The sequence below is a fragment of the Cervus elaphus genome, chromosome 32 (assembly GCF_910594005.1).
Source record: "Cervus elaphus chromosome 32, mCerEla1.1, whole genome shotgun sequence".
NCBI lineage: Eukaryota > Metazoa > Chordata > Mammalia > Artiodactyla > Cervidae > Cervus > Cervus elaphus.
In genome coordinates, this window is record NC_057846.1 from 51,903,008 (window position 1) to 51,975,096 (window position 72,089).

The 72,089-nt window shown below is 40.7% G+C and overlaps 1 non-coding gene across 1 annotated transcript; it reads right to left on the minus strand.

Moving 5' to 3' along the window:
- Window positions 1–35,390: 35,390 nt before the first annotated feature.
- Window positions 35,391–35,495, minus strand: LOC122688155. The gene has a single exon (XR_006339373.1). It is a non-coding gene; the product is annotated as a U6 spliceosomal RNA (small nuclear RNA).
- Window positions 35,496–72,089: the final 36,594 nt, after the last annotated feature.

The window sequence follows — 72,089 nt, forward strand, 5'->3', positions numbered from 1 at the left end:
ACCCTGATGCTGGGAAAGAATGAAGACAGGAGGAGAAGGGGATGACAGAGAATGAGATGGTTCGATGGCATCAAAGACTCTGCACACATGATTTTGAGCAAGCTCCAGGAGGTCATGATGAACAGGGAAGCCTGGTGTGCTGCAGTCCATGGGTCACAAAGAATTGGACAGGACTGAGTGACTGAACTGAACAATGTTAAATAAAGCAATATGAACAGTAATTAGGGGTAAAGTATATTTAAAGAAACATAAAAAAGACAAACATTTTACAATGGCCTGTTGTTTAATATTTTATTATTTTCCTTCCCCAAAACTTTTTCAGAGATATGACTTATTAAAGATTTCAAAGTCATGAATTCCTAAAGGTACAAGTTACTTGGGGACAAACTGTCTCTCAGTAGAAGAGTTCACATCACAGGATGATGGCATCACCTATCTGACAAATGTAGATATGGTTAAATTGATTCATTTCAAGAAGCTAAAGGGAATACAGGGACTACTTTACAAACGGGGAGGAAAGAAACAAATGGAAGAAAGTCAGTTGAGCTGAAACATTTTCTTCTGTACAGTGAGAATCTTTCAGGATGGCAGTGTAGACAGTCCTGGTTTCTCTCTTGAGTTTCATTCATCCAGAATTGTATCCACTAAAAGAAAGATTATATCAATAATCTGAAATTAGCATGCCCAGCAAAAGGAACTTATTATGCATAATTCCCAGGCAGAGGAAACAGAGGTATATTCTTTGTAATCAGTGGGTGCAAGCTGAGCCCTGAACAGCTGGGGCTAGAAAGAAGGCATCATCCTAGATGTGAGGCCCCTCCTTTGCATAAGATGAATAGAAAAGTAAGGAATGAAACCTGGGACCAAAGAGAAAGAAGATTTAGATAAGCAAGTAAACAGTAAGTCAAAAGATATGAGAATTGATACGAGTGAAGCTGAAAAAGCATAAGATGGGAAGAAGGTAACATCTAGTTCAGTCAGGATTGGAGGCAAACTGAAGATAAAATTAAAAGGTAAACAATGTGGTTATCTGCTTCTGTAAGCTAGGTTTAGGGCTATTAAATGTAGCTTCTGTCATGCTGATTTAGAGTTATTACATCAAATAACTATTTCCATCAACTCTTGTGATAAGAGTTAAGAGTTCATGTCAATGTATGGCAAAAACCACTATAATATTGTAAAGTAATTAGCCTCCATCTAATAAAAATAAATGAAAAAAAAAAAGAGTTAAGCTAAGAGTTAAGATTTAAAATTAGAGATACCAAGGGAACATTTCATGCAAAGATGGGCTCAATAAAGGACAGAAATAGTATGGACCTAACAGAAGCAAAAGATATGAAGAAGAGGTGGCAAGAATACACAGAAGAACTGTATAAAAAAGATCTTCATGACCCATATAAGCATGATGGTGTGATCACTCACCCAGAGCCAGACATTCTAGAATGTGAAGTCAAGTGGGCCTTAGGAAGCATCGTTATGAAAAAGCTAGTGGAAGTGATGCAATTCCAGTAGAAGCATTTCAAATCCAAAAGATGATGCTGTGAAAGGGCTGCACTCAACATGCCAGCAAATTTGTAAAATGCAGCAGTGGCCACAGGGCTGGAAAAGGGCAGTTTTCATTCCAATCCCAAAGAAAGGCAATGCCAAAGAACGTTAAAACTACTGCACAATTGCACTCACCTCACACACTAGCAAAGTAATGCTCAAAATTCTCCAAGCCAGGCTTCAACAGTACCTGAACCATGAACTTCCAGATGTTCCAGTTGGATTTAGAAGTGGCAGAGCAACCAGAGATCAAATTGCCAACAGCCAAAAAAGCAAGACAGTTCCAAAAAAACATCTACTTCTGTTTATTGACTACACCAAAGCCTTTCATTGTGTGGATCACAACACACTGGAAAATTCTTCAAGAGATGGGAATACCAGACTGCCTGACCTGCCTCCTGAGAAATCTGTATGCAAGTCAAGAAGCAACAGTTAGAACTGGACATGGAACAACAGACTGGTTCCAAATCAGGAAAGGAGTATGTCAAGACTCTATATTGTCACTCTGCTTATTTAAAGTATATGCAGAGAACATCGTGCAAAGTGTTGGGCTGGAAGAAGCACAAGCTGGAATCAAGATTACCAGGAGAAATATCAATAGCCTCAGATATGCAGATGATACCACCCTTATGGCAGAAAGTGAAGAACTAAAGAGCCTATTGATGAAAGTGAAAGAGGAGAGCTGGCTTAAAACTCAACATTCAGAAAACTAAGATTATGCATCCAGTCCCATCACTTCATAGCAAATAGATGGGGAAATGATGGAAACAGTGACAGTCTTTATTTTGGGGGGCTCCAAAATCACTGCATATGGTGACTGCAGCTATGAAATTAAAAGACACTTGCTCAAAATATAAATAAATAAATAAATGACAGACACTTGCTCCTTGGAAGAAAATCTATGACCAACCTAGACAGCATATTCAAAAGCAGACATTACTTTGCCAAGAAATGTCCATCTAGTCAAAGCTGTGGTTTTTCCAGTAGTCATGTATGGATGTGGACCATACAGAAAGCTGAGTGCTGAAGAATTGATGCTTTTGAACTTTGGTGTTGAAGGAGACTCTTGAGAGTCCCTCGGACTGCTAAGAGATCAAACCAGTCCATCCCAAAAGAAAACAGTCCTTAATAGTCACTGGAAGGACTGATGCTGAGGCTGAAGCTCCAATACTTTGGCCACCTGACATGAAGAGCTGACTCACTGGAAAAGACCCTGATGCTGGGAAGGACTGAAGGCAGGAGGAGAAGGGGATGACAGAGGATGAGATGGTTGGATGGCATCACCGACTCAGTGGACATGAGTTTGAGAAAGCTCCAGGAGTTGGTGATGGACAGGGAGGACTGGCATGCTGCAGTCCATGGGTTTGCAAAGATTTGGACACTAAACTGAACTTGTGTTAACATGGGAGGCCCCATAACAGGGGTCTTACTGGAATTCTTTCACTTGTTAAGGTGGCCATTTTTAGGTGTTTTATAGACCCCACTACCCATAACAGTCCTCATAGACCCTTCTTTCCTCACAAGGGATCTAGTAATTTCTCTGAAGAACAATGGCTAGAACCTTGTCATCTTCCTGGTATTCCTACCCAGTAAGCAAAACATATGAAGGGAATGATGATTTTTTTTTTAATATTCATTACAAGTCATTAAATGTAGATTGATGCCTCACCATGTCTAGACCCTATTCTAGTACTGGGTCTATGCCACTGAGCTGGGCCCTATGGAGCCTTCCCAGGACAGACTTTTCCATCCCCGAGTCCTCTGTCTGCCTCTTGTCTGCAGAAAAACTTTTGCCAATGAATAAATTTATTCAGAAAAATGAGATAATGCAGAAGCAATGGAAAGCAGTCTAAAACAAATAGTAACTAAACAAAGTAAAAAACCTTTAATTCCTCCTCAAGGGCTGTAGATAGTATCATGAGCCATGTCCTGTAAGCTGTTTTTGCAGATACTGAAACCCCCACCAAGTGGGAGAAGTTAACTATATGATGGACTGCAAGGAGATCAAACCAGTCCATCCTAAAGGAAATCAGTCCTGAAGATTCATTGGATGGACTGATGCCAAAGCTGAAGCTTCAATACTTTGGCCACCTGATGCAAAGAATTGACTCAGTGGAAAAGACCCTGATGATGGGAATGACTGAAGGCAAGAGAAGAGTGAAGAAGAGAATGAGACAGTTGGATAGCTTCATAGACTCAATGGACCTGAATCTGAGCGTCCTCTGGGAGACAGTGAAGGCCAGGGAAGCCTGGCATGCTGCAGCCCATGTGGCTGTGAAGAGTCAGTGGCTGAGCAACTGAACAAGCTGCTCCATCTTACACAATTCTGAGAACTGGTCTCAAGGAAATGGGAACAAACCAATTCTGGAACTGAAGATTAACTGAACTTTAAACAATTGAGATGAAGCTGACCCAATCAATTTCAAGACTATCGGAGCTGACTGCTGTTTGGTGTATCGCCCCACCCCCACCTCGGCCTGAGCATCCCTGAAACTCCCCTTGTGACACTCCTGCCCTTTGATCAGAAGAGGGGAGTTGGCTTTTGGACATGAGTCTACCTTCTTCCCAAGTTGCTCCTGAATAAAGTGACCTTTCCTTTCCTAACAACACTTTCTTCTTGAGCATCAACTTTCAAGGGGTGAGCGGCTGGACCTGATTTCAGTAGCAGCTACAGTGGAAAAAAGACAGAGATGTTCCATTTTTATGGTGCTCACACAGTAGCAGGAAAGAGAAATAGTACCAAGCAAGCAAATACATCTGACAAGGGCTTTTTTCATAATGCCAAATATTTCACCTTAAAACTCATTTGAGAAAGACAATCATACTGCTCACGCTTTGCCCTTTGCATGGCAATAATATGAGTGGGTAAGTATGTGAGTGTGTGCATGTCTGTGTATTCAGTTATTGCAATAGATGTATTACTTTGCTGTGGTCATTACTTTGCAACATGGTCATACCATCTCATAGCAAAGCTGCTCTAGTTTCTCTGACCAGCAGTAAATGAGGCACTGGAAGAGACGCAGATGCATTCCTAGGTAAGATGCTCCTCTGTGCTCCACACACAGGCTCTAACAGTGGAGGCAGGCAAGTAGACGCATAATGACGGTAGGAGGAAAAATGTAAGTCCACGAGGAGAGGTAAAATCCAGCCATTATGAAGGCATCAAAGCCCAGGGTGGTCAAATGACTTGACTGAAGTCACACAGCTTCCCACTGAGAGAACTGAAAGCCCAGCGACTGCTTTCCCACACAGCCCCGGGATGTCAATCTGACAGTAGCAGCATCTGCCAACAGCCCCAGAACAGGGTGAATCCCTCCTGCAGGGCTTCCTCCTTCCTGCAGATCCAAGGTTAACAGTCGGCAGTGACAGCAGCAAATTGAAAGTTAACAGGACTAGATTCTATTGGAAAATTTGGTAAATCTTTCACTTTTGTGCTATTTCTCCATATGCAGATTGAGGCAACAAGACTGAAGCCAGTCCTCTGTCCTGCAGGGAGGAAAGAGAAAGAAAACTAATGTTTCCTGACCTCTCATTTGACACAAGGCCCTGCATTAGACCCTATATTACCTGTATCCTTTAATCCTCATGACATCTCTGTGTGGTAGAAATTACCCCCAACTTGTAGATAAGTACCTAAGTTAAAAGAGGTTAAGAACCTTGCCCAAGATCACACATGTGCAAGAGGAAGAATTCAAAGACAATCCATCTGCTCCTACCCTCTGTGCTGCTCAGAAGGCAACCACTGGAATAAGTTGAGTTCCTGACTAAAAAGGTACAGTCTGGGTGCAAGACATGAGAAGCAGCACCAGTTACGTGGAAAGTCCCGCTATCACTGTGAATAAAAGCTCTCACTGGACCTTTACTTTTAGGACTTAATCACTAAGACAGTGTATGCTTTACAAATACACGATTTAATTTTTCTTCCAGTAAATTGTAGTTTTTAAGAAGTTTGCTGCAATTATACTCGTGTAAAGAGCACAGAGAGGTTACTTGTGTAACCTTCAAGGTGAAGGAAGAGCTAAAGAGAGAAGCAATCCCCTAGGCGAAGCCGCACAGACCACGGGCCTTCTACGTGGACACCCCTCCGCGGAGCTCCTCCCACCCCCTTCACGGCAGCTCCTCCCACCCCCTCCGCGGAGCTCCTCCCACCCGCTTCACGGCAGCTCCTCCCACCCCCTCTGCAGAGCTCCTCCCACCCCCTCCGCGGAGCTCCTCCCACCCCCTTCACGGCAGCTCCTCCCACCCTCCCGCTGGCCCGTACCAGTGCCCATTTACCCAGCTCTTCTCACACCCCTGAACCACCCAGCCATCTTCATGTTCTATCTGCTGCACTCATGCTTAAGAGCCCAGAGTACCAAAGGATAACGGACCTTCGAGGCTGATTAACCTCAATAAACATGACCAGTTACAAGCGGAGGGACCACAAGTCAATCCTTCCCACCCTCTAAGACTCACTTTCCTCAGTTCTAAGTGGAGAACCTGGTATCTCGCTCCTCACCATAAGATGAGGCAGGGGACAATCGGTGGTGTCTACAGCCAGGAAAATGTTTTTCCCTTGCAAAACCAAAATGCCGCGGTGAGAACCAAGCACTCTGGTCTCATCATGTCCCCTTCTTGCTGCCCATCCTGCCCATCCCCAGTTGTCTGCAGACTGGAAGCTGGTAAGGTATGGAAGGAGGAACGCTTGTTTGCTGCTCTTAGAAAGGGCAAAAGCAACCCTGGAAAACTGCCTACCCAAGGAAACTGTAGTTTGTTTCACATGAGCAGTGGGCTTTGGGCACTGGAGTCAACCGAGTCCTTGCTCCAACCCTTAGTAGCTGCCTTGTGACACTGAACAAGTGGCTTGCTCTGTTTGAATGTCAGTCTAACTTGCAAATAAAACCACTACTGGCCAAGCCTCCCTGACAGGGAAGGTGTGACCTCTGGTAGCATCTGGGATATGAAAGCACCACTTAAACATCAGTCATAACTTTAAAGTGATTGGAGCTGCCTGGGGGAGAAAAAAAAATTCAGGAGAGTGGAAGGTGGGTCTGTTTCTGCTCTTGAAAGCAAATTCTTTGTGCCCTCAAAGGAAAAAAGTCAGTAAGATTTCAATAAAGATTTCTTAATAAAACAGTTTTTCCAAGAATTTCCTCACATCTATGTTAGTCCTGATTCTCTGAAGACAGTCTGAAACTCACTTCATAATTCATACCCTCTTCTTTTCTATGACTCTGATCAATGAATTAATGTAATTTCAAAATCCATGTAACAAGTGATAATTACCACTCCAATTCCATTCAACTACACATCAGAACATTAAAAGTCAGTGTCTTATACATCTTTCCATTCCTAATATTTAGCACAGCACAAAAATAGAAGCTCAATAAATAATTGCTGAATGAATGACTAATGAAATTCCATATCTCTCTCTGTGTGTGTGTATGTGTGTGTGTGTGTACATTCTGGGCAATTTTTCAAAATAATTAGACATTTGAGGTTGAGGTCACCTAAGACCAAAACTTCATTTCTTATAAAACTTGCATGAGCATTTATCATACATACAAAACATATTTTAGCAGAATCAAGAATTTTTATCAGGTCCATTTGGTACACTTAGAGAGAAAGAAACATTAATCATCCTGCTTACTGTAGTGTGCTGCAGCTTTTCATGCCTGAACGGTACGCCCTACAAATTGCATCCTTCCTCTATATCAAATATACAGACCTTGGGGAATTCCCTGGCAGCCCAGAGGTTAGAACTCCATGCTTTCATTACCAAGGGCCCAAATTCAGCCCCTGGTGAGGGAACTAAGACCCCACAAGCCATGCAGTACAGTCAAAAAATAAAAATAAAAAAATAAAAGCAAATATACAGACCTTGGCATAAGGGCTAATACCAGTATAGTCACTACCTTTGGTATTGTAAGAACACCAACAATTTAGTAGGTCAGCTCAGAACAAATAGAAGGACCTCATGCTGAGATCTCAATACTTTAATGACGATAAATGGAATACTGTCAACGCCAGGCCAGAACATCACATGGTACACAATTTTTATGCTGCTCAAACCTAGCATCTGTCCCATGGAATGCTGCCTCATATCCTGTGTATGAATGGAGACGTGGCCCTCATGGTACCCACTGGATATAGAAGCCCTTTGTTTATGTAGTGGAGGATGCTGGCCATATAGGTTTGGCCATCTTTGCCTTGGAAAATCTCCCTGGCAATTATTTTTCAGAATGGCTTCCATACCAGTAACACAAGCTACTACATCACCAGATTTAAAGATGTCCAGCTTCATCCAGAGTTTTGCATAGTTTGACGAGGCCCATGTTGCTGAGTGGGAATGGGAGACATTCAGTGACAACCACCAGTTCAATCACTTGCCGTGTGGCCATCTATATGGCCTTGAGACAGACTGGGACCTAAGATCCTCCACTGCAGTGCTTGCACCTGGACACACCTCTCCTCAAGAAATAAAATGCAAAGAACTATGTGGGACTAAAAATAACTGTATGCATGCACAGTTAGGGCAAATTCTGGACACAAAGTTACAAAAGACTAAAAAATCCAACTGCCACTTCTGAAGAGCCTAGAGCAAAAAACGGGGTGTTGAGAGCAAAAGCAGGGTATTGCACATACCCTCTGTACTCAATACAACTTAAGGGGTGGGCAAACCTTCTAAGCCACCCCTCCAGTCCAGCCCCTCCACACACCTCTACCCTCACACCATTCAAGGAACCAGTTCACCCCACCTCAGGGAACAAGCAACCAAGGGAATCTGCTGTTTGTTCCCCCTCCTCTGTGCTGCAGCAGGGGCCCAAATAAAGTCTTGCCTGAATTTCTTGTCTGAAGTCCAGTCAATTTCTATTGATAGTTGGAAAGCCCAAGAATCCTGGTCAGTATCAGTCTGAGCACTTCCCCTCCACCAAGGATAACCTGGTGCACTGGGAAGACCCAGAGGAATCGGGTGGAGAGGGAGGTGGGAGCGGGGATCGGGACGGGGAATACATAAATCCATGGCTGATTCATGCCAATGTATGACAAAAACCACTACAATATTGTAAAGTAATTAGCCTCCAACTAATAAAAATAAATGGGGAAAAATAAATAAATACATAAAGTACTGAAAACAAACAAACAAAGAAAACCAATCCCTTTTTCCTTAAATTTTTAACTTTCATTTTTAACATATTTATTAACGCATCATTAAAATTGTGTGTTGGTATACTCAATCCAATCTTCTAGTTTCTGTTCCCTTCTGTCCTATTCCTCTACTAAAATGTAAATGGGATAGTTCATTATGTCACCAAAGGAAGATGCTATATCCCAACTCTCTCCTATGAACTATTAATGTAACATGTGAGTGGGAAGTCCTGATACTAAAGAAGTGTGGACAGAGAAGAATCAAGAGAACAATTATGCTATAGTCCTCTGAGTGGGCAGACTTTTGGTTATGTAAATATAACAGGATCACCAATCCTTCTGTGCAACACCCAGGTCTGCAAAGAAAATGCAGCTATTTATTGGATTTTATCATTAATCTTCCTAAGGTATTAGTTGATAGTAATGATAAAAGTGTGAAGATGGGGTTTAGAAGAGAAGCTTCTTTATCCCAACAGAAATCATTGATTAGAAACAATTGCGTGGGATGGCTTCCCTGGTGGCTCAGAGGTTAAAGCGTCTGCCTGGAATGTGGGAGACCCAGGCTCGATCCCTGAGTTGGGAAGCTTCCCTGGAGAAGGAAATGGCAACCCACTCCAGTACTCTTGCCTGGAGAATCCCATGGAGGGAGGAGCCTGGTGGGCTACAGTCCATCGGGTCGCAAAGAGTCGGACGTGACTGAGCGACTTCAGTACCAGTATCAGTATGCATGGGATGGGGGTGGGAGGGAGGCTCAAGAGGAAGGGGAGATCTAGCACTGATTCGCCTTGTTACATGGCAGAAACCAACACAACATTGTAGAGCAATTATCCTTCAGTTAAAAAAAATTAAAGAAACACAATGTAAGTTTGTGATTGCATTTTTCTTCATCAGTAGAACTTTATCTAGTAGTTATTTTTCTATTAGAATATTAGGCTGTACTGCAAATCCAACCTTTTTTTCTTACTATCTAAAAGCCTACATTTATTCCATTTCAAGAAAATTGTTTCTTGCAGGTGTATATAGTATTATATGGATTATAATAAAAGTATTATATGGATTATAACTGCAATACTTCTCTTCACCATACCACTGAAAGACCACTGCTAAAACCAAACCAAAAAATTGACGATTTGTCTGTCTAGATTCGAGATAAGCAAATAAAAGATATGTGAACATCTTAACAATAGCAACTTCATTTGCTGCATTAATACTTTCATCTTTTCAAATGAGTAAAGATTTAGAAATACATGTTCTTTTTAAGTCTGCCCTAATGGCATGTAGACTGGTAATATTAGCCCTCTCCCACTGACAGAGAACTTGCACTGACCTAAGTGACACACACCCTCACCTTTAGCTTTACTGTGTTCCCTAGAATTATCCTTTCTAGATCCTGTTCCCTCACAATCCTGCTTTCTGTCACATAATCTGATTAGCTAATCATAATCATTTTAATATAATATTTTAACTTAAGAAATAGTTGAATTGTAACAGACTTACTTGAGCTTCTACTCTAGCCAAGATAAAGTATCAGGGACTGGATTTACTCTCCTGCCTGGAACAACCAAAAACAAAACAAAAAACCAAAAGTGGTCATCAGGCAACAAAAGACAAAAATCTCTGAAAGATGGGAAACACGTGTGTCGTCAATGAAGTACGTCCCCAGATTGCTGCCTACAGTAATTTTTCAGACCATAGTCCAGAGAGAGAGACTCCAAGTACAGCAGAGGTGAATTGAAAAAGGGAGCTGTGTTGAAGAGAAGAAGTTGGAGTTGTGGGTCCAAGGAGACCAAGATGGCTAGAGTTACATGGTGGATGCCAAGAGGAGCAAGCTACACAGAGAGAGAACTATGGGGATCTTCAGGGGGTTCTTCTCCAGTCTTGAGCTGAGTACTCACCAGTGTGTGTCTGTGAAGGAACCATCCACACTGGGGAAAGAATCACCTAAAGGGATCAGGACTGTAGCGGCTGGTATTCACACAGCATCAGAAACAGTGCCTGATCACTCCAGCCAGCTCTTTTATCCAGACTGGAAAACCCCACAAGTGACTGAGCATTCCATAAGGTATTCAAAAGGTTCTGCTTCACTAGTGGGGAAAATTAATTCCATGCAAAACACTGTTATGGAACCCCACTAACAAAGCCTAAAAGCAAGACCTGACAAGATGAAGCTGTTTATAAAGTAACTATACCAAGTTCTAGAACAAAATGAGAATATTTACAAGAATAGGAAAACATACAACACCAAACAAGGTAAAACTCACAAGGTCTAGTATACAATCAAAACTTACCAGACATGCAAAAATCAGGAAAATATAACACATAGCAAGGAGAAAAGTCAATCAATCCAAATGACTAAGGAACAACACAGATGGTAGAATAAGTAGGCAAAGACATTTAAGCAGTTATTGTAACAATATTCCACATGTTCAAGACACTAGAACATGTGGTCAAAGAGATATCAAAGGTATAAAAAGGATTCAAATCAACATTCTAGAAATAAAAATTGTAATATGAGAGATAAAAGATAAAATGGATGGAATTAAGGGTAGCAGAAGAATTGATACTTTTGAACTGTGGTGTTGGAGAAGACTCTTGAGAGTCCCTTGGACTGCAAGGAGATCCAACTAGTCCACCCTAAAGGAGATAAGTCCTGGGTGTTCATTAGAAGGACTGATGTTGAAACTGAAACTCCAATACTTTGGCCATCTGATAAGAAGAGCTGACTCATTGGAAAAGACCCTGATGCTGAGAAAGATTGAGGGCAGGAGGAGAAGGGGACGGCAGAGGATGAGATGGTTGGATGGCATCACCGACTCACTGGACATGAGTTGGGGTAAACTCCGGGAGTTGGTGATGGATAGGGAGGCCTGGCATGCTGTGGTTCATTGGGTCACAAAGAGTCAGACATGACTGAGCGACTGAACTGAACTGAACTGATATATTTCAGAAGAAAAAATTAGTAAATTTGAAGATATAACAAAGAAGATATCTAAAATGAGACAGCAAAAGAATGCATAAAATAGAGACAGACGAAAGAGCATCAGTGAGCTTTAGGAGTGTAATATACACACAAATGGAGTTCCTGAAGGAGTGGAAGAGAGTAAAGACAGAAAAAATACCTGGACAAAAATTTTCTAAATTTGATAAAAATGAAAAACCCAAAAGATTCAGACTAAAAAACTCGAAGCATAAGTAACACAAGGAAAGCTACACCAAGGCACATCATAACCAAACTGCTGAAAAACTGCAAGTGGAAAGGCAAGCTTATCATTCATGGTCACTTCTGTACCATTCGCTCCTACATTTCCCCTGGAATTCTCAGCTTTGAACTTTATGTTATCACTGTAAATTACCTGCTAACCCTCAATATTGTCATTTACTGCCCATGGGATACTGTTTTTTTTTAAATTAATTTACTTTTTAAATTGAAGGATAATTGCTTTATAGAATTGTGTTGTCTCCCTGTTACTTCTTAACATTTTCAGCTCTCAGTTCAATGTCCCTCTCCCCAAGACTGCTAGTGCATTATGTCTTTGCAATGTCAATATATAAATAATCTAACACTTTGACCACTCAATTTATTGAAAATCTCTTTTATTTTAAATGAATGAAAGTTTTTAATTCTATAGTGCTTCACAATTTTCAAAATTTCACACAGGTGATCTCATATAATCCCATAATAACCTTTTCTAATTCCAAATATCTGTTTTCCCCATTTTAGTCTCATTCTCTGTTTTATTCATTAATTTGCATATTTTTTAGATTTCACATATAAGTGACATCCTACACTATTTGTCTTTCTCTGTCTGCGTTTAGCATAATACCCTCCAAGTCCATCCAGGTTGTTGCAATTAGCAAAATTTCATTCTCTTTGTGGGTGAATAGTATTCCATTTTACTGTATATGTAATGGAATGCTATATATACAGTATATATATATGTGTGTGTGTGTGTGTGCGTATCATACACACACACACACATATATTATTTATCCATTCATCTGTTGATGGATACTTAGGCTGCTTCCATACCTTGCCAACTGTAAATAACACTGCTATGAATATTGGTGTGCATTTAAGTTTTCAAATTAGTAAGGGTTTTTTTTTTTTTTTAAATCAGTTATATACCCAGGAGTAGAACTCCTGGATCATATGGTAGTTCTATTTTTAATTTTCTGAGAAATCTCCCCACACTGTTTTAAACAGTAGCTGCATCAGTTTATTTAATGCTTTCTCACCAAGAGGTTAAGAGGATTCCCTTTGCTCCACATTCTGGCCAACATTTGCCATCTGTGTTCTTTTTGATTGTAGTCATTCTGATAGGTGTGAAGTTGATATTTCATTGTGGTTTTGATTTGCATTTCCCTAATGATTAACGATACTGAGTATCTTTTCATGTGCCTCTTGGGCATCTGCATTTCCTCTATGAAAAAATGTCTATTGAGTTCTTTCCATTTTTTAACCAGGTTGTTTTTTTGATGTTGAGTCATGTGAGCTATTTATATTAACCTCTGTTAGATATTAACATCTTATCACTTATATCATTTGCAAATATATTTTATTCATTGTTGGCTTTTCATTTTGCTTGACTGATTCTTTATCATAGATTATGTCCCCCATTGCTGCAGTGCTCCTACCTAGAACTTGTCATTACAACAACTCACCCTATCCATATCTCTATTTTATGCATCCCATTTTTTGCCTTGCTTCATATTTCACTGAGAATATTGAAGCAATTTAGATAGAACTACCAGAGGCTTTTTCCCCAACCACATCTAACTACCCACTAGTTTCGGAACTGTCTTCTCTTCATTTCTAAACTTTATTATAAATGAACCGTAAATGAACCAGACAGATAGCCCCTTCCTTTTGTATCCAAGTCTATCTCCCTTTTCACTTCAAGGATTCACTTCAGTAGTTTTCCATTCTCCTTCAGTATTCTTGCCTGGAGAATCCCATGGATGGAGGAGCCTGGTAGGCTATAGTCCATGGGGTCGCAAAGAGTCAGACACGACTGAGCAACTTCACTTCACTTCACTTCACTTCCTGTATCATTGATGAGTCCCTCTTGCTGGATCATGCCCCTCAACTTGTCAACAAGTTGTTATTTCAGCTCCCTGAAAAATAATAATAACACACACACAACCATTCTCTTACATAAAATCATTTTCCATAATTGGAAATAACTTATTTTGATAATTGTTAAGTAAAGGGAAAGAATTAGGCTTTAAGGAGAAAGTACAATTGATCACCCATTGATGAATAAAAATTATTCTCTACCGAACAGCAAAACAAAACAAAAAGCCAGCTAAAAATGTAGGGGAAAATGTTAAAATTTGAAAATCATCATTTAAATTATTCCAATTAAATAACTGATTAAGGCACTAAATGAAATACTGAAACAGAATATCCACACAGAGCCAAAATAGCACTACACAGATTGTTTGCTAATTGCCAAAGGGAAACTGTACCTTTTAAACAGAAATATCCTTTGGAAACAATCTTAACCAAATAAAACAGAAATTTAGAATTACTAAGACAATTTGATATTCATTCCTCCTAATGAAATGCAATATGGAATACACAACATCACCCATGAAGTATTATTGACAAAAGTATTTAACTTAAATCTAATCATACCTTTAAATTCCTTTTTACTGGTTAAAACAAAGCCTAAATATTCTCAAAATTTTTTAAATAGTACTTTACTGGACCCTACTTTCCAGCTTGTTCACTGCTCTGCTTTGTAGCAAAACTTCTTGAAAACATCATGTAATTGCTGGCTTCAATTCCTTTCCTCTAATTCACTCTTGAACTACTTCTGGTCAGACTTTCACCCCCAACACCACGCTTATTTAAGTCGCCGATGTCCTCCAAATTGCTAAAACAAATGATCTGTTCTAAGTCCACAGCACTTTAACACAACAGGAGCACCGATGTCTGACCACTCCTCCTCCTCATCATCCTTTCTTCACTTGGACTCAAGCATCATTCTCCTCTTCCCTGCAAGTTAACTGTTAGTCTCTCCTGAAAACTCCTCATCTCTCCTGGACCTGTTAACAGGAGGATTTCAAGGCTCAATCTTTGGACCTCTTCTCCTTGTATATACTTATTTCTCTGGTGATATTGTCTGTCTCCTGGCTTTTACTACCATCTCTGTATTATATCTCTCACATGGACCTCTCTCCAAAGAATCATATCAACAACTTCATTATAAACTGTAATCATTTTGCCTACATAATAGTATCTCCTTGGATGTCCAATATCACAAGCATCATATTGTCCAAAACTGAATTCTTGATGTTCTTTCCCCAAACTTGCTTCCATATGCTTTTCAGCCTTTCAGTTCAGCTCAGTCGCTCAGTCATGTCCGACTCTTTGCAACCCCATGGACTACAGCACACCAGGCCCTCCTGTCCATCACCAAATCACGGAGCTTGTTCAAACTTGTGTCCATCGAGTCAGTGATGCCATCCAACCATCTCATCCTTTGTCATCCCCTTGTTCTCCCGCCTTCAATCTTTCTCAGCGTCAGGGTCTTTTCTAAGAGTCAGCTCTTCACATCAGGTGGCCAAAGCATTAGAGCTTCAGCGTCACCATCAGTTGTTCCAATGAATGTTCAGGACTGATTTCCTTTAAGATTGACTGGTTGGATCTCCTGGCTGTCCAAGAGACTCTCAAGAGTTTCCTCCAGCACCACAGTTAAAGAGCATCAATTCTTTTGCACTCAGCCTTCTTTATGGCCCAACTCTCACAAACATACGTGACTACTGGAAAAACCATAGCTTTGACTAGACAGATCTTTGTTGGCAAAGTAATCTCTCTGCTTTTTAATATACTAGTCTAGGTCTGTCATAGCTTTTCGTCCAAGGAGCAAGCATATTTTAATTCCCATGGCTACATTCATCATCTGCAGTGATTTTGGAGTCCAAGAAAATAGTCTGTCACTGTTTCCACTGTTTCCCCATCTATTCACCATGAAACGATGGAACTGGATGCCATGATTTTTTTTTTTGGAATGTTGAGTTTTAAACCAGCTTTTTCACTCTCCTCTTTCACTTTCATCAAGAGGCTCTTTAATTCCTCTTCACTTTCTGCCATAAGGGTGGTGTCATCTGCATATCTGAGGTTATTGATATTTCTCCCAGCAATCTTGATTCCAGCTTGCACTTCATCCAGCCCAGCATTTTACCATGATGTACTCTGTATGTAAGTTAAGTAAATAAGGTGACAGTATACAGCCTTGATGACTCCTATCCCAATTTGGAACCAGTCCATTGTTCCATGTTCGGTTCTAACTGTTGCTTCTTGACCTGCATACAGGATTCTCTGGAGGCAGGTCAGGTATCTGGTATTCCCATCTCTTTAAGAATTTTCCACAGTTGCTTGTGATCCACACAAGGGCTTTGGTATAGTCAGTGAAGCAGATGTTTTTCTGGAATTCTCTTGCTTTTTCTATGATCCAAAAGATGTTGGCCATTTGATCTCTGGTTCCTCTGCCTTTTCTTAATCCATCTTGAGCATCTGGAAGTTCTGTTTCACATACCATTGAAGCCTAGCTTGAATAATATTGAGCATTATTTTGCTAGTGTATGAGATGAGTGCAATTGTGTGGTAGCTTGAATGTTTTTTGGCATTGCCTTTCTTTGGGAATGGAATGAAAACTGACCTTTTCCAGTTCTGTGGCCACTGCTGAGTTTGCCAAATTGCTGGCATTTATTTAGTGCAGCACTTTCACAGCATCATCTTTTAGGATTTGATATAGCTCAGCTGGAATTCCATCACCTCCACTAGCTTTGTTCGTAGTGGTGCTTCCTAAAGATCACTTGACTTCACATTCCAGGATGTCTGGCTCTAGGTGAGTGATTGCACCATTGTGATTATCTGGGTCATAAAGATCTTTTTGTATAGTTCTTCTGTGTATTCTTGCCACCTCTTCTTAATATCTTCTGCTTCTGTTAGGTTCATACCATTTCTGTCCTTTATTGTGCCCATCTTTGCATGAAATGTTCCCTTTGTATCTATAACTTTCTTAAAGAGAACTTTAGTCTTTCCCATTCTATTGTTTTCCTTTATTTCTTTGCATTGATCACTGAGGAAGGCTTTCTTATCTCTCCTTGCTGTTCTTTGGAATTTTGCGTTCAGATGGATATCTTTTTCCTTTTCTTCTTTGTCTTTTGCTTCTCTTCTTTTCTCAGCTATTTGTAATGCCTCCTCAGACACCCATTTTGTCTTCTTGCATTTCTTCTTCTTGGGGATGGTTTTGATCACCGTCTCTTGTGCAATGTCACGAAACTCCATCCATAGTTCTTCCAGAACTCTATCAGATCAAGTCCCTTGAATCTATTTGTCACTTCCACTATATAATTGTAAGGGATTTGATTTAGGTCACACCTGAACAGTCTAGTGGTTTTCCCTACTTTCTTAATTGAAGTCTGTATTTTGCAATAAGGAGCTCATGATCTGAGCCACAGTCAGCTCTGGGTCTTGTCTTTTCTGACTGTACAGCACTTTTCCACCTTCAGCTGCAAAGAATATAATCAGTCTGATTTCAGTGCTGACCATCCAGTGATATCCACGGGTAGTGTTGTCCCTTTTTATTGTTGTAAGAGGGTGTTTGTTATGACCAGTGTATTCTCTTGGCAAAACTTTTGTTAGCCTTTGCCCCACTTCATTTTGCACACCAAAGCCAAACGTTTTTCTAGAACCTACTGTGTACAGAATGAGGAACTAAGTAATATTGGGAGAGGCAAAGGAATTCATTGATAAGATTTCTGCACTTGGCTTTATCATAGAACACTGGACTTACCTCTGGCTTCTGCTGATGAAGTGCCAGATATCTTCTGCTGCTTTTAAAGGTAATTAGTAAGGAAAAGTCTCTTAGAGAATAAAAAATACTATGAATTGGATGCTGCAGCGATTTTAAAAAAGATCACAAATTCTTTGATACTGCTGTCATCAAGAGGTGAGATCTATATCACCTCCCCGTGAATAAGAGCAGGCCTGTGACTGCTTTGATCAACAGAACAGAAACGACATTCTGTGATTTCTGAGGCTGGTTCCAAAAGGCCATGTGGCTCTACCTGGGTCTCTCAGAACTCCCTCCTGATGCTTCCTCTCGGGATGCTCCCATGTGGTCAGCCGTGAGAAGCATAGCACACACGTGGAGACCATGTGCACGTGACCTGTGCACAGCTCCAGTCGAGCTCAGACTCCGTATCATCCTAGCCCACACATCAGACATATGAGTGCAGAAGTCAGCAAGTACGTCCAGCCCCGGTTCTTCTGAGCCACTGTTCAACCATCTGAGCCTTCCCGTACAAGATGCCAGACTTAGTTCAAGAGAGACAAACCACCCCCACGGTATCCTGAATTCCTGACCCACAGCTGTTATTTCACACGACTACATTTTAGGGTATGTTGTTCTTCAGCAATAAGTAACTGGAAATGCTGCTTCATAAATGCCATAAATGATAACAAAATATCTAACATTTAGATAACCATAGAAGATGAATGTTTTTTTCATGTTATGCAGAGCTCATCTGAATAGACAGGAAGAATTCTGGAGATAGAAAGTTGGACTCACTACTCAGAAAAGTCTTCAATGAAATGCTAGGAAAACTCGTTTTATCTGTACATACCTCAAGATGAACACATAGTGTTTTAACTTCATTTGCTAACTTACCAGTCAAATCAGAAAGACCAAAGAAAGTATCAGTTTTTGATTGTCCTGTCTTCATCAGTTTCTGGATATGAGCGAGATGAACTGAAGAGCAAAAAGGCAGGTATATGGCTTTGCTCTGTTAACTAATCAACCTTAGTTGCCAAGCGGGGGAGGGAAGGATCAGAGCTTGGGATTAGCAGGTACAAACTATTATATACAAGCTGGATAGACAACAAGGTCCTACTGTGCAGCACAGGGAACTATATTCAATATCCTGTGATAAACCATAATGGAAAGGAATATGAAAAAGAATATATATATATACATACAAAGATACATACGTGTGTGTGTATATATGTATAACTGAATCACTTCACTGTATAGCAGAAATTAGACACAACATTGTACATCAACTATCCTTAAATAAAAACTTTAAAAATACATTAACCCTAGTATTACAAAATTATTACTATTTAGTAGAGATAATATCATGGGCCTTTCTCACTGTTGGAGAGAAGATGCAAACTCTTAAGTTTAAAAATTTCAGACCTTAACACATGTTGAAGGACAAAGACCACAAAAAGGTAAAACTAAATAATATTCACAATAGCCACCATCTTAGTCTTTTTTAATGTACAAAATATCTTTTAATTGTTAAAACTTCTCCATAACCTCAGCTTCACCAATATTTTCTTTCTAAAAGATTTTTTCATTAATAATTAGCTCTCAAAAAAGCAAAAGGTATCTCTTTTGCACCAAAGGTTGTAAGTTTTCATAGCTTTAACTTTTAATACCCTGTAAAGAACTCTGTACCTTATTGCTGAATTTTAAAAATCTACCATTCTGTAAGCTAAGGAACTAAATGCTAAGTGAAATGTGAAACCAAAGTCTTCCTTGAAAACGTGTGCCTCTGAGAAAAAAAAATTAAATGTGCCAAATATATCACCACAAAGAAAGGAAGGACATTCTTCCTCCTGTCTACTCCAGGAATAACCTCCCCAGGGAGAATTTTGAAAGGATTTGAGTATTTTAAATGTCCTGATCTAAATTAGTTAATTAAAAGTATGAGTGCATAAAGTCCACTAAGGTTAAAAGGAGAAGAATAGTCAGCAATCATTTATCACAGTGCCCTGTTCAAGGATTTCAAGATACCTGATTAACAGTGGCAATTCTCATTTAGATTCGCTATCTGATGGAGCAGAGTTGTTATTGATCCAACAGTTGACCTCACTGCAGGCTTAGGGTGTGACAATAATAATCTCTCCATACAGTGTGCCTGCAGTCACTGACAGCTGAATAATGATTAGATGAAATAGATGATTAAAGAGCTAATTCCTAAAAACTCTCATTCCATTTCTACTGATGTTTCAGACTGTCCACACACTTCATATCTTACCTCCTTATCCTTCTTTCTTCATTTCTTCCTTTCTTCTTTTAAAATGATTTATGAATTTATTTTTCAGTTTTAGTAGAGTTAAAATTGTTAGGGAGGAAGAAATTTTCTTCTACCTCTCAGATTCAGTGACTGGAGGCATTTAACTGACCAAAGACACATTAACATTAAAAAAAATAAAAGATGTATTAATATTCTGCATCCACAGGTGTTCAAAGAAAAACAAATGAAATTCAAGAAGTTAGACTCAAATGTTTATATACCATTTTAATAAAGAAAAAGCAGTTATTCTTTGAGGAAAAATAAACTACAGAAAGGTTACTAGGGAATACACAGGGAAAGCTAATGGAAGAGAAGGGTTATTTTAATAATTTTGTTAATGCAATTCATCTCAATGCAAACCCTCACAAAGAAAAAGTCATTCTTAAAACTGAGCAGGACCCTGGGTTATCAAATCCAAGCACAGTCTGCTTGCCACAATGGCAGGCCAGTGAATCTGAGAGACGAGGTGTTGAGGCAAAGAATATGACTTTATTTGGGAAGCCAGCTGACCGAGAAGATAGCAGACTAATATCTCAAAGTAACCATCTTGTCAAGGTCTGGATGCTAGGTTCTGTTACAGAGCCAGAGAGAGAGGCAATAGAAACTACGGTCAAAAGGCAGAACAGAGAGGGAGAGGCAGTGGGGACGTAAAATGAAGAGAGGGAGAGGTGAGTGAGCACAGTCAGAGGGCCTTCCATCTCCAAATGTCTCCTCGGGGGCCAGCCAGGAGAGGGCTGCATCCTTGCTTCTTTCTTAGAGTCTCTCACAGGAGGGCAGGGTCAGAGTCTCTCCCTGTGAGTTAAACAAAAGCACTTTAGTTTTAGGTCAAGCAGAGAGGCAGGGTCCTTTGAGGTAGAATATTACATATGATTATAATAACAAAAGCAACCAAAAAATGAGGATTATGGTCAAAGAAACAGACCCAACATGAAGTCAAAAATAGACTCTTCCCTGTTACACCTATGGGGCGCTCCTGGATACAAATCCTTTCTATGTCTGCCAATTCTTCCTTGTAAGAATTAGGGTTCATTCAGCCTCCATGACCTTCCCTGTGTTCCAAAGGGCAGATTTAAACGTTGCAATTCAGGCAAGAGAGGGGATATAGAAACAAAGAAGGAGCTGTCAAGAAACAATACTGCAGAGGTAAATCAGGGCCCTGGTTTCTCCTCAAGGAATATACACAACACTATCTCTGAGATACATGAATTAAGACTCCCACCCAGGAAGAGAATGGTAATTCAGGCTGAGGACAATATCCTGAAGTAACACTCTGATCTTACCACCAGTCAATGAGAAGTTCTGCATACAGTAGAAGATAATAACAAAGACTCTAACCCCCTCCCCAAATGATTCTCCTTTTAAAAACTGTCATAATCTTGAGCTCAGTCACTTCAGTCAAGTCCGATTCTATGTGACCCATGGACTGCAGCCCACCAGGCTCCTCTGTCCATGGGATTTTCCAGGCAAGAATGCTGGAGTGGGTTGTCATGACCTCCAATAGGGAATCTTCCCAACCCAGGGATGGAACCCATGCTCCTGCATAGCTGGAAGATTCTTCACAACTGAGCCACCAGGAAACCCTGAGCAGAATCATCAGTTCAGTTCAGTTCAGTCGCTCAGTCATGTCCGACTGTGTGACCCCATGAATCGCAGCACGCCAGGTCTCCCTGTCCATCACCAACTCTCAGAGTTTGCTCAAACTCATGTCCTTCGAGTAGGTGATGCCATCCCACCATCTCATCCTCTGTCGCCCCCTTCTCCTCCTGCCTTCAATCTTTTCCAGCATCAGAGACTTTTCCAATGAGTCAATTCTTCACATCAGGTGGCTAAATGATTGGCATTTCAGCTTCAACATCAGTCCTTGCAATGAATATTCAGGACTGATCTCCTTTAGAATGGACTGGTTGGATCTCCTCGCAATCCAAGGGACTCTCAAGAGTCTTCTCCAATACCACAGTACAAAAGCATCAATTCTTCACACTCAATTTTCTTTATAGTCCAACTCTCACATCCATACACGACCACTGGAAAAACCATAGCTTTGACTAGATGAACCTTTGTCGGCAAAGTAATGTCTCTGCTTTTGAATACGCTGCCTTGACATACTCCTCTCCCATTTTGAAACCAGTCTGTTGTTCCATGTCCAGTTCTAACTGCTGCTTCTTGACCTGCACACAGATTTCTCAGGAGGCAGGTCAGGAGGTCTGGTATGCCCATCTCTTTAGGAATTTTCCATAGTTTGTTATGATCCACACAGTCAAAGGCTTTGACGGAGTCAATAATGCAGAAGGAGATGTTTTTCTGAAACTCTCTTGCTTTTTGAAGGATCCAACAGATGTTGGCCATTTGATCTCTGGTTCCTCTGCGTTTTCTAAATCTATCTTGAATATGTGGAAGTTCACAGTTCATTTATTGTTGAAGCCTGGCTTGGAAAATTTTGTGCATTACTTTGCTAGCGTGCTAGATGAGTGCAACTCTGTGATAGTTTGAACATTCTTTGGCATTGCCTTTCTTTGGGATTGGAATGAAAACTGACCTTTTCCAGTCCTGTGGTCACTGCTGAGTTTTCCAAATTTGCTGGCATATTGAGTGCAGCAACTTAACAGCATCATCTTTTAGGATTTGAAAGAGCTCACTGGGAATTCCATCACCTCCACTAGCTTTGTTTGTAGTGGTGCTTCCTAAGGCCCACTTGACTTCACATTCCAGGATGTCTGGCTCTAGGTGAGTGATCGCACCACCATGATTATTTAGGTCATTAAGATCTTTTTTGTATAGTTCTTCTATGTAATCTTGCCATCTCTTCTGAATATCTTCTGCTTCTGTTAGGTCCATACCATTATTGTCCTTTATTGTACCCATCTTTGCATGAAATGTTCCCTTGGTGTCTCTAGTTTTCTTGAAGAGATCTCTAGTCTTTTCCATTCTATTGTTGTCCTCTACTTCTTTGCACTCATCACTGATGAAGGCTTTCATATCTCTCCTTGCTATTCTTTGGAACTCTGCATTCAAATGGGTATATCTCTCCTTTTCTCCTTTGTCTTTAGCTTCTCTTCTTTTCTCAGAATCTTAGGAATTGGTTTTTGCACATAAGTTCAGCTTCTCCCCAAGTTGCCAGCCTCCAGAATAAAGCAACCTTCCCTTTCCAATCAACACTTGTCTCTCAAGTATTGGCTTCTGAGCAACAAGCAGTTGAACCTGAGTTTGGGAACATGTTTGGAAACATCTGTTTTAGGCAGATTAGGGGAAGGTAAAAAACTTCCTGTATCTGTTCTCAACTGCCTTCAGTTCATTTGCCTTCAACTCAAAAAAGTTATTTTGCCAAAGTGGCACATTTGGGAGTAACAGATTCTAGACTCCTTCGAAATTCTTAATTTCATTTTGAAACAGGAAGGAAGGGAGCAGTGCACAACCTTTGAAAAAAATAACATAGCTTGAGGACACAACATTAAAACCAAATGGGTCCAAGATGGCAGACAAGTCGACTTCCACTAGACCTGGAGCCTCGGTCTACACTCACAGCGACACATTGGCAAGCTAAGTGGCACAGCCACAGGCACCAAGACAGCTACAAGGCTGATTATCAATGACCGAATTGTGGATGACAGCCCAGTTCCCAGAAATCTCTGCCCCTCCCCTAAAATGGTTGGAATAATCCTCCCACACATTAGTTTATGAAGTTACCCAGCCTTTAAAGCTAACCACATTACATTTTGAGGTCCCTGTCGCCTTCTGAGATAGCCCATATTCGGTCTGTGAAGTATGTTTCTCTATAAATAAATCCACTTCTTACCTATCACTTTGTCTCTCACTGAATTATTTGCTGGGATCAAGAACCTGAGCTTCATTAAGTCTTGAAACCAGGCAGGTGATCTTACCTAGAAGACCAAGAATTTTGGCCAAGTTCGAGTCCCAGCCACATGGGTTCTAGTCCCAATCTGAGTTGGCATGATTTCAATGTCATCATATCGTAACGACAGTGACTAAGAAGTCTTCTACGTTCACTATACAAAATAGTAATTTAACAAAAGAATAGAGGACTTGACCAAATATTACATTTAAAAGACTGTAATTTTCATGAAGAATAGAATGTAGACATGAAATCAATGCTTTCAGAACGTTTTCTACTAAAAATTCATAAAATGTCTGAGAGTAATAGGCTTGGGCTGTGTCAACACAATACTAAAACATCTGGAGGAGGAGAGGAAAATGCAAGCAATTATCCTGATATCTTGTCTTCACAAAATTCAGCCATTCAGTCATTTCCTTTCCCTAGACCAGAGATCTAGATGTTGATGAAATTCCTTTTATTTCTCTGTATATATATGAACATCTTCACCTGCTCTTATTTTAACAATGGACCACATCTCGCAGAATGGGATTCTAATCTGATTGTCCCCCTACCCACTCTTCCTCTTCTTTCAATCTTTATGTATATATACTTTTATGTGTACATATGTTTGAAGCAAAAATAAAAAATAGTATATTGTTTTCATCTTCTGATTTTAGAGTAAGACAAGTCTAGAACAATGCCTGGGTGGTCTGAAATTTCTTTGCATCATCTAGCACACCAGGTGCAGTCAATACACATTAAGCCATCAAACAAATCAGAATTCCAAACATTGAAGAATATGTTATAGTCAGCTGCTTTTGCAGCAGGGTGAATTTTAGAAAAAGATTCAATTGGCTTTTCTCAATCATTAATATGCATACAAATCTCCTGGGGATGTTGTTAAATGCAGATTCTGATTCATTATGTCTGGGAGGGGGTCCAAAACATTGCATTTCTATCACACTCCCAGGTTACACTGATGTGCCCTAGTCCATAACTGAGTGCATGCAGGCTTACTACCTGCAAGGGGGAAAGGCCAAATCTTCCCCTTCACCAGTCCTAAAAGCTACTTATTGAAAACAATATTCTAAAATTGAAACCAAGAAGGACCTTGTGGGCCCTCCCAGGTACAATGTTTTTCTGAGTTCCCCTGTTTCTTATTTTTGGGAAAAGACTTAAGCCTCCTGGACTTTCTTGAATACCAAAGAGCAGATTGAGACAGCTGCTAATCAGGGAAGTAAGGAAATGCAGAAACAAAGGACAATCAAGAAACTATAATGTAGCAATGAAGACAGGATCCTGGTTCCTCCTCAAGGGATAAACATTACAATATCTTCCAGTTCTTCTGCAGGAACTAAGCGACCCAGCAGAAGGACCCTGGTGACTTCAGGCTGAGCCCACGATCCTGGAGCACCACCCTGGCACCTCACCACCAACCAATCAGAGGAAAGCCACACACCCTGCAGCCCTCACCCCAAATAGTGCCTATAAAAACTTCCCCCTGAAAACTGTTAAAGAGGTCAAGGTTTTTGAGTACAAGCCACCCATTCTCCTTGCTTGGCCCTGGAATAAATCTCTTTCTGCTCCAATTTGATGTTTCAGTTTGTTTGGCCTCACTGTCCATCAGGAACAGGAACTTGTATTCAGTAACACAATTATATAAGCCTTTACCACTCTACCCACATCATCAAGCGGTGTTTGAAACAGGGAGGAAGGCTATTTATTTAAACAATCTTCAACTCAGTTCCTTTGGAAAAACACCTTGCTGGGTTTTGTGTGCCATGCTGATCTGATGTGGACTCTATCTAGCATGGCTCTTCTTCTAATAGGGAGAAAATATGCATATATAAATAACTAGGATGAATTCAAAGCCCACTTTCCATGAGAAATATGCTAAAAATGGGTTTCAGAAATTCAGAAGTATAAGCAAAACTGTGTTTGGACACTTACTCCTAACCAAGCTTTCTTGAAATGAAATCCAGGGACAGAGTACTCAATTTTCTGAAAACCCTCCCATATCTGATAATTTAATGATCATGAGAATTCTCATTTTGTATATCCTCTTTCAATTTATGCTAAATATATCTGTATTTGATGAAAATGCCAAGACAATATATAAAGAGTACTAACAATTTCCTGTAAAATCCCATGGATGGAGGAGCCTGCTGGGCTGCAGTCCATGGGGTCACTACGAGTCGGACACGACTGAGCGACTTCACTTTCACTTTTCACTTTTATGCATTGGAGGAGGAAATGGCAACCCACTCTGGTATCCTTGCCTGGAGAATCCCAGGGATGGGGGAGCCTGGTGGGCTGCCGTCTATGGCGTCAGGCATGATTGAAGCGACTTAGCAGCAGCAGCAGCAATTCCCCAAATGAATACCTGCAAAACTCAGCTTTCCAACTGTGTCTGTAACCATTCGCCTGCTGGCAAAGCTCTGTGGGGTGAGAGGAGCTCTGATTTGTAGCATTTACTAATTTTCATAGTGTAAATACTCTCACCATGGCTGATTTCAGGCTACTAATGTGAGATCACTGAAACCATCAAACCAACAGCCCTCACATGTATCCATAGACATATATGTTTAGTGGTGACAAAGCATGCAGATTTTGGAGAAAAACTGCCTGGATTTAAATGTAGTTCAGCTATGAAAACTTTGGTAAGTTATCCACCCTGTCTTGTAAGAAGAGAATTCTGATTGTTACAAAAGAAAATCTGACTTTTATAAACTATAAATGAATGTGAATAAATTATTAAATGAATGTGTATTACTAAGTGCTATTATTGTTTACCATACAATTCTATTGTAGCTTGTTAATGAGAGTGTCTACTCACAAGGTCTTTCCATAAAGTAATATTTCTTGTATCATTTCATAAATAACCTAAAAGTCACTTCCTCTTGGATACTGTTAAGACTATGAATCTTAAAAAATAAGATGCTCTGCATGGTCATGAAAATAATGGTTCTTTGGACCATTATATAGATATTCTGAAAGATTTGGCAAACATATTCATTTGTATTAAGTCTTACAGATTATACCACTCAAGATTTAGACTTATTCTGTTTTATCTTGGTTTCCAATTACATCATACTATAATAAAATATTAAAACTAGAATATGACCTTAAACTGCACTAGTCCAGGAGTAGGACATTTTCCTCCACCCTTCCAGCTGGTCTAAGAATTAAATTCACATGAGACAGATTAACAAGAGAAACTTAAACCAAATTTCGTACCATATATACATGGAGGGACTCAGGAAAAACCAGGAACTTGCTAAAATGGCCAAAGCCCTCACCTTAAAAACCATCCTCAGCTGAAGACAAAAGAGAATGTTGTTGTAGGGGTTTCAAACTTCACAGGGAAAGAAGGCAATTCACACAAAGATGGAAAAGCAAATATTTGCTGGACCAGCAGAGACAATGGGACACAGAGCAGAATTTTAACAGCCTTTACTGGGTTCCTCCCTGTCCATACACGTGGTTCACACCATAGTTATTTACGCTGACATCTCCCATCCTGGAGCGGGTCCTCTCTACATTCTTTTATGCAGTTAGGGAGAAGATCAAAGGTTCTTCCTGGGTCCTTTGGGCCTTGATTGTTTTCAGCTAAAATAATCCACATGCCAAAGAGATACATTTTGGGATTGAAAACTTAACTCTCCTACACAGTCCTTTGCATGTGGTCTTAATTCCCACTGCAATTCACCTTACATATAAATCAGACTATAAACCACTTTGGGGCAGAATTAGGTTCTATCCATCACTATTTCTCCATTGCCTTTTCCAGGACTTGGCTCTTAGCAATTGATAAGTATTTGTTGAATTAAGATGATTTCATATTCTTTCCCCAAATAAGTACCATTAATCTATTCCCATATGAAGCAAAAGAAGGATTCCAAAGCCAAAATCCTGAAAGCTATACTCTTTTTGAAAATCATAAGGTATATTAGAGTCCCTTGGACAGCAAGGAGATCAACACCAGTCCATCCTAAAAGAAATCAGCTCTAAATATTCATTGGCAGGACTGATGCTGAAGCTCCAATACTTTGGCCAACTGATGCAAAGAACTGACTCACTGGAAAAGACCCTGATGCTGGGAAAGCTTGAGGACATGAGGAGAAGGGGGCAACAGAGGATGAGGTGGTTGGATGGTATCACCAACTCAATGGACATGAGTTTGAACAAACTCTGGGAGATAGAGAAGGAAAGGGATGCCTGGCATGCTGCAGTTCATGGGGTCACAAACAGTTAGACAGGACTTAGTGAATGAACAACAGCAGTAACGTATATCAGCATGTTAAAGGCTCAGCAAAGTGTTGTAGTTAAGAAACTTGCCTAAAACTATTTAACTGAAACTTTTACATCCAAGGAACTCCTATTAATATCACAATTATAAATGTAATTTTCCAGTTCGAAACATTTTTTGAGAGTGAAATGGAGCACTGTTACTAATTACACCAGGAAATAGGCATAAATTGGAACTATTTAGGGTAAATGTGGACATACAGTCATCCTACCTGCGAATGTCATTAGGAAGCAGAGAAAAATGTGGAAATTCCCACAACTACTGTTACATGGATCAAAGTGCAGGAGGCAAGCATGAACTGTAACCCCTCATTTTACTCACAAAAAAGCATGAGGTCACAGAGAGGTTAAACCACTACCCACTGGCAAGTCCCTCGGCATCCAGTAAACAGGCAGAACTGTGAATAAAATCCAGCTCACTGGAAAGCATTTTCCAAATCAGTTCTGATTCAATTCTGAAAGGAAAACATTAATTATTTTACTATCTTCACGAAGAAGAAAAGAAACTCTAGATTTAGATGCTTCTCATAAAATATCGTTTTGTCATTTGTGTACATGCAAATGTAAATCAAATGTCAGCCAGGAATCTTCTTCTCTTTGGAGAGCTAGGAATAATTGTCTGAGCTCTCAGTCATTCCATTCGCTAATGGAAGACCAAAGTTCTGCTCCAAAATTTCCGCAAATTCCCATGGGCCTATGTCTCATGGTCTCTTCTGCCTTCTAGGCTCATCGTTTCTCCAGAACATGTAACATTAGCTTAGTCGTAAAACTGGGTTCAGTTCTCCCAAAACAGATTTACTTTCACTTGTTCTCAAGTTATCTTGAAAAATTTTATAAGAGGAAAAAGGAGGAATTAACAGCAAAGCATATGATAGTCACAATTAAGCCACAGCATTTTGAAAAATGAGCTTCCCAGATGGCTCAGTGGTAAAGAATCCACCTGCTAAGCAGGAGATGTGGCTCCAGCCCTTGATCTGTTCTCTCTGTCTGCATCTCTATTCCTGCCCTGCAAATAGGTTCACCAGTACTATTTTTCTAGATTCTATATATGGATGTTCATATATGACATTTGTTTATCTGTTTCCGACTTTACTCTGTATAACAGGCTCTAGGTTCATTCACATCACTTTAACTGACTCAAATTTGTTCCTTTTTATGGCTGAGAAATATCCCATTGCAACTGCAGTGGGAAGGAGGTTCAGGAGGGAAGGACAGATGCACACTTACAGCTGATTTGTGTTGTTGTATGACAGAAACCAGCACAGCACTGCACAGCAATATCCTCCAATTAAAAGCCAATAAAAATTTTAAAAAGGAGTTTCCTCAGATGTGAGAGTGAGGAGGAGGGCATTTCAAGGCCCATTTGAGGACCTACTCTCTAACTCTTGGTAAGTGGAAGATCAGGCTAAATAACTCAGCAAGAAGAAACTTGGGTGACAGTCAACAGAGTTTAGGCTTTAGCCTGGACAGTACAGGCTCTAAAACTCCAAAGTGTAGGAGCCAGAAAGCTAAAATCAATAAAACAGATGTAGAGAGGCTTCGTGTCAGACTGCAGAGCGCTTGCCTTGTCTATAGAAAGGGCCTCTATTCACTCCAGCCTTCTGGTGCCCGGCTGGGATACAGACCACCCTGTGACCAGATACTCGATTTCACAAGAGAAACCAAAAATCTACATTTTTGTGTAAAATAACTTCAGTTTTAAGGACTGACAACCTCCACTCAGACAAAGGAGAATCACTAACTGTTTTTAAGCGGAGGTGTCATAGCATCAGATTTTCATTTTAGAAAGACTAAGTGTGTGTCTCTAGGGAGGATTAACTGCAAAAACCTACCCCTAACCACCTATTATTAGAGAAGGCAATGGCAACCCATTCCAGTACTCTTGCCTAGAAAATCCCATGGATGGAGGAGCCTGGTAGGCTGCAGTCCATGGGGTCGCTAAGAGCTGGACACAACTGAGCGACTTCACTGTCACTTTTTACTTTCATGCATTGGAGAAGGAAATGGCAACCCACTCCAGAGTTCTTGCCTAGAGAATCCCAGGGATGGGGGAGCCTGGTGGGCTGCCATCTATGGGGTTGCACAGAGTCAGACATGACTGAAGTGACTTAGCAGCAGCAGCAACCACCTATTATAGTAGCCAGTACTAGCCTACTGTGAGTAGACAAGTGAGCCTCAAGAAGTCTAATCCAGTGATGAAACTGAACAAAAGGGTTTATAAAAAAGAAATATTAGGTAGTAGTAGGACTCAACTTGTAAATGAATGGAAGAAGGGGATAGTAAATGACAGAGAGCGGTTCAGAACGTTTTCTGTCTAAAATTGCATGGCACTGAATGGAAAATCTAAGTCTACACTTAGACATATCAACTGTAAAATTTCTTAAATATATTCAAGAGGTAGTGGGTAACACTACTCAAAATAATTGTAAAGATCATGTGGCAACTTGAAAAAGTGACCACGCATAGATGTCAAGTGGGGAAATGACTATAAATATACACACACACACACATGTATATGTACATGTCTGCACCAAGATGACAAAAATATCCAGGGATATGCAAATTACACAAACTTCCCAGGTGGCTCAGTGGTAAAGAATCTGCCTGAAAATGCAGGAGACATGGGTTCGACCCTTGGGTCTGGGAGCTCCCCTGGAGAAGAAAATGGCAAACCACTCCAGTGTTCTTGCCTGGGAAATCCTATGGACAGAGGAGCCTAAAGGACTACAGTCCATGGGGTCACAAAAGAGTCCAACATGACCTAGCGACTAAACAACAACAAGGCAAATTACACATGTAAAGGGTGAATATAATTTTTAAAAATGAAAATGGTATAATTTGTTGAAATGACAGGATTTTATAAGCTTTTTTCTTTTCATTTATTTTATTGTGATCTTGTGAAAATTGGTTTACAGTAAAAATAATAAACAAAAAAATGACCAACAGTTTCTGTGGGAGTAAGGAGAAGACAAGCTTGCCATAAACTAAAGAATTAGGGGATATGTGCTGGAGGACATGAGGCTTGAACAAGCCCTGGAAGGGCTGGAAAGTAATTATTGCCTCAATATGAATGGTTCCCCTGCTTCTCCATGAAAAATTGCACTCCTTCCAGGAACAAAAAAATACAATTGTCCTATACATCGTGGCAAAAGATGAACAAAGCCAATTGTCATCTTGAAACTTATCTGATTTGCATTTAAAAATTCACTCTAAATTTCCAAAAGATGAACCTTGTTTTTTGTTCAAAAGATTACTTGATATGATGGAATTTTCAGGAATCTAGAAATCAAAAAACTTGAATGTGCCAAAGACCCATCCATTAACAAGCTGTTTTGCCATAAAGTCATTCTTTCTTTTGGGGCTTCCATTTTTCTTTTGTAAAATGGAGCTGCTGAATTATTTGACCCCTTAAGTTTCTAGCCAATAATAAAATACTGTATATTTTTCTGCTAAGAGTATTCAGATTCTTCACATAAAAGCCTAAGGCTTATGAAACCACTGACACACCCTATTCTGTTTTGACTTTGTTGGTGATTAAAGTATATTTTTAAGATCATCCATGCCTTTATAACAAATGAGTTCATTGTGCAGAAGCATCTGACCAAAAAAGCAGTGGAATGATCTATTAAAGGCTCAGCCAAGGAGCCAGCTCAGGAACACCACGGTGAGGAGGCGAGACTCCGACCCCCAGGGGCAGCACGTGTGCCATACCAACGCCTGACACATGATGTCAGGCCTCCAGTAACTCAAAAAGTCCAAGAACAAAGCAGCAGAAATAGAAGTGTCCCCTCTCATCATCATACACAATAATCCCCTGGTGGGGCTTGTGCTTCCATTTCCACAATCCTAGGCTCTGTGGGTCTGCAAGTTCCAGTTCCCAAAGGAGGAGCACTTAGCCCAGGAGATGCAATGCCATTTCCACTGAAGTAGAAGCTGTATCTACCACTGGTATAGTTCGAACTCTTCATGCCAGTGGTGATCAAAGAAGTCCGTTACTGCTGAGATAATCGACCTTGATGACCCTGAGAAGTTAGGGTTGTTTCTACACAATGTCTATGAATATGGGATCTTCATGAGGCATTTCTTAGTATTCACATACCCAGTAATAACTGTCACTGGCCAATTGTAACGCAAAAGCATCAGGACAACAAAGGGCTTAGAATCCTTAGAATGAAGGTCTGGGTCAGCCCAGGAGGGAAGCAGACCGGTGGAAGTGCTTGCAGAGAGTGGGGAGATCTACAGCAGAAGTGGAGGAGAGAGATGATAAACATCCATCAGAGCCTCAGGGCAGCAGCAGCAGAAGTGGGACCTGTAGGTGCTTTCACCATACTTCTTACCTCTTCCAGGAAGATGCAACCTGAAGATGACTCTGTGAGTAGGTGGACTTTTGCACCTCCACTTTCCAGGAGATGTGATGTCCTCTTATTCTAAGGATACCATGCTGTCCCCATGGTTTAGTTTGTGAACCAGATATAATTAGAGGACATAAATGAATCCCAGCAGTGCAAGGGGCAGACTATAATACATCTTTGTGGAACTTTTCAGACTGGATTGGCTTCACTGTTCCTGCAGACAGTTGCCATAACCACCAATCTGCTCAGTGCAGACCCATGAGCCTTGGCTACCTGAGGGCAACTAGCCACACACAAGTCTCTATCTTCTCCTGCCCCTTTCCAACTCAGCTTCAGATGAAATGCCACATCAAAGAGCATTTGCTTTGGCGTCTGAGAAGCCAATGAAGGTGTTGAATGGTGCACACCAATTGTGTTGAAGGGCAAAACGGTGGGGCCAACTTTGGCCAGTAAGAGGCAGGAGACGGGAGAGAGGCAGACAGATAAATTATCTTTCCTTCCTCACTCCCACAGAATGTTCTGCATCATGATTTCACCATACAGCTCACCAGAGTAGGTGGACCTGCTCAGTGACCTACCATCTCTTTTAGCTCTTGGTGAAGCAACTGTCAGCGTGTGACCTCACATTGCCTCACCCCCTTGTTCTCATTCCTGATGCCTTGAGCTTATACTTCTCAAATAAAACATTGGAACTTAGTCTTCGGTTCAAATTCTCTTTCCTAGGAACCTAATAGCTACACTATCCAGACTCGTCTCAAGGTAGATATGACCATGCAACTGACTTCTAGTCACTGGAATATAAGAAGACACCAGGTATACCACTTCTGCTCTTGGGATATCCCTGGCGGTCCAGTGGTTAAGACTTCTTCCAACGAAGGGAGCATGGGTTCAATTCCTGGTTAGGGAGCTAAGATTCCACACAACTGGCAGTCAAATAAAACGAAACATAAAACAGAAGCAATACTGTAACAAATTCAACAGATTTTTAAAATGGTCCACATCAAAAGACTGGAAAAACAAAATTGTTCTTTTTCCCTATCAATTGAAAAGGGAAAATGAGAGGAAAAACCGGAGTGACTTAGAGGCCTGTATAAGACAGAGCCTCTCTGAGCCTGAGTCTCTAAGTGACAGTGAAGAAGCACAGTCTGCTGATCCATTAACCATCCCTGGACCGTTAGGTGAACTGGAAGTAAGCTCCTGTTTGAACCAGCAAATATTCGCGATCTATTGCTCATGCAGTCAGCGTACCCTAGGTAATCTACTTATGTTGTCATTAAACCAGTAACTACAATAAGTAAAGATTAAGGTCCTAAAAAAAAAAGGCATAGCAACAAGGCAGTAAGTCACATTTTCTTTTTTTCCCTCTGCCTATTAGACACCACATTTTATTTGTAAAACTGTGTAAATGAAATAAAACAAAAAAATTATGACACATTTCCCCAAAATTGACTGTTAATAGGTTAAAAGCCTCTCCCCCAGTCACTCATCAACACCTCTCTTCACACCTCCAGGGAAAAAAAGCCAGGTGACCTGAACTGGCAGATGCTGACCTGCTTAGATAACTTTGTGCCGATTTTACTAACAAAGACTCCAATCCTAGGATAGGAAAACAAAAGAAACTAAGCTAGATGCAATCGCTGAAACAAAGAGATAAACTAATGAAATATGAACTAAGAGATGGAACTAAGAATTGGACTAATTCTTCATTTCTACCATCCATGCTACCCACAAATGAGAACAATTTTTCTCTGAAAAGCAAAAAGGTTCCCATGGAAAGAGCACCTCGTTTTTTGATATTATGGTAGATGATGTCCTTTGATCTTAAAATGGGAGGGCACTGTGCCACATCAGCGTCTCTCCCCTTGCAATAGCCACTGCAGCTCTTCCACAAACAACCCAAATACCTCTGTTCAGCTCACTCTGCCTCCTGGTACCCACACGATCTCTCCCTAAAGGTAAGCCTGTGACACGGTGGGAACAGTACAGCTCCTGCCTTTCTCTCCCAGCGCTCTATTCAGATAAGAACAGAACAGATGCGGGTCAGTCGGGTGCTGAAGATGGATGGGAGCAGCTCAGTGGAAACACTAAGGAGAAACCAGCCCAAACCAAAGACTGGGAGGAGGCGGGTCAGGAGGACGAGATGAAGTCAACACTTGTGGCCTCTTGCTGGATCATAGATCTTGCTAGATCTCAGTCACACTAATGGGACATCTTATTAATTGTTTTAATCTATGTATACTTGATTTACAATGATGTATTTCTGGTGTACAACAAAGTGATTCAGTTTGTTCTTTTTCACATCTTCCATTGTGGTTTATCAGAGGATACTGAATATGGTTCCCTGTGCTACACAGTAGGACCTTGTTGTTTACCCATCCTACATAGAGTTAGCTTGCATCTCCGAGGATGGGACATCTCAAATGAAGGGAGAACTCGACATTACCTCTCTGTTCCCTCAGGACAGACTCACTGAGAGCGTACTCTTCACCAGGTGTGTCGCTGGGAACGTTGCAAGTGGCACGATAACTTGATATCTGCTCTGATGGCCCCTGCGGTCTAGTTGAGAAACTCCACAACACACTTTCAACAAGTCAGAGGTGCCAAGGGATTCATTCCCATCTGCTTTCTGCAGAAAAATGAATTGCAAAAGAAGTGAATCTCATTATCGTAAACATCACTTTAAAAACCTCTAAAAAAGTCCTCTTGTGGCTTAAGATATAAATCTCGAGACCTTGAACTAAAAATCAAGACACAAGTTTTGATAAACAGTCATTCCTACCATCTACTTAGGTTCTTTTCTCTCTTAAGATTTTAAAATGCATTATCTGATTTACTCCCATGAGTTAGGTATAGGAAAATAGGATCCCTATTTTCAGCTAAAAAAAAAAAAAAGAAAAAGCCTCAGAGAGGTTAAATCAAGTCATATACCTCTTTTTCATTTTTGTTTATGTTAGGCATCCATATTTACACACATATTTTTGGCATTTACTAAATATTTGGGGGCACATTTATTAACTATCTGCATGTTTATCAGATAGCCAGTAAATTTATCATTTATTTTTAATTTGAATATAATTGCCTTACAGTGCTGTGTTAGTCTCTGCTGTACAGCAGTGTGAATCAGCTATAAAAACATGGGACGTTTTTTGCAAGTCATCCTAGCGTAAGGGCCATCCTAATCTTCTCTGTATCATTCCAGTTTTACTGTACGTGCTGCCAAAGTGAGTGAGCACCAGCAAATCCATTGTTCACCCTCCATCCATCAGTGTGTGTGTGTGTGTGTGTGTGTGTGTGTGTGTGTGTGTGCACGTGTGTGTGCACGTGCACATGTGTGTGTGTGTGTGTGTGTGTGCTGCTTAAGGCTGGAAAGGAAACAATGAACAAAAGAGATCCTCACCCCAAAACCCAAGGAAAAAAACCCACTTTCTTTCATGAGGCTTGCCTCCTAGAATGGAAATAAGTTTAGAAAGTCTTAAATGAATAAAATAAATACTCAGTAGATGGTGAGAAGTTCAAAAAGGAACAACAAAGGAGGGGAAGGGGAAAGGAAGTGTCAGATGGGGGTGCAGTTTTAGACAGGGAAGGACTGACAAGAAAATAATAGGTGAACAGATAGCTGAGGAGGTGGGGAGTGTGCCATGTGGGTTACCAGGGGCAAAGCTCTCCATGGGAGCTCATGCGGGCCTGTCCAAGGGGTAGCAATGAGGCCAGTAGGTTAGAGTCAAATAAGCAAGGGGGTGAGTAGTAATAAAAAAGGTTACAAAAGGAAAAACATAGAAAGATCATGGAAAACCTGGCTTTACTCTGTCACTGTAACAATGAGGGCTTTCATTCAAATTAGGATGGGAAACCACAAAAAATTGCTGAGGACTGGAAAGACATAATCTCACCTATATTTTAATAGGATCACTCTGGCTATTTTGCTGAGGAGAGATCACAGAGAACTAAGGGAAGAACCATGAGAGCAAGGTGGTCTTGGAACAACCAGAGTGGGGAGCCCAGGCTTAACCCAGAACAGTAATAGTGAAGGTGCTGAGGATTGCCAGCTTCTGCATGTATCAAGAAGGTGGAGCTGACAGATTTTCTGATGGGCAGGTGTGGGGAAAAAAAGGAAAGTCTGAGATGCCCTGAACACCTGTAGTCAGGAAGAATGGATTGTCATTTACTGAAAGGAGGAGAGGCACTGGGACAGAATCCTCAAACTCAGCTCCTTGAGGACTACAGACTACAGGCCATGCCTGTTGCTGCTGCTGCTGCTAAGTCGCTTCAGTCGTGTCTGACTCTGTGCGACCCCCACAGATGGCAGCCCACCAGGCTTCCCTGTCCCTGGGATTCTCCAGGCAAGAACACTGGAGTGGGCTGCCATTTTTTCTCCAAAGCATGAAAGTGAAAAGTGAAAGTGAAAAGTGAAAGTGAAGTCACTCAGTCTTGTCCAACTCTTTGCGACCCCATGGACTACAGCCTATCAGGCTTCTCTGTCCATGGGATTTTCCAGGCAAGAGTACTGGAGTGGATTGCCATTGCCTTCTATGACAGGCCATGCCTAGTTCCATGTAATTGTAGTCTAAATGTATGGCTTACAGTTCCATTTTTCTGAAATAACAGTGAGGGGAAAGCAAGGAAAAAGCAAACAGAAAAGGAGGGATAATTCTTTCTAACTAGGAAGAAACTGTAATGAGGTTTCATCCACTTTGGATGTATGTCTCTGGAATACTGCCTCATTTCTGCAAGTCTGATTGTCTGATTTTGGAATTCTCCAACAAGAATTTGGGTGCAAGGAGTTTGTTGTCGAGACCATTCTCAGGGAGGAGAAGAAGCGGGTGGTGGAAGGAGCGAACACCAATGCAGAGAGGCATGGTTGAGCTGGTTACCACCATGGATTACTGTGGTTCAGTGCCACTGGAGGCTGCTGAGAAACCACATAGAATGTATCTCAGAATTGTCCCTGTGATGATTCTGGGACATTCATACTGATCCTCATATTCCCTTAGCTGTGGGCTGCTTCCACAGACAATGACCCTCCAACACTTGTGGACCATCTTTGCTATGCTGAACAGCTTTTCTGGGCATCAAAGAAGGCAAAAAAAAAAAAAAAAATCAGAGAAACCTCCTAGTAGACACCTGAGATGAGGCTGTGTCACCATGTGAAACTGTCCAACCCACTCACTTGACCTTACATCAGGCAGAAAGGTGCTGACATGAAGGTCATCACAAAAGACTGAAATGTTAGGTCACACATGCATCCCAGTGCCTGGCCTCTTCTTTCACCTGCTGACACTTCACTCGTCCTGTTCTCCTTCCACCACCACTACACTCCCAAACACCCCTCCTTTCTCTCAAACCATCTTTGTGACCAACAGTCAACGTCCAGGTGAAATGTCACTCCCTCCAAAAACCTAGGAAAATTTCCAGTTAGAAGAACCCCTCATTCTTCTTAATGCCTACAGCATGAACACCTCTAAATTTGGACCCTTAACTCCAATCAATGCCTTATGTATAGTTCAGTTCAGTTCAGTCACTCAGTCGTGTCTGACTCTTTGCGACCCCTTGGACTGCAGCACATCAGGGCTCCCTGTCCATCACCAACTCCCAGAGTTTACCCAAACTCATGTCCATTGAGTTGGTAATGCCATCCAACCATCTCATCCTCTGTCATCCCCTTCTCCTCTCACCTTCAATCTTTACCAGCATCAAGGTCTTTTCAAACGAGTCAGCTCTTTGCATCAATTGGCCAAAGTACTGGAACTTCAGCTTCAACATCAGTCCTTCCAATGAAAATTTAGGACTGTTCTCCTTTAGGATGGACTAGTTGGATCTCCTTGCTGTCCAAAGGACTCTCAAGAGTCTTCTTCAATACCACAGTTCAAAAGCATCAATTCTTTGGCGCTCAGCTTTCTTTATAGTCTAACCCTCACATCCAAAAATGACTACTGGAAAAACCATAGTCTTAACTAGACAGACCTTTGTTGGCAAAGTGATGTCTCTGCTTTTTAATATGTTGTCTAGGCTGGTCATAACTTTCCTTCCAAGGGGCAAGCATCTTTGAATTTCATGGCTGCCGTCACCATCTGCAGTGATTTTGGAGCCCCAAAAAATAAAGTCAGCCACTGTTTCCACATCTATTTGCTATGAAGTGATGGGACCAAATGCCATGATCTTTCTTTTCTGAATGTTGAGCTTTAAGCCAACATTTTCACTCTCCTCTTTTACTTCCATCAAGAGGCTCTTCAGTTCTTTACTTTCTGCCATAAGGGTGGTGTCATCTGCATATCTGAGGTTATTGATATTTCTCCTGGCAATCTTGATTCTAGCTTGTGCTTCATCCAGCCCAACATTTCTCATGATGTACTCTGCATATAAGCTAAATAAGCAGGGTGACAATATACAGCCTTGAGGTACTCCTTTTCCTATTTGGAACCAGTTTGTTGTTCCATGTCCAGTTCTAACTGTTTCTTCCTGATCTGCATACAGATTTCTCAAGAGGCAGATCAGGTGGTCTGGTATTCCCATCTCTTTCAGAATTTTCCAGTTTATTGTGATCCACACAGTCAAAGGCTTTGGCATAGTCAATAAAGCAGAAATAGGTGCTTTTCTGGAACTCTCTTACTTTTTCAATGACCCAGTGGATGTTGGCCGTTGGATCTCTGGTTCTTCTGCCTTTTCTAAAACCAGCTTGAACATTTGAAAGTTCATGCTTCACGAATTGCTGAAGCCTGTCTTGGAGAATTTTGAGCATTACTTGACTAGTGTGTGAGATGAGTGCAATTGTGCGGTAGTTTGAGCATTCTTTGGCATTGCCTTTCTTTGGGATTGGAATGAAAACTGAACTTTTCCAGTCCTATGGCCACTGCTGAGTTGAACAGTTAGGTCTTTACATATATGAATAATTTACCTTCCCAAGTATATCATTAATACTTGAGGGTCACAGTTTCTTATATCCACTCTGTTGATGAATCCTACTCCATACACATGACTTTGACCTTCTCTGGCAGCAAAGAAGGACAAAGACCAGAAACTAGGTAGATGGTTGCCATGAATGCTGCCATCTCAAACCATCTTGGAAGTCACTAAGGAGCTTCTTCTTTTTTTCCAGAGGATAGTTATTATTTTTCAGCAACAAAGTATTTTTTTAATTTTTATTGGAGTATAGCTTATTTATAATGTTAATTTCAGGTGTACATCAAAGTGAATCAGTTACATATATACATATACCCACTTTTTTAGGTTTTTTTCCAATATAGGTCTTTATAGAGTACTAAGTAGAGTTCCCAGTGCTATACAGCAGATCCTTTTTAGTTATCTGTTTTATATACATAGCGTGTATACATGAATGAGTTTATTTCCCCAGCAAACGGAAAGGCATAACAGGCAACTCCATATGCATCTATAAACACTTGGCATACCTGCCTTGCTTGTGTGTCTCTAAGAACTCTCAAGCTAGGATTTTTTAAAGTGAATCCTTTTGACATAATAGGTAGGGGTGAGACTTGAAATAATGCTACATGCATTTCAGACTGGACACATCTCTCGTCTCTTTAAAATATCAGGTGTGAGCTGAACAAAGGCAAGGGACAGTAAATTTCATTCTTTGTAGATGGTATTTTGCAAATAGAAGACTCTGCTGGCACAAGGAAAGTGGGTAAAGTGCCTGGTCTTTCTCCCAGAAAGACAATAGCTTCAGGCATAATTGGGAATAACAATATGTACCCCCTGATAGAGGAGTGAGATGAGGTGGAAGGGAGGGAGCCAGTCCCTTAAGCATTTTAAAAGCAACCCTGGATGTGATAATGGCTTGGTGGTTATATTATTTTTAATATCCTTATCAGACAGAGATACATGCTGATGTCCTGATGTACAGATGTGTGAGGCACTATGAGTCTAGAATTTGCTCTAAAATATATCCATCAAAAAGGACCCAAAACATACATTTTGTTAAAAGTAGGTCATAGGGACAAGGGTACAATCTCCCTATTTTTGTGTATTTTCTTTATGAAATATTTTTCATAAGAGCTACACACTGGGTCAGAAAGTTGTATACAGCTGAGATACCAAGCTGTGAGCCTCTGACTGTAGCAGCTGCTACAGCACCAATAAATAGAAAATTCATGAACTTTTATTGCTCATCATAACCGAGGCTTTGCTGTGTGGAGTGGGAAGGTTCCTCAGATCAAGGGAGGAGAGTCCTGGCACAGTGAAAAATATGATCGTAGCCTTTGTTCTCTGCACAAAATGCCCCCAGACGCCACCTCTGCCTCCCTCTCCCTCTTGATACAGCTAACAGTCTCTCAGAGCCATAGACCCCCTGCCATCACCATACCTACAACAGTCCCCTTACCAACTACAACATGAATTCTCTCACTGACCAATTCATGTTCATCCATTTATGGCTATTTCAGTACATTTCATTCCTATTCCAAAATAGGCACACATCTAATATGATACATTTTCCATTCATATCACTTAACCTAATAATGTTTTCCCAAAATATCCTGTTTATCTCCCCTGTCCAGTAATAACTACCCTCCCAGCAGCTATTGTTAGTCTGTATTTACCTTCCTTACAAAATGAACTGACATCTGCACTGGCCCCAAACCTTCTCTCCAACCAGTGCCTGTCTCACTTTCTACCCTGACAGGTGACCTAGCCTTGTACTGAGCTGACTCCTAATAAACTGTCTTCAGTTTTACTTATTGAGTAACTGATTAAATACTGGGGTTTAAACATGAGAACTTCATTCATTCAGTAGACAACGGTTAAGCACTTATTCTGTGCCTTATCCTAGATCTATAAAAATAAATACATTAGGTATCAACCTTGAAGAAGGTCAAAACCCAGTACAGGAGATAAGTATACATGCTTACATAAATGTGTATACCCGAAAAACTGGCAACATCCATAGATACACTCAATTTGATCTTTTGGCGTTTGGAGGTGGAGCAATGAGGAGGGGGCCTCCAAAGACGAGAAAACACTTGATTTTGCCTTTACACAGTGGAGCAGCACCTTGTCAGATGAAGTGTTACTCACTCGGGTGTCCGACTGTGACGCCATGAACTGCAGCCCGCCAGGCTCCTCTGTCCATGGAATTCTCCAGGGGACAGTACTGGAGTGAATTAGCCTACCCCTTCTCCAGGGGATCTTCCCGATCCAGGGATCGAACCCGCGCCTCCTGCCTGCATTACAGGCGGATTCTTTACCAACCGAGCCACCAAGGAAACCCAAATCTGTTTGACATTCCACTGAAATCACTTTAGGGCTACTGGGCACGGCCAGGCCAGCATTCAGGGGGGCCAGGAGCGAGGGATTGCCGCTTTGGACGACAAGAAGGGTGCAGGCCCAGCGACGACCGTCTCGGGGCCAGAAACGCACGCGGCCCCCGCTCGGCTCCTCCGGGCGTCGGAAGGAAGGCGGTGCGGCCTCACCTGGGCGCGCGCGCTTCTGCTCCTCCTCGTCGTCCGTGTAGCTGCTGACGCGGACCACGCTGACCTGACCGTGGGGCGACGGTCGTCTGCTGCTGCCGCTCCGTGGTGCTGGCGGCTGCGTCGCCCCTGAAGGACAAGCGGCAGGAGGGGCGGCGTGCACCAGGGCGCCGCGCGGAGGTGCGTTCTCCTGGACGCGCTCGGACCGCTGCGGGGAGCCGACGGCCTGAGAGGAGGGCACCTCACAGGTGGAGATGCCTCCCGCGAGGACAGGCGCTGCTTATTCTTCCGGGAGGAGCTGGTGCTGCGGGCTGCTGCCGCGTCACGTGGGCCAGACCCACATCTAAGGGATGAGCGCCGGACGGCCCCCTGACCAGCCACTACCGCAGGCCGCTGCCTGACGGCATTGTGACGGCCGCCGTGAGCGCGCGTGTTCCTCCGGTCGGGGTGGCCTCGGGATCACAGTCGCTGCTGCCTCGAAGTGTGTGCGGCCGCGCCAGGCAGCGGCTGCCACGCCGTCGGGAGAAGCAGGATCTGCTGGTCCCACGTAGCCAGGCCTGCTGGACAAGCCGACCTGGTTGGTTCTGAGGAGGCTGAGCTCCTGGGGCTTGAGTGTGCAAGGGAACTGCGTTTTCCATTCACGCAGAGTAGCCAGCGTGCTTAGAGGGAGAGGCCTGCAGGCCTTGGAAGCTGGGTGGACACACAATGAGCGCTTGCTGGCAGGGGCCGGGTAGGTCAAACAATATAAAGACTGGAGATAGAAATTGTAAAAACTGTGTGAAGCTAGAATTAATAAAGGGAAATCACGAAAGAGAAGGTTGGAGAAATAGAATATGGAGGTTCTTCACGCTACAAACTTTGAGGTTTATTCCACAGAAATTGGAAAGTCACAGAAAGTTTTGAAGCAGGGCTGCCAAGTAATACTTGCGGTTTGGAAAATGTTTCCCTGTAGCAGTTAAGTAAGGAGTGACTTTGAAGGCTTGGGGTGAGGCAGGAGACACGGCGATTCAAGCAACACCAGTAGTGACAGTTCAGTTCTATCGCTCAGTCGGTCCGATTCTTTGCCACCCCATGGACTGCAGCACACCAGGCCTCCCTGCCCATCGCCAACTCCCAGAGTTTACTCGAACTCATGTCCATCGAGTCAGTGATGGCATCCTACCATCTTATCCTCTGTCATCCCCTTCTCCTCCTGCCTTCAATCTTTTCCAGCATCAGGGTCTTTTCCAAGGAGTCAGTTCTTCCCATTAGGTGGCCAAAGTATCGGAGCTTCAGCTTCAGCATCAGACCTTCCAATGGATATTCAGGACTGATTTCCTTTAGGATGAACTGGTTGGATCTCTTTGCAGTCCAAGGGACTCTCAAAAGAGTCTTCTCCAACACAACAGTAGTTACAGGATGACTGCAATTTGCAGAGGAGAGACAATGGGAATGTGAATACAGGCAGCGGCAGCTGAGATGGATCAGACTGGCCTATAAATCTATTCATCCGCCTGAATTAAACTTTTGTTCACCCCTCTCAAAAAAAAAAGGAGTATATTTCCTCTAAGAAGTTATCCTGGGAGTTTCTCAGGGAAGATCTGGCAGCAGACGACAAATAACTAGGAAAGCTGCAAAAATATGTGCCCTGCTGTGACCTACTACTCAGTTCCTAGGGATGGTCTCCCATTCTCTTCCTCCCCACAACGCCCTCAGCAAGATCAGTTTCCTTACGATCGTTGATCTCTTTGTCACCACTTCTTGGCTTCTTTCTTCCTCTTTGGAGCTCTGACCTTTACTACTCTCCAGCTCTTGGTTTTATATCTAGAACGATGGGCTAGTGGCCCAGACACATCTGCCTGAGTGAACAAGAATGTGACATTGATACACAGCCTGGGTGATGCACAGAAGTCAAGCCTGATTTTGACAAGGATGAAAGCTTTCTGCCTGCTGCTCCTGTTTTCTGGGATTTTTAGGGTTTGGAGAAATCACTGTCGTCTGTTTTAAAACTCGTGAATGCCCACGTGAGATTGAATGCCATTTAGATAAATGAGCCATTTAGCCTGATGGTTCACATAGCAGAATTACTTGGTTGGTTGCTCTAGAATGTGTCTATTTTATTTTTAAAGTTCAGTTGAAGTTATTTTTGGCCAAGGACTTTGCAAACTTTGATAGAAATCAAGTTCCAGGTGGTAAGGTCCTGGACAATCATCAGTAGATATGGTAAAGGCATCAAGAGCATTATAGCTTTAAGTAGCTGAGTGTTTATTGAACACTAACATAGGGATACTCTATTCTAAGATAATCATTGATGTATAAGACAGTTTATTCTTTGGGAGGAAACAAGTCAAGTAATTCTTCGAGGCAGAGAACTGCACGACCATGACTTGTGTGTTTCTCAGCAGGATGTAAGAAGGATTCTTGCCACCACTGTGTCAGTTTCAGCTACTTCATCCTTCCCTCTCTGGAACCATGGCCACTTCCACTCCTCTCCCTGTCTCTGATGCTCAACTTCCAAAAACCAGGACCCTGTGTGCAGCTATCCCAAGCATCTCACTTCAGCACTTTCCTCCTGGTCAGCACCTTTTCCAAAATAGCTCTTGCTTGTAATTGTCCTTTTCTCCTCCTTCTCCAGTTCCTTTCAAAACAAGATCACTAACTAGTCCGTCTTCTCAGTCACGTATTAGAGGAAAAGCTGCCAAGCACCTGATTAAAACAGTCCAGTTTAAAGTACACGTGGTAGGAGGCTTAACTTTCCTAGCAGCTTTCAGAAGAATCTATTATTCCATGTATGTCTGATTTGGTAGGATGTGTGAGGGAGTTACTTTTGAGGTCAAGGGAGTTACACTTTTTCCTCATCTATTCATACTGACCAGATCCTCCTCACCCAATTTTTCGTCCTCACAGAGACTCACTTCTAAACTAAAGACAATGTATGCTATAGCTTCACTCCACCAGGTTATAAAGAACCTCAGTAGGAAACCTGGCTTGGTTAGAAATTTCTCACCATCTGTACCTGAGTTCTTCCCCTTGAGTCATGTACACACACTTGAAATTTTTCTAGATAGGCTTGTATGGCTTCTAGGAAAGATGAAAGCTATACTGATTTCCTGTTGCATTGTTATCTTGGTCAAATGGCAAAATATCTAGCTTGGAAGTTAGCATCAGATAAAAATAGTGTGAAGTGATGACCACAGTGCACACCCTCTAATGACAGCAAATTAACATGGAGATGACAAGCAAAGGAAGAGGGGCATCTTTACAACATTACTCGTTGCATACAGGCAAACCAGACCTTAACAAAATTCCAACAGTATCCATAAAAAAGGAAACAAGTAGGAAATACACACACATACACAGAGTTTCTGCTTAATGCTCTTACGGTCAGTTCTGCCTCCAATTTCAGATCAGATTGCTGTTGGTTCAGTTGCATACCAGATGAAATCACAGTTTGCATCCAGGGACTTTGTTGTAACAAATAAATATCTCTTTTAATACAAAACATTTAGCCTTGAGGACATACGGTGGAAATCCCTTGAATAAAATACCTAGACAGAGTCCAATACTTTGGCCACCTGATGTGAAGAACTGACTCATTGGAAAAGACCCTGAGTCTGGGAAAGATTGAAGGCAGGAGGAGAAGGGGACGACAGAGAATGAGATGGTGAGATGGCATCACCGACTCAATGGACATGAATTTGAGCAAGCTTTGGGAGCTGGTGATGGACAGGGAAGCCTGACGTGCTGCAGTTCTTGGGGTTGCAAAGAGTTGGACACAACTGAGCAATTGAACAACAACAAATGTTGTTTAATAATATCAAAAATGCGTTCTCATATATATGATAAATATGTTTACAAACAGATACTCATTTTTTAATTTTTTAGTAAATAAGAAATTTATATTTTGTTATATTAAGATGGACACACTCCAGAAAGTACAAATTAGTTCTGTGGTATCCAGAAACACCAATGGTAAGTCCTCATAAGAGCACGCATCCTTGCAAGGTATAGAAAGTCATGCACAGTCATCTAAGCAGTGGTCATAAGGGGTTTTTCTAAGTTAACACATTAATAGTTATATCAGATACATATGTTTTAAACAATTTAAGTGTAACTTGCAAAAGAATATGTCCCTGTTACTCTTAAATACTAGAATGTGTGTTTCTGAAATCCAAAGGCTCTCTTCTAGAGCCTACAATTAGCAAAGTTAGAGAATTAACACTATTCTAATACCATCTTATCTCAAATCTGACTCACATTTCGCCGCCTGGCCCGGTGTGCACTTACAGCCAAGGCCTTCCCGGCGCAGGCACTGCCGCAGCGGTGGTAGGCGTTCAGTTCCGTGCAGTCTAACCTGGTTTCTCTGTCTTTCCTGACCTTGTCATTTTTTAAGTGCATAGTCTAGTTATTTAGTAGAATGTCGCTCAAGTTGGTTTTGTCTGATGCTTTCTCATTATTAGATTTAGCACAAGCATTTTTGGCAGAAATGCCAGAGATGAGATTGTGTTTTTGAGATGAGTTTTACGAGAAACTAGCTTGCAGAACTTAAGGCCAGATGAATTTATCTTTGCATCAGACTTGGGGGTTTGGAAGGTGAAGGGCAAAGGACTGTCCTCTAGCAGCTAGTATTCATCAAGTACTTACTAGGTGCCAGGCACTGTTCTGAATGCATTCGGTAGGTTAACTCGATCCTCCTCACAAGCTCCTTATAGTTACTCTGTTCCCGTTTCTCAGATGAGACAGACGGAGGCACAAAGAGATGACAAAGCTAGAAAGCGGGGCAGCCAGGGTTCTAATCCAGGCAGATAGACTCGACCGCATACACTGGAAGAACAAGAGACAATGAAGGCAAAAATGGTGGGAAAAGACAGCCTTGTGGCCAGTTCAGAACCAGCTGACTTGAAGAATTGCTGGAGTGGACTCCTCCCAGCAACTGGAGTAGAGATTGCGGTTTATGGCCGTGGCGCTCCCGCCCCCTTCTGGCTGCAGGCGCTTATTGCATGCTTTCGAGTGTTGAGCAGGATGGAGGAGGCACCTCCGTGCAGAGCCATGATCACCGACATTTCTGCAAAGTTCCTGAAATTATGCCTGATCAATGAGCATGCATCCGGAAGTAGCTGGCATTCTTTCCATTTTCCCCCTTGACTCTCAGCTATCTGCCACGTTCTAAAGGTTGCCCAGCAGAACTTCTCTTATGCAACTGCCCAGGAGTTTTTTTTTTGTTTTTTTTTTTAATCATGACAAATTTGGAATCCACTGAGGCAGTAAAGAAGCTTACTGATTAATTTAATCAGAATACAATCTCCAGACAAGACAATCATTGCCACTGAGGGACGATGTTTGTCCTTGGAAAATATTTGAAAAGAGCTGAGCAGCTGAAGCAAGTCATCTCACAGTGGGCTCTGAAGAGCTGCAGAGACTCCAGTCACTGGGCAAACAATAAGATCCAGAGGGAAAACTCCTGTGAATGAATCAGAAGTAGCCCTTGCATTCTATCAGACTCCCCTTCTCTTCAGAGGTAAAAAGGCTGCCCTCAGCTTCAAAACCTCTGCAGCTTCCACAAAATTCCATTGTTTCTTCTAGTAAGGGAAAGTAGAAGGAAGATAAAGCCAGAAAACAATGGAAAGGATAGCACACTGATTCGCTCAATATACCATATATAACGGCTTGGCAATAAAACAAACAAACAAAAATTTTACGTCTGTGTTTACATCGCCAAAATATATTCTATAGGGAAATGTGATGGCGAATTCAAGCAAGACAGTGGCCAATATTAAGCCGCTTTTAATCTCTAAGATGAGTAAGCTCTTTGCTGGAATTTTAAGGATGCTGATACAAGGATGTCCTGCCTGAGTGTTAACTTGAAAACTTCTAGACACCTATCTGTCAGGTTCGGATAGACACAGCTATATTTGCATACTGCGGCTACCAAACAGAGAGCTGAAACCTTTGCTCCAGGTCAAATCAACTCAGTAGATGAATGTCTCAAGGGAGGTGCTCGGGCTAAGCAAGCTTGTCACCTCAACGACTTCTTGTTTATTTCCAGAAAGCATCAAGAGCTCCGTGAAGAATTAATCACAACTCCACATCTTCAGTCAGTCTGGAAACTGTTGCCCTGCTTTGGACGTCTATTGCTTTAACAGTGCTGGGAAGCCACCATGAAGCATCAGTGCAAAACAGAAATAGACTCAGAGACGTAGAAAAACAAACTTAGGGTTACTATGGGGGAAGGGGAAGGGAGAAATTAGAGTTTGGAGTTAACAGATACACACTACTGTATGTCAAATAGATGAGCAACAGGGACCTACTGCATATCACAGGGAACTCTGCTGAGCATTCTCCTATAACCTAAATGGGAAAGGAATCTGAAAAAGAATAGACAGAATCACTTTGTGGTACACCTGAAACTAACACATACTGTAAATCAACTATACTATAATTTAAAAAAAGAAAAGGGAAGAACCATCAGAGGAATGTATCAATAGCATTAATCATTCACTGCTCTCATGTGGGGTCACTTGGATGGCTCTGCTGGTACTGAGCGCAGGTGTCTGTGTCTCTCATCACCCAGCAGGCCAGGCCAGGGCTGCTCCCAGGGCAGTGTTCTCAGTAAGGGAACAAACGGGCAACAAAATGCCTCCTCAGACCCAGCTTCAGAAATGGCACTGTCACTCCTCTTGCACGTTACTAGCCAAAACAATTCATGAAGCAAGTGTAGATTCAAGGGGACAAGACTGTCTTTTCTTTGAGAGGAGATGCTGTCTCAAGGAGAAGGGCATGGGTACAAGGATGGGTTAAAGAATCAGGCCTGTGGCTGGGTTCTGCTACTTTCTTCACTTACTCTTCTTGACAGGGGACCTGCAAACAGTGCTCTCTAGATTGCCCTGGTGAGATTCAGTAACGAGGAAATGCTTAAATCTTAAGGATAGTTTTTTTCCTTGTGACGTCTTGAGCACCTTAGATCACTGAAAAGAGCATCTCAGAACCTTTGGATCTGACATTAAGTGCCACTTATTGCTATCAATTCCTTATTACTACCTGGTCCAAACTTCAGTAGAGAACAGTCTAGAGTTTAAGAAAAAGCAGGAAAATGTCCCTAATTTCATCTCCTACTGTGTCAAAATATTTGGTGTATATATATATATATATATATATATATATATATTCATATTTATTTTGCTTTACATTTTAGAAATGTGAGAAAATAAGATTTTAAAAATGAGGGTGTCACAAGTTAATTTCTTGATCGATTGTAATTGGAATCTTTTTGGGTAAAAATTAAAACACATGTACTCTCTGGAAACTATTTTACTTGAAAGAAAAACCAAGGGATTTTTTTTTGCTTTGCTTTGGGTTTCTGATCATGCTGAATTCTCATTCTTGAATATGTTCATATAATGAATAGTTGGTTCTCAAATGACTAGGCTTTACCCAAGTCATTATTTCCTTCCTTCTCAGTCTCTTATTCCTCCTTCTCTTTCCATGAATGTTCTGTTACGTCACTAAAAATAATCTGTAGTTGGAAAATACAAGAACCCCTCTTCCCTCAGTTTGCAAATTTATAAACAGGATTTAATAGGAGATTCTAATATTTAATCTCTTTCTTGCTATATAGTCCAAGTATTAATAAATTTGCAAAAATGGGCATAAAGTGTACTGTTTCTTTTTTACTTTTTTCCTTCTAGTTTGTCAAGATTAGAGTAACAACATGATAAACCATAATATATTTATCCTGGTATTTCCGTCTTGCTGAGTTGATGATATACTGGGCAGCCCACTTTTCCCCCAAAGGATGAGCACATATTCAAAATATTAAACCCTTAACAGAGACACATGTAGAAGCAATTCGAGATCCCCACCTGTTACTTCTCAAGTCCTCTGAATCTCTTAGTTTAGCCCTCTGACCAATGATCTGCTCAATTCACTGTCATACAAGTGAAATTTTTTTTACTTTTTTTTATCTTTTTTTTTTACTGCACCTAACAGTTTGCCAGTCTGTTTGTGTGCTGAAATGTAAAAAACAATTTCAAGGAATAAAACCATCTCTCATAACCTATGTCTACTAACGCCAACCGTATTGATTGCTTGACCTTTACTGAGTCTACTGACTACATGGTGTATAATAATTTGTGGATTAAAGATGCTGACTTGTTTCTTTTCTAAGTCAAACTTAAACTCTCACTACCTAGAATCAAACCCTGCATGTAGTCTCAACCTGCCCCCGCTTTGCACAACTCTCTCTGACATTTGAACACCACCTATTGATTGAATTTTTAGCAGCTGTCATTCAAGGACACCCAGTTTTAGCTGGGCCAGCACTGAAACGGCAGACTCCTAAGGTCTGCAAATGACCTAGTTAGACACAAATGTTTATAAGCTTTCTGCAGACATGCGTGGGCTCAACAAGGTTATCAACTTAACTGATAATTCTCATCCAATTATGACTATCTCAATTAACAAAGAGTTTTAGTAACGAAGGCATTCAGAGTTATGGATTTTTCTTTTCAAGAGAGGAAATAGCACAAAAACCATTGTGTTTTCTCATTTCTAAGAATTTGGGATGTGAAATCCATAGTTTAAAATTTACTTCTGTATGACACTTTAAAGCTAGCATAACAGTTGGGGTTTGTTTAGCTTTCAATTAAAGAATAATTCTCCATCTTTCATAAAGGATTTGTAAGCACTTTAAAGATGGCAAATATTTAAAGTTAAATACATTGCTTACCTCTGACAGAATATTTTCAAGCTATTCATAACCTCAAAAATCAAAGATAATAATTCCATTTTCAATCAGGAAGCAAGTAATTCCTAGCAGCTTACAGTCCACAACCAGAAATGACTAAAACACCTCCATGTAATAGAAATAATAAATGGAGCACCACTGTTGATTTAGTATAAAATTCAGATTGGAACACAGGCATCTTAACATCTTGCATGGTTTAACTCAATTCATACGGCTGGTCCCAAGACAGTCTGAGCAGGTTTCCCACTGCTAAGAAAAAAGTTAAGTTAAATTGCATATTGGATATTCTCACCTTCTACTTAAAATAGTTAAGATGATCAAATTATCAAACACTTTTAGTATGTTACTGATTTTGTGTTCTAGAAATCAGTCTTGGTGTAAAATGAAATTCAGATGTGAAGAACAGAATCAATACTTCCTGCCATCAGGACAGTATTCCTCCCATAAAGCCAGTGGTGACCTGGAACCAATTCATGCTGGCCTTCATGAAGTGACTGTGGGTATTTCTTTTTGTATTTGTGTTTAGTGATATTGTGCTGGTAGCTTGAAGCTGAAAGTGGCGGGAGTGTTTATACCACAGAGATTGGTCAACACTGCTTGTCAGTTTGCAGGTTGGTATTGGAGAGATGAAGCTGTCCTGTATCTGTATTTTCAAGCACACATTGTAGCTACTGAGCAGTAGAAATATGCCTGGTGTGACTGAGGAACTAAATCTTTTACTTTATATAATTTTAATTTAAATAACCATTGTGGGGAGTAGCTACCTTTTGGGACAGCTTGTAACCACTGATGGCATCTGCCAAGGTTCATGGAGATGAGGTAGCGAAGACTTGAGGAAAAAGAGAAGCCTGACAGAGGGGGTCAGTTCAGGTCTGAGAAGAATGAAATGGAACAGCAAAGCCCTTCTAGGCTCTATCATCACTTTCTGAATCTGCTGTCTACGCATTCAGTCGTTCACAAACCCGGAGCAATCACTTGTGGGGCAGGTGGATGAAGGCCACCTCCTCACTAAGACAGCTCATAAAGGAAAGTGGCCATGCTGACCAAAGTTAGTCTGACTGAGTTTCAGCATGCGGCAGAAACACCGGAGGATTTGACAAACCCCAGGCTCCTGGGTCGTCCTCTGCTTCAGGAGGTCTGGGCTGAGAGCCAGGAATCTGCCTTCCTAACACATCGGTGGTGATGTTTACACTTAAGGTCCAGGGACCAAACTTTGAAAACCATTGGTTTCAAGCTGATGTATGTCCATCTCCAGATCCTGCTTCTTCAATTACAATCTTCATGCTTTTCACTCAGACTGAAATCCTAGTGTGTTTCCTGAGATGCTACAGCAAATCTCATTACTCTTTGTTGGTTAATTCTGTTCTTAAAGTCTAAAGTTAAAGCTACAAGAAACCTAACAAACTCCTAGTTTGCCGCTCCTGGGTCCCTGGGGTGTTGTTCCCACTGTGCCAGATGCCACTCTGAGATGTGAAATTTAAAGACTTCCTGCTCATAGCCCCAGCTGTTTATGAAAACTGCAGACACCAACTAATCCCTTTCCCTCTCACTTTCTCTCCCTCCCTCTCTCCACCCCTCACAATACCTTCCGGTAGAACACCCTTAACACAAGCACAAAAGGCAAAAATAACCTTCAGTATACATCTACACTTTGCGAACTCCTTGACAATACAGATTTATCAGGAGCTAACTGGTTTTCTTTCCCAGAAGGAAAATGATATAATCGGCCCTTCCCCAAATGGTAACACATCTATTTGAGTAGTTTGGAGACCCAAACCATAGGTCCAGGTAGGAATGTGGATCACGAGAGTGAATGGCTTCTCAGAGGCTTATTGAAGACTATCTTAGTTCGAGTTTTATAAACTGAGAGTGAAAAGATTGGTGCTTTCTCTGGCTCCATTCCCTCCTCAATCAGAGGGTGTTCAGGAGGCCATTGTTCAATTTAATCATTTTAAAGACTTTTAAAGAGCAGTTTTAGGGTCACTGCAAGTTGAGGGGGATGGTACAGAGATTTCCATAGACCCTGTTCCTCCACAAACACACCACCTCCCCCTCTATCAACAATACCCCATCAGGTAGGACGTTTGTGCCACCAGATGAACATGGTTTACATCAGGGTTCTACTCTTGGGGCCGTCCATTCTGGGATCTGGACAAATGTACAAGGACAGGTAGCCACGTTACAGCGGTGTGGAGAGTAATTTCACTGCCCTCGAGAGCCGCCGCCCTGTCTGCTCAGCCCTCCCTCCCCTCGGCCCCTGCAACCGTTGACGTCTCCATCAGCTCCAAAGCTTTGCCTCTCAGGAAGCCATATTTGAAACTAATCCTAGGAGAACTAGGATAAAGAAAGATTAACAAAGACAAGCTTAGTCATCAAGACAGAAATGGCAGCTAAAAACACATGTTGGTGACGTGTTGGTGAAATTATACATCAGGAGAAATACAGAAGGCTAAACTTCTGAGGCACCAACTATTGCCGTGACTGCTCAGCATTTTACTTCTGATCTGGACGTTCCTCATTCTCTAGGACAGGCTTCTGTTATTCTAATCAGCACATTGTCAGGAAATTAAGAAACATTTTTAAACTGAGAGCAGAGGTACCAAACTCTGTTCTTTCATGTGGCTATTTTTATCTGTAGGCTAAACCACTTGTAGACTAGGAAAAAATTCCTCAGCTTTCCACGATAAACAAGAGATTACATTTAAACTCAGAACAGAGTACTGAATAGACAAAAATAAGAATTCCCTGTTATTTCTCTTTGCATACAGATTATATACAGTACGGATACTTGCATACTTTTAAATACCATCTCAGTTCAGTTCAGTCGCTCAGTCATGTCCGACTCTTTGCGACCCCATGAACCGCAGCACGCCAGGCCTCTCTGTCAATCACCAACTCCCAGAGTTTACCCAAACTCATGTCCATTGAGTCAGTGATGCCATCTAACCATCTCATCCTCTGTCGTCCTCTTCTCCTCCTGCTTTCAATCTTTCCCAACATCAGGGTCTTTTCAAATGAGTTAGCTCATTTTAACACCATCTACATTAGCTTTAGATAGTATACCTAGTGGAAAACACATTGGTATGTGTTCAAAAAGCAAATTAACCTTAAGGTTAGACTAAACAAACTATTCTGAGATGGCAAACCAGACTGTTCCCCTCACAATGTGTGCATGCTCAGTTGTTCAGTCATGTCCAACCCTTTGCAACCCCATGGACTATATAGTCCACTAGGCTCCTCTGTCCATGGGATTATTACCCAGGCACCAATACTGGAGTGGGTTGCCATTTCCTCCTCCAGGGGGTTTTCCCAACCCAGGAATTGAACCCACATCTCCTGCACTGCAGGCAGATTCTTTACCACTGAGCCACCTTGGGGAGCCTCTTTCCCTCACACACACTACAAACATTACAAATGCACACATGAGTCAGTTTTTACAAACCCTACTCTCTCTTCTGCATAGATTATCAAAAAGTTGACTTACTTGTCTAAGAATATTCTCCAGCCTCAAAAAAGGATCAAAACTGAGCTTAATGACATGCCTACAAAATAGCAATGATATATATATATAATTTCATACCATATTTATATACTCAACATCAAGAAACCACATTATCTGTCTCCTTTCCCATTTTCATACATGCACCAGGTCCTACCGTCACTTCTTCCAATTTACATCTTTTTCACCTTTAAATGATACATACTTTAAAACACCAAAAGGAAGAGTTGAGTTGACATTCATAGTAACTGATTTTAGCTCTTCACTGGGGCTAAAGAGCTCTCATTCCAAAAGTACTGCACACTCTGACTCCTAAGATAAGATAGCCTTTAAAAGGAGAATTCTGAATGAATAGTGTCTATAACACAGTAGTTTGCTGCCAGAAGTTGAAAAGATAATATGTCTACATCTAGTATTTTCTTGATAATAGAGCAGGTATCTATTACTCATTTGCTAAAATTTCCAGCAATTAACTATAAGGAGGAAGTTATTCTAGCACCTCCCCCACTTTATCCAGTCAACTTTTTCCATTTCAGAGCTTCTATTAGTAATGAGCTATACTTGTTAATATGAGCGTGAACACCAGTAAGCACTTTCCACCCTTAACCTTAGCACTTTATATTAGCTTATTTAATTAGCAAAATGATTCACAGCAACAATCATTTTACAACTGCAAAAACTGAATTAAAAAAGTTTAAGAATTGTCCTGGTTCACACAGCTGGTGATGGCAGTGCTGAATTCCAAACTCTAATCCTTCGAAGCTCATGCACGTAATTCCATGCACTGAAGCTTACCTTGAAAACCATAATCCCAGTGAAAGAGCTCAAAAATAACAAGATGGTAGACTGTTTTATTGTCTAATGAGATCCAAATGTCAACTTAAAGTTTCCCATAAGAACTATTCATTACAACCATCAGCTCTTGCAGGCTTACAAATAGGTTAAAGTGGAAATTAACCAAAGTCCATTTTAATCACTTAAATGGCTTCCTGCCCCTCCCCCCATCAATAGGTGATTTGTTTCACCAAAACAAATTCTGCCAAGAGAATTAGATAAATAAGCCACCCGTAATTGAATGGTTCTTATCTAGTCTTCTTGGAAGTTAGCAGAATTGGATTCATGGTTTCTATCCCTTTAGCTATAAAAAGTTAATATTTCAACTAATATGTTATAGCAAACAAAAGGAACTAACAGTGGCATTTTTCTTTTCTCCTGTCTTTACCATGTTCAGCTATTTGCAACTAAACCAGTAATACCAAAAGTATGTAGGCTGCTCAAAAACATGAACCTTGACACTGCAAGTTATTTATTCTTTTAAAAAAATCAATGTGACATTATTCCTTTAATACTCATATATTATTCATTATTTTACCCATGGCACCCAGAGATTTCATCAACCCAAAAGCTGTTCAACAGTTACCAATGAAGCAACTTCCTTCTTAGAGAAATTCAGCTGATGGGTTTCATTTGAACTTAGAGGAAAGACAATGCTAAAGAATGGGGTGAGGGATAAAACTTTCAGTGAATTTGCTTTAGAAAAACTCTGGAGTTTTGGCCAAGATGACAAAGTAGGAAAATCCTGAGTTCATGACCTCCTACAGACATACAAACATTGCAACTTCTTACAGAGAAACTGTCTACTAGAATGACCTGAAGACTAGCAGAAAAAGATTTTCCACAACTAAAGATAGAAAGAAAGAACCACAGATGGGTAGGAGGAGTGGAGACAGTAAAACCAAAACCCACATTCAGAGTAAGCAACCCACAAATGAGAGGGTATTCAAAACTTCAGACGTTCTCCCCAAGGAGCAATGGGTCAAAACCACACACTTGGCTCCTCAGCCTAGAATCCTGCACTGGAAAGATGATCCCCGAGAAGATGTGACTTTGAAGCCTAGCAGGCCTTGTGTACAGGAGGGCAAGAAGGCTGTAGAAGACAGACTCCCCTCTTCGAGGGCATATGCACAGTCTCTTACATCCCACGTCCCAGCACAGAGATAGTCATTTGAAAGGAGAGTGAGTCAGACTCACATGCTGGACTTGGAGACTCTCCCAGAGATGCAGGAAGCAACTGGAGCCCACCCTGGGGTTATTAACACACTGACACAGTTTGCAGCCGTACTGGGGAGTTCATTCTGACACTGGTGCTGGCACGCGCCATACTGGATCCCTCCTTCCGGCCTACTAGCAGTGGGGGCTCACCCCTCACCAGCAGGCCAGCACCAGTCCTGGGACACCCTGGGCCACACAGTCAGCACTGTGAGGACCCAGGCCCACTCACCAGTGGGCGGGCACCAGCCCAGCACCCCAGGCCCCCAGTCACCTGCACCAGGACTTGGCCTTTCCCTCCATTAGGGCAGTACCAAGTCCAAGGCCCCCAGGCCCACTGTCAGCTACTCCGGAACCCAGCACAGCTCCGCAGCAGGCTGGGAGCATGGGATCCATGGCCAGCTGCTCCAGGGTCTGGCCTACCCACAGGCAGCCCAGCAGCCATCACACGAGGCAGGACCTGGTGGCCTGGCAGGCTGGAGGCTGCCCTGAGTGCTCGTGCAGGCACAGTTCATCAGCCCCACCATAGCAGCAGGGCCTACGCAACCCACACGGAGCCCCTCAGAGCACACAGCTGCATGTGACTACAAGGGGGGTTGCTGGATGCCTCCTACAAAAGGCCACTTCTCCAAGACTGGAAACCATAATTTCCCTACCTAATGCATAGAAATAAGCACAGAGAATTAGGCAAAATGAGAAGACATAAAAATGTGTTCCAAACAAAGGAACAAAAGACAAAGACCTCAGAAAAAGAACTAAGAAAGTAGAGATAAGCAATCTCCCCAATAAAGAGTTCAAGGTAATGATCATAAAGATGCTCCACAAACTCAGAAGAATGGATGAACACAGTGAGCATTTCAACAAAGAGAGAGTATTAAAAAAAAAAAAAACAAAACACTAAACAGAGCTGAAGAACACAGTAACTGAAATTAAACACACTAGAAAGAATCAATAGGAGATTAGATGGTACAGAGGAACAGAGTGGTGAACTGGGAGAGTAGTGGAAATCACCCAAACTGAAGGGGAAAAAGCAAAAATAATGTTTTTAAATGAGAACAGTTAATACAACATTGTAAATCAACTATAATTCAAATAAATAAATAAGGCAGTTTAAGAGGCTTCTGGAACATCAAACATTTAACATTTGCACTACAGGGGTCGCATAAAGAGAAGATTAAAAAAGAGGCAGAGAACTTTTTTGAGGACATAATAGCTGAAAACGTCCTTAACTTGGAAATGGGAACCGACATCCAGGTCCAAAACGCACAAGAGTCTCAAACAAGATGAATCCAAAAAAGTTCATGCCACAACACATTGTAATTAAACGACAAAAAATAAAGAAAATAATCTTAAAGCAGTAAAAGAAAAGCAACTAGTCACAAATGAGAGAACTCGCATAAGAAAGTCAGCTGATTTTTCAGTTGAAACATTACAGGCCATACTGGAGTGTCACAATATTTTCAAAATGATGAAAGGAAAAAAACCTACACCCAGAATGCTCTACCAGCAAGACAGATGTGAGAGATAAAGACTTTTATAAACAAGCAAAAACTGAAAGAGCTTAGGCACCACTAACCTGGTTTTATAAGAAACGTTAATGGAAAAAAAAAAAAAAAAAAAAAGAAACGTTAATGGGACTTCTGTAATAATAATAAAAAAAAGGCCACAACTAGAAATAGGAAAATTACAAAAAGGAAAATCTCATTGGTGAAGGCAAACATACAGTAAAGATAGTAGATCAACCACCTGTAAAACTAGTAGAATAACTAAAAGACAAAAGTAATAAAATCACATGTGCATGCTGAGTCGCTTCAGTCATGTCTGACTCTGCGATACTATGGACTGTAGCTCACCAGGCTCCTCTGTCCATGAGATTTTCCAGGCAAGAATACAGGAGTGGGTTGCCATGCCCTCCTCCAGGGAATCCTCCAGACCCATGGATCAAATCCACATTTCTTACAACTCCTGCATTGGCAGGTGGGTTCTTTACCACTAGCACCACCAGTAAAATCATATATAAATATGATACTTAGTTAAGGGGTAACACAAAATAAAAAGATGTAAAATATTGAAAACACTAAACATGAGGGGAGATATAGAAATGCAGGGATTTTAGAATGTGTTTGATCTTAAGAGATCAACCTAAAATAATAATGTATATACATTTATAGGTTATGGAGATCAAGAAGCAACAGTTAGAACCAGACATGGTCCCAAATTGGGAAAGGAAGACATCAAGGCTGTATATTGACACCCTGCTTATTTAACTTATAGCAGAGTACATCATGCGAAATGCCAGGCTGGATGAAGCACAAGCTGGAATCAAGATTGCTGGGAGAAATATCAATAACTTCACATATGCAGATGATACCACCCTTATGGCAGAAAGCAAAGAGGAACTAAAGAGCCTCTTGAAAGTGAAAGAGGAGAGTGAAAAACTGGCTTAAAATTCAGCTTTCAGAAAATTAGGATCATGGCATCCAGTCCCATCACTTCATGGCAAATTGATGGAGAAACAGTGACCGACTTTATTTTCTGGGCTCCAAAATCACTGCAGATGGTGACTGCAGCCACAGAAATTAAAATACAAGTGCTCCCTGGAAGAAAAGCTATGACCAACCTAGACAGCATATTAAAAAGCAGAAACATTATTTTACCAAAAAATAAATTGCAGATCAAATCCCTGATGAACATAGATGCAAAATTTCTCAGCAAAAAGTTAGCACATGGAATTCAACAAAACATTCAAAGAATCATACACCATGATCAACTGGGATCTTGAAGGTGGCTTTTTTCATCAACTAGGAGCACTGCTAAATAAGACAGGAGCTACAGTTCTTTCTCAAATGTATTCAGGCTTTATAGTTTCCTGTAACAATAGAACAAAACCCCTACACTTTACTCTAAAGGGATCATCCCTGTGGCCAACCACTGTAACCAAAGGGATATCATCTGGCTTCCATCCAGATCAGGAATTCCAACTCTGACCAATCTCTGTAGCAGGGGACATCAGATAACCCTGGTGGCTTTGGCTATTCACAGCCCAATGCAGGAGACATGGACCATGGTGGTCAATAAAACGAAATGAGACAGAATGGATGTCAGAGAGACAACTAGAATAATTGTTTTGTATGGTGTTCCTTTAATTAATTGCTTATAATAATATGTTTCCTCCCAACAGAAGCAATGTCCAGCAAGGAAAGCCTAGACTAGCTGATTCACAACCCATAAAAGAAGTGCAACAGAGTTTCCAAATTCTTTCCCTAGCAAAATTAACAGTAATATAGAAACTCAAGTGCTTCTTCATGAAGTTTTATCAGCTACAGTGAAGGAACCTGGATAACATCCCAGCTAATCTATCAGCAGCTGCTAGGGAAAACATTAAAAAAATTACTTTTTCGACTGTCTAGGTATTGTCTGCACTTAATCTGCAAATATCCAGCTGTTAATATGAGGGGACTTACCTCAAACAAAGCAGCTCCTCCAGCATCCTGGGTACCCTGCCCCATGTGACCATGCTCTTGGAGTGTTGATTAAGAATTTAACCAACATAAAGGACTCTATTTTGTGCAAAATGTAAGTTTCCCAACTCCTAATAAATGAACTTATCTGTTCTTTTCAATATGAGTTCCCCATGGGAATCAATGGCTTTAATCATTAGTACATGGGCCTCCATTGGCAACGTACTTTCATTTCTCCATTTTATCTTTTTGTTTCCAAGTATAACACAGGACTCCTGAGAGTCCCTTGGACAGCAAGGAGATCAAACCACTCAATCTTAAAAAACAAAAAACAAAAAAAACGGAATATTCACTGGAAGGACTGATGTTGAAGCTGAAGCTGCAGTAGTTTGGTCACCTGATGCAAACAGCTGACTCATTGGAAAAGTGCCTGATGCTGAGAAATACTGAGGGCAGAAGAAGACGGCATCAGAGGATGAGATGGGTGGGTGGCATACCTGATGCACTGGATATGAAGTTGGGCAAACATCAGGAGATGCTGAGGGACAGGGAGGCCTGGCATGCTGCAGTCCATGGGGTCAAAAAGAGTCGGACATGACTGGGCGACTGAACAGCAACAAAACATGGTGAGAAAGAGCGTGTGTTTTGTGGTCTAAGTCTTGCCTGTGAGACACATCTCCATCAGCTGCGTAATCTAAGTTATACCGTCTATCGGTTAAAGAATAATTGTTTACAAAGATATAATCGTGCACCAGCCCTGAACACTTGTCTCATGCATCCAACCTGGGCTGGCGATTTGTTTTACCCTTGACAGTATACTTGTTTCAATGCTATTCTCTCAGGACATCCCACCCTTGCCTTCTCCCACAGAGTCCAAAAGTCTGTTATATACATCTGTGTCTCTTTTTCTGTTTTGCATATAGGGTTATTGTTACCATCTTTTTAAATTCCATATATATGCGTTAGTATACTGTATTGGTCTTTATCTTTCTGGCTTACTTCACTCTGTATAATGGCCTCCAGTTTCATCCATCTCATGAGGGATGGGATGGGGAAGGAGGCGGGAGGGGGGATCGGGATAGGGAACAAATGTAAATCCATGGCTGATTCATGTCAATGTATGGCAAAAACCACTGCAATATTGTAAAGTAATTAGCCTCCAACTAATAAAAATAAACTAAAAAAAGATATAATCGTGACTCTCATACAAATAAATACAAAGTGAATGTGTATCAAAGAGCTTATTTAGCGCCACATCAATTGAGGAAACTAATAAGACATTACAACCATCTCAAAGGATAATTCGAAGAACTACATCTAGATAAGCAATAAGAATTGCTGAACTGAATTAACAGAGGCAAATATGTCTATCCTCAAAACAATAAGGAGTTTTATTTTGCACACAGCTTATTTGCATTTCTAAAGAGAATAATCATAATTATTATCCATTTTTTGAAGCTTACACAGTTGTAAATTCACTCAAAGACAGTGAAAGACATAGATAACTCTAAAGAGTATACCTAACAGGACATTCAGTAATATTGCGGGGGAAAGGTGGGGGTTTGACCATTCAAAGTCTTTGACATTGTCTTTTCTGACTATATCTACCAAGTTAAAAATCCATCAGGAGAATGAGAAATAAGTTATAGACTGGGAGAAAAGAAATACTTGCAAGAGACTTACCTGATGAAGTTGTTTAGTCGCTAAGTTGTGTCCAACTCTTTTGTGACTCCATGGACTGTAGCTAGCCAGACTCCTCTGTCTGTGGGATTTCCCAGGCAAGAATACTGGAGCGGGTTGCTATTTTCTTCTCCAGGGGATCAAACCCATGTCTCCTGCATTGGCAGGCAGATTCTTCACCACTGAGCTACCAGGGAAGCTCATCTGACAAAGTACTGGTATGCAAAATATACAAAGAACTCTTAATACTCAACAACAGCAACAAAGTAGATAACCTCAACAGATACCCCAAAAACACATCAACAGTTACCTCACTAAAGAATATATACAGATGGCAAATTAGCATATGAAGAGATGTTCTACATCATATGTCATCAGGGAAGTGCAGATTAAAACAATAACAATGTTCTTTATCTTTCTGGCTTACTTCACTCTGTATAATGGGCTCCAGCTTCATCCATCTCATTAGGACTGGTTCAAATGAATTCTTTTTAACGGCTGAGTAATATTCCATGGTGTATATGTACCACAGCTTCCTTATCCATTCATCTGCTGATGGGCATCTAGGTTGCTTCCATGTCCTGGCTATTATAAACAGTGCTGCGATGAACATTGGGGTGCACGTGTCTCTTTCAGATCTGGTTTCCTCAGTGTGTATGCCCAGGAGTGGGATTGCTGGGTCATATGGCAGTTCTATTTCCAGTTTTTTAAGAAATCTCCACACTGTTTTCCATAGCGGCTGTACTAGTTTGCATTCCCACCAACAGTGTAAGAGGGTTCCCTTTTCTCCACACCCTCTCCAGCATTTATTGCTTGTAGACTTTTGGATAGCAGCCATCCTGACTGGCGTGTAATGGTACCTCATTGTGGTTTTGATTTGCATTTCTCTGATAATGAGTGATGTTGAGCATCTTTTCATGTGTTTGTTAGCCATCTGTATGTCTTCTTTGGAGAAATGTCTGGTTAGTTCTTTGGCCCATTTTTTGATTGGGTCATTTATTTTTCTGGAATTGAGCTGCAGGAGTTGCTTGTATATTTTTGAGATTAATCCTTTGTCTGTTTCCTCATTTGCTATTATTTTCTCCCAATCTGAGGGCTGTCTTTTCACCTTACTTATAGTTTCCTTTGTAGTGCAAAAGCTTTTAAGTTTCATTAGGTCCCATTTGTTTAGTTTTGCTTTTATTTCCAATATTCTGGGAGGTGGGTCATAGAGGATCTTGCTGTGATTTATGTCGGAGAGTGTTTTGCCTATGTTCTCCTCTAGGAGTTTTATAGTTTCTGGTCTTACATTTAGATCTTTAATCCATTTTGAGTTTATTTTTGTGTATGGTGTTAGAAAGTGTTCTAGTTTCATTCTTTTACAAGTGGTTGACCAGTTTTCCCAGCACCACTTGTTAAAGAGGTTGTCTTTTTTCCATTGTATATTCTTGCCTCCTTTGTCAAAGATAAGGTGTCCATAGGTTCGTGGATTTATCTCTGGGCTTTCTATTCTGTTCCATTGGTCTATATTTCTGTCTTTGTGCCAGTACCACACTGTCTTGATGACTGTGGCTTTGTAGTAGAGTCTGAAGTCAGGCAGGTTGATTCCTCCAGTTCCATTCTTCTTTCTCAAGATTACTTTGGCTATTCGAGGTTTTTTGTATTTCCATACAAATTGTGAAATTATTTGTTCTAGTTCTGTGAAAAATACCGTTGGTAGCTTGATAGGGATTGCATTGAATCTATAGACTGCTTTGGGTAGAATAGCCATTTTGACAATATTGATTCTTCCAATCCATGAACACGGTATGTTTCTCCATCTGTTTGTGTCCTCTTTGATTTCTTTCATCAGTGTTTTATAGTTTTCTATGTATAGGTCTTTTGTTTCTTTGGGTAGATATACTCCTAAGTATTTTATTCTTTTTGTTGCAATGGTGAATGGTATTGTTTCCTTAAGTTCTCTTTCTGTTTTCTCATTGTTAGTGTATAGGAATGCAAGGGATTTCTGTGTGTTAATTTTATATCCTACTACTTTACTATATTCATTGATTAGTTCTAGTAATTTTCTGGTAGAGTCTTTAGGGTTTTCTATATAGAGGATCATGTCATCTGCAAACAGTGAGAGTTTCACTTCTTCTTTTCCTATCTGGATTCCTTTTACTTCTTTTTCTGCTCTGATTGCTGTGGCCAGAACTTCCAACACTATGTTGAATAGTAGTGGTGAGAGTGGACACCCTTGTCTTGTTCCTGATTTCAGGGGAAATGCATTCAACTTTTCACCATTGAGGGTGATGCTTGCTGTGGGTTTGTCATATATAGCTTTTATTATGTTGAGGTATGTTCCTTCTATTCCTGCTTTCTGGAGAGTTTTAATCATAAATGGATGTTGAATTTTGTCAAAGGCTTTCTCTGCATCTATTGAGATAATCATATGGTTTTTATCTTTCAATTTGTTAATGTGGTGTATTACATTGATTGATTTGCGGATATTAAAGAATCCTTGCATTCCTGGGATAAAGCCCACTTGGTCATGGTGTATGATTTTTTTAATATGTTGTTGGATTCTGTTTGCTAGAATTTTGTTGAGGATTTTTGCATCTATGTTCATCAGTGATATTGGCCTGTAGTTTTCTTTTTTTGTGGCATCTTTGTCTGGTTTTGGAATTAGGGTGATGGTGGCCTCATAGAATGAGTTTGGAAGTTTACCTTCATCTGCAATTTTCTGGAAGAGTTTGAGTAAGATAGGTGTTAGCTCTTCTCTAAATTTTTGGTAGAATTCAGCTGTGAAGCCATCTGGTCCTGGGCTTTTGTTTGCTGGAAGATTTCTGATTACAGTTTCGATTTCCTTGCTTGTGATGGGTCTGTTAAGATCTTCTATTTCTTCCTGGTTCAGTTTTGTAAAGTTATACTTCTCTAAGAATTTGTCCATTTCATCCAAGTTGTCCATTTTATTGGCATAGAGCTGCTGGTAGTAGTCTCTTATGATCCTTTGTATTTCAGTGTTGTCTGTTGTGATCTCTCCATTTTCATTTCTAATTTTGTTAATTTGGTTTTTCTCTCTTTGTTTCTTAATGAGTCTTGCTAATGGTTTGTCAATTTTGTTTATTTTTTCAAAAAACCAGCTTTTAGCTTTGTTGATTTTTGCTATGGTCTCTTTAGTTTCTTTTGCATTTATTTCTGCCCTGATTTTTAAGATTTCTTTCCTTCTACTAACTCTGGGGTTCTTCATTTCTTCCTTCTCTAATTGCTTTAGGTGTAGCATTAGGTTATTTATTTGGTTTTTTTCTTGTTTCTTGATGTAAGCCTGTAATGCTATGAACCTTCCCCTTAGCACTGCTTTTACAGTGTCCCATAGGTTTTGGGTTGTTGTGTTTTCATTTTTATTCATTTCTATACATATTTTGATTTCTTTTTTGATTTCTTCTATGATTTGTTGGTTATTCAGAAGCGTGTTATTTAGCCTCCATATGTTTGAAGTTTTAACAATTTTTTTCCTGTAATTGAGATCTAATCTTACTGCACTGTGGTCAGAAAAGATGACTGGAATGATTTCAATTTTTTTTAATTTTCCAAGGCCAGATTTATGGCCCAGGATGTGATCTATTCTGGAGAATGTTCCGTGTGCACTTGAGAAAAAGGTGAAGTTTAGAAAGGTGATAACGATAACCCTATATGCAAAACAGAAAAAGAGACACAGAAATACAGAACAGACTTTTGAACTCTGTGGGAGAATGTGAGGGTGGGATATTTCAAAAGAACAGCATGTATACTATCTATGGTGAAACAGATCACCAGCCCAGGTGGGATGCATGAGACAAGTGCTCCGGCCTGGTGCACTGGGAAGACCCAGAGGAATCGGGTGGAGAGGGAGGTGGGAGGGGGGATCGGGATTGGGAATACATGTAAATCCATGGCTGATTCATATCAATGTATGACAAAACCCACTGGGAAAAAAAAATTATAAAAAAATAAATAAATAAATAAAAATAAAAAGGAAATTAAGTTGCAAAAAAAAACCAAAAACTGCTTGAGTCTTAGCTTTGTTTCTATTTTGAAAAAACCTTCATTAACCATTTTTATTTATATCCTTTCAAAACTCATTTCTGTGGGGGTTTCTTTTGTATTATTATTTTGTTTTTACGAAAATGTGTTTGTCTTCCAGATCAAAAGATACAGGAGTTCTTTTCTTTTACTTCCAGAGTAACAGTAAAAAGCTTCCTAAATATAACTGCTTGTGTGATAATAGGCTTCTAGTACAAATCATTCATCCCAGAGGCAAGTCACAGTTTTCAGTTACAAACTAATCTCAACTATATCACTTGGCTTCCTCTGGAATTCAAGACTTTTAATTCAATTTAAAATAAATGGAATACAAAAACAAAAGTAAACAATTGGGACCTGATTAAACTTAAAAGCCTTTGCACAGCAAAGGAAACTATAAGCAAGGTGAAAAGACAACCTTTGGAATGGGAGAATAGCAAATGAAACAACTGACAAAGGATTAATTTCCAAACTATATAAGCAGCTCATACAACTCAATACTAGCAAAACAAACAACCCAATCAAAAAGTGGGAAAAAGAGCTAAACAGACATTTCTCCAAAGAAGACATACAGATGGCTAACAAACACATGAAAAGATGTTCAACATCGCTCATTATTAAGAGAAACGCAAATCAAAACCACAATGAGATATCACCTCACACCGGTCAGAATGCCCATCATCAAAAAGTCTACAAACAATAAATACTGGAAAGGGTGTGGAGAAAAGGGAATGCTCTTGCACTGTTGGTGGGAATGTAAATTGATACAGTCAATATGGAAGGCGGTATGGAGATTCCTTTAAAAAACTAGGAATAAAATCACCATATGACCCAGCAATCCCACTCCTACGCATATACCCTGAAGAAACCATGGTTGAAAAATACTCATGTATCCCATTGTTCACTGCAGCACTATTTACAATACCTAGCACATGGAAGCAACCTAGATGCCCATCAACAGATGAATGGATAAGGAAGCTGTGATACATATACACAATGGAATATTACTCAGCCATAAAAAGGAATGCATTTGAGTCAGTTCTGATGAGGTGGATGAACCTAGAACCTACTACAGAGAATGAAGTGAGTCAGAAAAGGAAAAATAAATATCATATTCTAATGCACATATACGGAATCTAGGAAAATGGTTCTGAAGAATTTATTTACAGGGCAGCAATGGATAAACAGATATAGAGAATAGACTTATGGACATGGGGAGAGGGGAGGAGAGGGTGAGATGTATGGAAAGAGTAACATGGAAACTTACAATACCATAAGTAAAATAGATAGCCAACAGGAATTTGCTGTAAGGCTCAGGAAACTCAAACAGGGGCTCTGTATCAACCTAGTGGGGTGGGATGGGGAGATGGGAGGGAGGTTCAAAAGAGAGGGGAAATATGTATACCTATGGCTGATTCATGTTGAGGTTTGACAGAAAACAACAAAATTCTATAAAGCAATTATCCTTCAATAAAAAAATAAATTAAAAAAAAATAAAAAATAAAAAATAAAACAATAACAAGATACCACTACACAGTTTTTTAAAATACCCAAAATGCAAAGCACTGATGCCAACAAATGCTGCCAAAGATATGGGACAGAAGGAATTCTAATTCATTGCTAGTGGAAATGAAAATGATATAGCCACTTTGGAAAATAGTTTGGTGGTTCTTTTTTGTTGTTGTTGTTATAAAAGTAAACATACTCATATCATAAAATCCTGAAATCAGTCTCTTTGGTATCTACCAAAGGAGTTGAAAACTTATGCACACAAAAAATACTACACACAGATGTTTACAGAAGCTTTATTCATAATTGCCAAAACTTAGAAGCAACTAAGGTGTCCTTGAGTAGATGGATTGATGAATAAACTGTGATACATCAGGTGATAGAACATTATTTAGCACTAAAAAGAAATAAATTATCAAGCCATGAAAAAGTACAGAGGAATTTTGTATGTACACTACTAAGTGAAAGAAACTAATCTTAAAAGGCCGACCATTTGCTGCACTATGTCAACTATATGCTGTTCTGCAAAAGAACACTATAGAGACTGTAAAATGATCAGTGGTTGACAGGAGTTAGGAAAAACAGAGTGATGAATAAGTGGAATACAGGATTATTAGGGCAGTGAAACTCCTCTGTATGAAGCTATAATGAGCGAAACATGTCATTACGCATTTGTCCAAACCCACAGAAGGAAGATCACCATGAGTGAGTCATAACATGATCTATGGAATGGACTTTGGGTGACAATGATGTGTCGATGTAGGCTCATCACTGAAACAAATGTACAGTCTCCTGGGCTATGTCAATAATGGGTAAGGTGTTCCCACATGCGTGGAAGAGGGGACATACGCTGCTTCTCTGTACCTTCTGCCCAAGACTGTGGTGAATCTAAAACTGCTCTTGACAATAGAGTCTGTTAAAAATAAAAAGTCCAGACATAAGTTAGGAATGACTTCACCCAAAAGACATGGCAATAAGGGGAGAAGAGACTTTTGAATAAGGACAGGGTCACTGACTTTGAAGAGTGCTCTGACCACAATATCTGCAGCATCACCGAGGTTGGCAAAAAAGACTTCTCCTTCAGAAGGAGTAAATAATGGTGGGAAAGGCTGATTGTGAGAAATTCAGAGTAGCAGTAGCCTGACTGGGCAAGTGAGAGGGTGCTCCATGTTCCAATGCCCAAGGAAGGGCCAAGGTTCAGGAGCCTGGAGGAAGGAAAGAATCTTGAGTAAAGTTTGGTCACATCAAGTCAATGGTGTTTTCTTTAGTCTGATCAATGAGGACAAGTATTTCAACTTGTTTACTTATAAGATAACGAATAAGGATCAGAAGGGTCTGTCTGAGCTTTTCCTAGGTCAGACAAGGGGTTCACTTTTGAGTCTCATCTAAGCCATATGGAGAAGGGTGGCTCTTGGCAGTAAGCCATTACCCAGAACACAAGAGTAAAGAGATTCCTTAGCCCCCCTGTTTTCTAGGAGCATGGGGCTCAGGTAAAGTTCAACACTGTTAAACTGTTTCCTTTATTCAAGATAAATGAATATCACTCATCACTGAACAACACAGAACAGACAGGAAGTGAACCAGGGTGTCAGCAGCAGCTTCCTGAGCGCTCTTGCTGTCATTGTTCCTGCAAAAGCGGGTCAGCCAGCTATTGAGGGGTGGTGCCAAAGATCCAGTGTTTAATATCCTATAGGGTAGCATTTTAAGAGAGGTGCCTAGAAAGAAAAATAAATATTAGTATAAGATGTTGTAGTAAGGAATTGAACCCTGAGGGAATCTAGCCCACTGGATTCTAAGAGGTTGAAGGATAGATATACTTCTGTTTTCTAGCACTACTCACTCAGTTTCTTGAAGCTAAGATTTCAATGCTCTTGATAATGAGCAGTCTTGCTTATATGCTGGTTTGTGACCTGAGTGTAAAGGCCCAGACTGTGACTTGTCCATGGAGAAACCCATCCCATGCATGGCTTACTGCAGTGAGAAGCCCTTCAAGATATACAGCAAGTAATCAGACTTCTGGAGAAGGCAATGGCACCCCACTCCGGTACTCTTGCCTGGGAAATCCCATGGATAGAGGAACCTGGTTGGCTGCAGTCCATGGGGTCGCTAAGAGCCGGACATGACTGAACGACTTCACTTTCACTTTTCACTTTCATGCATTGGAGAAGGAAGTGGCAACCCACTCCAGTGTTCTTGCATGGAGAATCCCAGGGATGGGGGAGCCTGGTGGGCTGCCGTCTGTGGGGTCGCACAGAGTCGGACCCGACTGCAGCGACAGCAGCTGCAGCAGCATCAGGCTTCAGCTCACAGAGGTTCTTCAGATTCTCAGAAAGGCCACCTACATGGCTGATGGGAATCTGAGTGCTCAGGTTTTAGGTCTCAATGATGCCAAGTCAGAAGGAAGAGAGGAAGAAACTGGAAATGTTACTGAACTCAAGTTCAGCTGCTCACTACTCTTAAGTCAACATCAAGAGGTAAGTGTCAATAGAAAGGAAAGATGCTTTATTCAGAAAAGTGGGCAATCTGGGCAGAAGGTGGACTCATGTCCAGAGACCAACCTTGAAGATTCTGCTCAGCCATGACAATTTTTAAAGGGATAAAGGAGAAACAATCTCAGTTAATCATTAATGCACAGGGTCAAATTTCTTGTCACTTTTCCATTATGTACAGACCTGCTGACTTCTCCTGATCTTCCTTTGAATGTTGTTTTGCCCACATGGAGAGTGAATCAATCTTTAATGACTTAATTCTTCATTCTTACTCCTTTTAATCCAGGAAAGGAATCAACAGGTTAGGCAAGGCATTGAGTACATTCAGTAAAGAAAAAAAAAAAAATGTTAGGTTAAATATTGCTTAATGATCTTATTTTTAGGATTAAGGTTTAAAGGGAACAGAAATAAACAGGCAGGAAAGGGGGCAAAAGATCTTTTTACAAATCCCCCCTTGTCAGACATCATTCCATTTCTATGGGATTAAGGGCAAAGGTCCATCTTCTGGAAATTCTTCATGCTGACATAAGCAGCCACATTCTTAGAGTGGAAGATGTTGACATGGGTCTGGATCATCTCTTTGCTGACAATTTCAGTTGCCTGCTTACATATACAGGCAACGAGGCTAAAGTTATTTTGATGCCCATAAATATATAGATTATTATGAGCAATAGTGTTGATCCCATTCTTTCATCAGATGCCGAGTCTGTGACTCTACTGTCCTCATCATTAACAGCTTGAGCCTACTTTTTCATGACTTTGGGAGGCCTGGGAGATTTCAGCTTCTCTAAAAGCAAGAGTCAGGAACATAGAGGGGCCTTTGTGCTTGGGGAAGTCTCATGGGGTCCTGCTTGGTTCCAGAAATGTTAGTTTGGAAGCTTGAAGCCATATATTGGCATAAAGTAAAAGAACTGAAAATTAAGTAAGGATTGATCATTTATGCAAGGTGATGGGACACAGTTCAATTTGTAGGCAGGTAACACAGAGAGAGGGGCTTCCCTGGTGGCTCAGTAAAGAATCTGCCCACTAATGCACAATGAAGAAAGAAATGGCAACACACTGCAGTATTATTGCCTTGAGAACTCCACGAACAGAGGAGCCTGGTGGGCTACAGTCCATTGGGTCATTAATGCAGGAGACGCTGGTTTGATCCCTGGGATGGAAAGATCCCCTGGAGAAGGAAATGACAATCCATTCCAATATTCTTGCCTGAGAAATCCCATGGACAGAGGGGCCTGGCAGGCTACAGACCTGGCAGGCTATAGACAGGTCGCAGAGTCAGACACAACTTAGCAACTAAACAACAGCAACAAAAACCCAGAGAGAAATTAATTATATCTCTGCCAGAGAAGTCAGAGTTTGCATCCATTTGTTATCTGCAATTTACAAAGAAGTTCAAAATAACCCAAAGACAAGAAACAGTCAGAATCTGATAATTCATATGGGTGTGCTATTATTTTCTGTTGAAACACAAAATTCCTCTCTACATGTCAAAAAGGGTTGATAACAGTATAGACTTCGTGGTGTAGCCTTTGTTTTAAGCAGCCCAGAACAAAAAGCATGCCAGACTTACTCTTTCACACAATGCTGGGTACAGTAATGCTGAACAGATGTGAACTATTACTGTTACATTATTATTGGTGCTATGTTAGCTAAAATATCTTTCTTACTTCTGGATTTTGGGGTTTTTTTAAATACAAAGATCATATTTGCCCATTTCCTACTATTCAAGATAAACTCTGTTAGTAATTTAGTTTACTTCTTTTATAACTGCATTTATTTTCATAAAAATATACAAACCCAAATGCCTAATAATCAGAGAATAAATAATCAAATGATTTGTTCACCCAATGGTGTCATGAATGGTAGCCAAGATAGTCTAAAATTGGTTTTAATGATATATAAATACATCATAATACATTAGCTTTTAAAAAACATAAAATTGCACAGCCAAAAAATAGAATAGATGACATATTAGATAGATAGATGATTGATTTATAGATGGATAGATAGGTAGATTATTTCATGTTTTAAAATAACAGAAAGGACACTTGTTATATCTTTAGATGTTCTGCATCCTCTCTTACTCAATAATATTTTCTGAGTGTCTCCACAAACAGTCCTTGAGAGCATACTCTTAGAGTTATAGCATAAGACATATTTCCTCTACGTAATTTTTCTGTTAACCTCTGACTCTTTCATTGAGAACTATGTGGTAGTGGATGGAATGTTAAATTGGCAAACACATACAGCATGGACCCAAATAAATCTTCATTTGAGACAAAGAAAAGTCCAAACCACAAATGCCATGGTCAACAGAGGACAAGATGAGAGAACTAATACAGAGAAAATTGGCTAGTGGAAACATGAGGGAAACATTTGTATTTTTCTCCAGGGTTTGGAATGAAATAGATTGAAGGACTGAGGTTCTTCTCTCATCTCAAAGGTGAACTAGGAAATCAGAATGGTCCTTCTTCCATTCCTACTCTTTAAGGATTAATGTTACTCTCCAATTCAACAATTCAACTAACCTCATCATTCCCAGCACTTAATATAGTAGTTGCTGAATAATTATTTCATCAACAAATAAATGGACAAATGAAACTGTGATGAAAGAAAATGGAACTTACTTGATTATTGAAAATCAAAGATAAAGTCTGGGGTCATAGCGATTTGGATTTCCTAATTCCGAAGTATTACTAATGTCCTCATTTTACAAATAAACTGAGATCTAGAATGATTAGGTAACTTCCTCAAAAGACTAAATTTCAGAAAAGTAATACAAATGGCCCTTAACTATATGAAGATATAAATGTAAATTAAACTATTTTTCACCTATCAGACTCTTTCGGCATGGTGTAAAAGGTATTTTCATATACCATTGCTGGCAGAAGTATAAGGTGGAACCACCACCAATTTGGCACTATATATCAAAATTACATATTTATATAACTCTCAACCCATAAAATCTACTTTTGG